At 51.1% G+C, this 72,089-nt stretch overlaps 2 protein-coding genes and 3 pseudogenes across 3 annotated transcripts; 1 reads left to right on the forward strand and 4 right to left on the reverse strand.

Annotated features, from left to right (window-relative positions):
• Positions 1 to 241: 241 nt before the first annotated feature.
• LOC149440522 (isocitrate dehydrogenase [NAD] subunit beta, mitochondrial-like) lies at positions 242 to 12,476 on the reverse strand (annotated as a pseudogene). The gene is made up of 6 exons (XR_016307580.1): positions 12,324 to 12,476; positions 12,081 to 12,158; positions 6,679 to 6,777; positions 5,738 to 5,858; positions 1,531 to 1,591; positions 242 to 375 (listed from the first exon to the last, which is right to left on the reverse strand). The product of XR_016307580.1 is annotated as an isocitrate dehydrogenase [NAD] subunit beta, mitochondrial-like (transcript).
• Positions 12,477 to 12,897: 421 nt separating this feature from the next.
• LOC149440523 (Nuclear RNase P) lies at positions 12,898 to 13,290 on the forward strand (annotated as a pseudogene).
• A 12,616-nt stretch (positions 13,291 to 25,906) lies between these two features.
• On the reverse strand, positions 25,907 to 26,881 carry LOC149440524 (E3 ubiquitin-protein ligase RNF135-like; annotated as a pseudogene).
• A 6,321-nt stretch (positions 26,882 to 33,202) lies between these two features.
• LOC149440525 (tripartite motif-containing protein 14-like) lies at positions 33,203 to 35,174 on the reverse strand. Its single transcript, XM_089658477.1, has one exon. It carries the CDS (start codon positions 34,958 to 34,960, stop codon positions 33,509 to 33,511), a length of 1,452 nt encoding a protein of 483 aa, XP_089514603.1. The 5' UTR covers positions 34,961 to 35,174; the 3' UTR covers positions 33,203 to 33,508.
• Positions 35,175 to 59,279: 24,105 nt separating this feature from the next.
• LOC149440526 (E3 ubiquitin-protein ligase TRIM39-like) lies at positions 59,280 to 60,446 on the reverse strand. The gene has a single exon (XM_089658489.1). The coding sequence runs from the start codon at positions 60,444 to 60,446 to the stop codon at positions 59,280 to 59,282; it is 1,167 nt and encodes a 388-aa protein (XP_089514615.1).
• Positions 60,447 to 72,089: the final 11,643 nt, after the last annotated feature.

Below are 72,089 nucleotides of genomic sequence, written 5' to 3' on the forward strand. Positions count from 1 at the left end.
TGTGTACCCCGTACTCTACCCCCTCCTCTCCTCCCCCCTGTACACTGTGCCCCCCCCCCACCAGTGTACCCCGTACTCTACCCCCTCCTCTCTCCCCCTGTACACTGTGCCCCCACCAGTGTACCCCGTACTCTTCCCCCTCCTCTCCTCCCCCCTGTACACTGTGCCCCCCCCACCAGTGTACCCCGTACTCTACCCCCTCCTCTCCTCCCCCCTGTACACTGTGCTCCCCCCCACGTACCTCATGTTCCAGGGAGCTGTACTCGCCCTCAGTTTGCTCCCCTGATGATGACCAGGTCCAGATTGTTGTGTCGGGTCTTGTATCCGGGTAGACTGTTCACATGAACCACATTGGCAAAGAGGTCCAACTTCCGTCTGAGGAGAGGAGGAGGAGACGTCCTGTCACTGAGGATTCTGGGAAATTATAATCCTGGGTGCACAATACAGCTTCTATCATCAGTTCATATTGGAGGTCTAGCTGCCCCGTCTCCTGTGGTCCCTCAAACATGTTCCATACTTGCAGTCCTTCATAACACCGTCCCTTTCCCAACGGTCCCTCAGCCCTACACCCAATAGTTCCCTTGCGGGCCTCAGTCCATCCGCGACAGTTCCCTTGCGGGCCTCAGTCCACCCGCGACAGTTCCCTAGAGGCCCCGTTCCACCCGCGACAGTTCCCTTGCGGGCCCCGTTCCACCCGCGACAGTTCCCTTGCGGGCCCCGTTCCACCCGCGACAGTTCCCTTGCGGGCCCCGTTCCACCCGCGACAGTTCCCTTGCGGGCCCCGTTCCACCCGCGACAGTTCCCTTGCGGGCCCCGTTCCACCCGCGACAGTTCCCTTGCGGGCCCCGTTCCACCCGCGACAGTTCCCTTGCGGGCCCCGTTCCACCCGCGACAGTTCCCTTGCGGGCCCCGTTCCACCCGCGACAGTTCCCTTGCGGGCCCCGTTCCACCCGCGACAGTTCCCTTGCGGGCCCCGTTCCACCCGCGACAGTTCCCTTGCGGGCCCCGTTCCACCCGCGACAGTTCCCTTGCGGGCCCCGTTCCATCCGCGACAGTTCCCTTGCGGCCCCGTTCCACCCGCGACAGTTCCCTTGCGGCCCCGCTCCATCCGCGACAGTTCCCTTTGCGGCCCCGTTCCACCCGCGACAGTTCCCTTGCGGCCCCGTTCCACCCGCGACAGTTCCCTAGAGGCCCCGTTCCACCCGCGACAGTTCCCTAGAGGCCCCGCTCCATCCGCGACAGTTCCCGAGAGGCCCCGTTCCATCCGCGACAGTTCCCGAGAGGCCCCGTTCCATCCGCGACAGTTCCCTTGGGGCCCCGTTCCATCCCTTGCGGCTGTGACACTTCTGAGAGTTCCCCTGCGGCCCCATTCCTTCCCCAACAGTTCCCTAGAAGCCCTGTTCCATCCCCAGCAGTCCCTCACAGTCCTGTTCCCTTTGGTCCCTCATGTCCCTTTCCCTTCCCCCTGCGGTCCCGTATGCAGCCCATAGCTGGGCCCCGTGTGGTGTGTACCCGGGGTGTAGCCCATACCTGAGTCTCATCTCATAGGAGGCCAGTTCACCTTTGTACTCCATGGGGGTGTGGATCTTCCCTGCAGAGACAGAGGACACGTCACACACAGGCCTGTCTGTAGTACTCATTTCCTCCAATAGGATCACCTCCTCGGCTGCTCATTCTTCAGATGATGATACACAGGTCGGGGTAGGGATGGACATGGGCCCGATTATACAGAACTGACCCCGCCTGCAACATCCAACCCGAACTGACCCCACACGGTGCAATCTGAGAACTACAGCACCCCAGGACCCGGCAATGACAAAGGGGTCAGAGGAGGGAACTACAACACCCCAGGACCCGGCAATGACAGAGGTCAGAGGAGGGAACTACAGCACCCCAGGACCCGGCAATGACATAGAGGTCAGAGGAGGGAACTACAACACCCCAGGACCCGGCAATGACATAGAGGTCAGAGGAGGGAACTACAACACCCCAGGACCCGGCAATGACAGAGGTCAGAGGAGGGAACTACAACACCCCAGGACCCGGCAACGACATAGGGGATAGAGGAGGGAACTACAACACCCCAGGACCCGGCAATGACATAGGGGATAGAGGAGGGAACTACAACACCCCAGGACCCGGCAATGACATAGGGGTCAGAGGAGGGAACTACAACACCCCGGGACCCGGCAACGACATAGAGGTCAGAGGAGGGAACTACAACACCCCAGGACCCGGCAACGACATAGAGGTCAGAGGAGGGAACTACAACACCCCAGGACCCGGCAATGACAGAGGTCAGAGGAGGGAACTACAACATCCCAGGACCCAGCAATGACAAAGGGGTCAGAGGAGGGAACTACAACATCCCAGGACCCGGCAATGACAGAGGTCAGAGGAGGGAACTACAACACCCCAGGACCCGGCAATGACAGAGGTCAGAGGAGGGAACTACAACATCCCAGGACCCAGCAATGACAAAGGGGGTCAGAAGAGGGAACTACAACATCCCAGGACCCGGCAATGACAGAGGTCAGAGGAGGGAACTACAACACCCCAGGACCCGGCAATGACAGAGGTCAGAGGAGGGAACTACAACACCCCAGGACCCGGCAATGACAGAGGTCAGAGGAGGGAACTACAACATCCCAGGACCCAGCAATGACAAAGGGGTCAGAGGAGGGAACTACAACATCCCAGGACCCGGCAATGACAAAGGGGTCAGAGGAGGGAACTACAACACCCCAGGACCCGGCAACTACATAGAGGTCAGAGGAGGGAACTACAACACCCCAGGACCCGGCAACTACATAGAGGTCAGAGGAGGGAACTACAACACCCCAGGACCCGGCAACTACATAGAGGTCAGAGGAGGGAACTACAACACCCCAGGACCCAGCAACGACATAGGGGTCAGAGGAGGGAACTACAACACCCCAGGACCCAGCAACGATATAGAGGTCAGAGGATGGAACTACAACACCCCAGGACCCAGCAACGATATAGAGGTCAGAAGAGGGAACTACAACACCCCAGGACCCGGCAATGACAAAGGGGGTAAGAAGAGGGAACTACAACACCCCAGGACCCGGCAATGACATAGGAGGTCAGAGGAGGGAACTACAACACCCTAGGACCCGGCAACGACAAAGGGGTCAGAGGAGGGAACTACAACACCCCAGGACCCAGCAATGACATAGGGGATAGAGGAGGGAACTACAACACCCCAGGACCCAGCAATGACATAGGGGTCAGAGGAGGGAACTACAACACCCCAGGACCCGGCAACGACATAGGGGTCAGAGGAGGGAACTACAACACCCCGGGACCCGGCAACGACATAGAGGTCAGAGGAGGGAACTACAACACCCCAGGACCCGGCAACGACATAGAGGTCAGAGGAGGGAACTACAACACCCCAGGACCCGGCAATGACATAGAGGTCAGAGGAGGGAACTACAACACCCCAGGTCCCGGCAATGACATAGGGGTCAGAGGAGGGAACTACAACACCCCAGGTCCCGGCAATGACATAGGGGTCAGAGGAGGGAACTACAACACCCCAGGTCCCGGCAATGACATAGGGGTCAGAGGAGGGAACTACAACACCCCAGGACCCGGCAATGACATAGGGGTCAGAGGAGGGAACTACAACACCCCAGGACCCGGCAATGACATAGGGGTCAGAGGAGGGAACTACAACAACCCAGGTCCCGGCAATGACATAGGGGTCAGAGGAGGGAACTACAACACCCCAGGACCCGGCAATGACATAGGGGTCAGAGGAGGGAACTACAACACCCCAGGTCCCGGCAATGACATAGGGGTCAGAGGAGGGAACTACAACACCCCAGGACCCGGCAACGACATAGGGGTCAGAGGAGGGAACTACAACACCCCAGGACCCGGAAATGACATAGGGGTCAGAGGAGGGAACTACAACACCCCAGGACCCGGCAACGACATAGAGGTCAGAGGAGGGAACTACAACACCCCAGGACCCGGCAATGACATAGAGGTCAGAGGAGGGAACTACAACACATCAGGGTTATTAATATAACGTAAGTATATACAGTGTTTTGGAAAAGTTCTTTTCTCATTTAAAATGTCCCCCATGTTGTCATGTTACAACCAGAACCATCAATGTATATTAATTGGGATTGGATGTGATGGACCGACACAAAGTGGCTCATAATTGTGAAATGGAAGGACAATGAGAAATGGTTTCCAACATTTGTGACCAATAAATCCATGAAAAGTGTGGCGGCATTTGTATTCAACCCCCCGGAGTCAATACTTTGTAGGGCCCCCTTTGGCTGCCATTCCAGCTGCAAGTCTTTTTGGGGATGTCTCTTTGCACATCTAGAGAGGGACATTTCTGCCCGTTCTTCTTTGCAGAATCCCTCAAGCTGTCAGATTGGATGGAGGGCGTCTGGGAACAGCAATTTTCAGGTCTGGCCACAGATTCTCCATTGCATTTGGGTCTGGACTGTGATTGGTCCATTCTAACCCATGAAGATGCTTTGATGGGAACCATTCCATTGTAGGTCTGGCTGGATTTTTCGGGTCGTTTTTCCTGCTGGAAGGGGAACCTCCGCCCCGGTCTCAAGTCTTCTGCAGGTTCTAACAGGTTTTCTTCTAAGATTGCCCTGTATTTGGCTCCATCCATCTTCCCATCAACTCTGACCAGCTTCCCTGTCCCTGCTGAAGAAAAGCATCCCCACCACATGATGCTGCCACCACCATGTTTCACGGTGGGGATGATGTGTTCAGGGGGATGGGCAGTGTTAGTTTTCCCCCACACATAGCGTTTTGCTTTTAGGCCGTAAAGTCCCATGTTGGTCTCCTCTGACCAGAGCCCCTTCTTCCTCCATGTTTGCTGTGTCCCCCACATGGCTTCTCACCAACTGAAAACAGGACTTATGGCTTTCCTCCAACAATGGCTTCTTGTTACTCTTCCATAAAGGCCAGATTTGTGGAGTGTCCTCCTGTGGACAGATTCCCCCCCTGAGCTGTGATCTCTGCAGCTCCTCCACAGTTCCCATGAGCCTCTTGGCTGCTTCTCTGATGAATGCTCTCCTTGCCCAGCCGGTCAGTTTAGGTGGACAGCCATGTCTTGGTAGGTTGGCAGTTGTGCTGTACTCCTCCCATGTTCGGAGGATGGATTGAACACAGTGCTCCGTGAGATGGGCAAAGTTCGGGAGATTGCTTTATAACCTAACCCTGCTTTACACTTCTCCACAACTTTATCCCTGACCTGTCTGGTGTGTTCCTTGTCCTTCATGATGCTGTTTGTTCATGAATGTTCTCTAACAAACCTCTCAGGACTTCAAAAAACAGCTGGATTTATACTGAGATCACATGACACACAGGGGGACTCTATGTACTAATTAGGTGACTTCTGAAGGCAATTGGTTCCACTAGATTTTAGTTAGGGGGATAAGAGTAAAGGGGGCTGAATACAAATGCCGCCTCACTTTTCACAGATTTATTGGTCACAAATGTTGGAAACCATTTCTCATTTTCCTTCCACTTCACAATTATGAGCCACTTTGTGTCGGTCCATCACATCCAATCCCAATCATATACATTGACGGTTCTGGTTGTCACATGACAACATGAGGAACATTTCAAGGGGAAAGAAGACTTTTCAAGGCACAGTATCCGCATTGTCCAAGAACTGCATCCCTGCAGCTATTTCCTGTAATATGTGACACGGGCGGCCATGATGACTTACCTTTAATGGCCACTTTATTGGCCTGCATGGAGTTCAGCACTTGCTCCAGCTTCTCTGTGGACGCCATGTTCTGCACCTCGCTCAGGTGATGCTCATCGAACTCCACTGGGACGTCAGCGGCCTGTGAGAGGAGGAGGGGCAGGAGGATCAACATTCACGTGTATTAAGGCCTGCTGGGATAACGCAGGTACTGACCTTCCCTCTAATTGCCATAGGGAGCTGGAGGAAAGACACGGTACATCCAGGAATGAAGGAACATGTGACGGTGCTGGGCCAATCAGCATGGAGAGCTGGAGGAAATACACAGTACTTCCAGGTATGAAGGAACGTGTCACAGGGCTGGGGGCGGAGCAGAGTGACATCCTACATACGATGACGGCTCACAGAAGGTGATGGTATGATTGGGCACATGAATGTAGAGTTCAGGAGGTAGATGGTCCAATCTGGTTGTCAGCTGACCCGGGCCCTGCGGTTTGAACAGATGGCCCCATCCACTAAAGGGACGGCCCCATCCACTAAAGGGAGGGCCCCATCCACTAAAGGGAGGGCCCCATCCACTAAAGGGAGGGCCCCATCCACTAAAGGGACGGCCCCATCCACTAAAGGGACGGCCCCATCCACTAAAGGGACGACCCCATCCAATAAAGGGACGACCCCATCCACTAAAGGGACGACCCCATCCAATAAAGGGAGGGCCCCATCCACTAAAGGGAGGGCCCCATCCACTAAAGGGAGGGCCCCATCCACTAAAGGGACGACCCCATCCAATAAAGGGACGACCCCATCCACTAAAGGGACGACCCCATCCAATAAAGGGACGACCCCATCCAATAAAGGGACGACCCCATCCAATAAAGGGACGACCCCATCCACTAAAGGGACGACCGCATCAACTAAAGGGACGACCCCATCCAATAAAAACGAAAAACGATGTCACTCACCTTAAAGACTTCCTTCACCGAGTGCATGAGCTCCGGGCCCACTCCATCCCCGGGGATCATAGTGACACGGAAGGCCCCTTCTGACTGGCCCGACTCCCCCTGTGACATCAGAGAACACAGAGAATGACATCACACCAAGCACCGACTCCACCCACTGACAACAACCCTGCCAACTAGAGATGTACCCACCAAATAGAGAGAAAACTGTACCCACTGGAGGGACAACACTTACTGGAGAGATGACCCCACCCAATAAGGAGACAACTCCACTTATCAGAGATGACCCCGCCCAATAGAGAGACTACCCACCCCCTGGAGAGACAACTCCACTTATCAGAGATGACCCCGCCCAATAGAGAGACTTCCCACCCCCTGGAGAGACAACTCCACTTATCAGAGATGACCCCGCCCAATAGAGAGACTTCCCACCCCCTGGAGAGACAACTCCACTTATCAGAGATGACCCCGCCCAATAGACATCCCACCCCCTGGAGAAACAATGCCACTTATCAGAGATGACCCCACCCAATAGAGAGACTTCCCACCCCCTGGAGAGACAACTCCACTTATCAGAGATGACCCCGCCCAATAGACATCCCACCCCCTGGAGAGACAGCTCCACTTATCAGAGATGACCCCGCCCAATAGAGAGACATCCCACCCCCTGGAGAGACAACTCCACCTATCAGAGATGACCCCGCCCAATAGACAGCCCACCCACTGGAGAGACAACTCCACTTATCAGAGATGATCCCGCCCAATAGAGAGACATCCCACCCCCTGGAGAGACAACTCCACTTATCAGAGATGACCCCGCCCAAAAGACAGCCCACCCACTGGAGAGACAATTCCACCTATCAGAGATGATCCCGCCCAATAGAGACATCCCACCCCCTGGAGAGACAACTCCACTTATCAGAGATGATCCCGCCCAAAAGACAGCCCACCCACTGGAGAGACAATTCCACTTATCAGAAATGACCCCGCCCAATAGAGACATCCAACCTCCTGGAGAGACAATTCCACTTATCAGAGATGACCCCGCCCAATAGACAGCCCACCTACTGGAGAGACAGCTCCACTTATCAGAGATGACCCCGCCCAATAGAGAGACATCCCACTGGAGAGACAGCTCCACTTATCAGAGATGACCCCGCCCAAATGACAGCCCACCCACTGGAGAGACAGCTCCACTTATCAGAGATGATCCCGCCCAATAGACAGCCCACCCACTGGAGAGACAGCTCCACTTATCAGAGATGACCCCGCCCAATAGAGAGACATCCCACCCCCTGGAGAGACAATTCCACTCATCAGGGATGACCCCGCCCAATAGACAGTCCACCCCCTGGAGAGAACTCCACTTATCAGGGATGACCCCGCCCAATAGACATCCCACCCCCTGGAGAGACAACTCCACTTATCAGGGATGACCCCGCCCAATAGACATCCCACCCCCTGGAGAGACAACTCCACTTATCAGAGATGACCCCGCCCAAAAGACAGCCCACCCACTGGAGAGACAACTCCACTTATCAGAGATTACCCCGCCCAATAGACAGCCCACCCACTGGAGAGACAGCTCCACTTATCAGAGATGACCCCGCCCAATAGACAGCCCACCCACTGGAGAGACAGCTCCACTTATCAGAGATGACCCCGCCCAATAGACAGCCCACCCACTGGAGAGACAGCTCCACTTATCAGAGATGACCCCGCCCAATAGAGAGACATCCCACTCACTGGAGAGACAACTCCACTTATCAGAGATGACCCCGCCCAATAGACATCCCACCCCCTGGAGAGAAAGCTCCACTTATCAGAGATGACCCCGCCCAATAGAGAGACATCCCACCCCCTGGAGAGACAACTCCACTTATCAGGGATGACCCCGCCCAATAGACATCCCACCCCCTGTACTACTTGTGGGGGGGAGGAAATTTTTTTTTTTTACAATCATAATGGCTGTAAAATCAATCATTTCTTCTTCTCTCTGGCTGCATTCTTGCAGCCATTGAGAAGTACTGAGTGAGCTGTGATTGGTCACAGCTTGTCACATGGTACAAGGCTGTTGTGAATGGCCCCGTACCATGTGACCTCTGTGATCATTCACAGATTTCACATGTAGTAAGCAATGATGTCAGAAATGACATCTTGCTTACTACTCTGCATGTGATCACTGATTGGCCAATCAGTGATCACATGATCGGGACCTCACACAGAGGTCCCGTACAGCGACCGCGGTGCCGCGCACAGAAGTCCCGTACAGCGATCGCGGTGCCCCGCACAGAAGTCCCGTACAGCGATCGCGGTGCCGCGCACAGAAATCCGGTACAGCGACCGCGGTGCCCCGCACACAAGTCCCGTACAGCGATCGCGGTGCCAAGCACAGAAGTCCCGTACAGCGATCGCGGTGCCAAGCACAGAAGTCCCGTACAGCGATCGCGGTGCCGCGCACAGAAGTCCCGTACAGCGATCGCGGTGCCGCGCACACAAGTCCCGTACAGCGATCGCGGTGCCGCGCACACAAGTCCCGTACAGCGATCGCGGTGCCGCGCACACAAGTCCCGTACAGCGATCGCGGTGCCGCGCACACAAGTCCCGTACAGCGATCGCGGTGCCGCGCACACAAGTCCCGTACAGCGATCGCGGTGCCGCGCACACAAGTCCCGTACAGCGATCGCGGTGCCGCGCACACAAGTCCCGTACAGCGATCGCGGTGCCGCGCACACAAGTCCCGTACAGCGATCGCGGTGCCGCGCACACAAGTCCCGTACAGCGATCGCGGTGCCGCGCACAGAAGTCCCGTACAGCGATCGCGGTGCCGCGCACAGAAGTCCCGTACAGCGATCGCGGTGCCGCGCACAGAAGTCCCGTACAGCGATCGCGGTGCCCCGCACAGAAGTCCCGTACAGCGATCGCGGTGCCCCGCACAGAAGTCCCGTACAGCGATCGCGGTGCCCCGCACAGAAGTCCCGTACAGCGATCGCGGTGCCCCGCACAGAAGTCCCGTACAGCGATCGCGGTGCCCCGCACAGAAGTCCCGTACAGCGATCGCGGTGCCGCGCACACAAGTCCCGTACAGCGATCGCGGTGCCGCGCACACAAGTCCCGTACAGCGATCGCGGTGCCGCGCACACAAGTCCCGTACAGCGATCGCGGTGCCGCGCACACAAGTCCCGTACAGCGATCGCGGTGCCGCGCACACAAGTCCCGTACAGCGATCGCGGTGCCGCGCACACAAGTCCCGTACAGCGATCGCGGTGCCGCGCACACAAGTCCCGTACAGCGATCGCGGTGCCGCGCACACAAGTCCCGTACAGCGATCGCGGTGCCGCGCACACAAGTCCCGTACAGCGATCGCGGTGCCGCGCACACAAGTCCCGTACAGCGATCGCGGTGCCGCGCACACAAGTCCCGTACAGCGATCGCGGTGCCGCGCACACAAGTCCCGTACAGCGATCGCGGTGCCGCGCACACAAGTCCCGTACAGCGATCGCGGTGCCGCGCACACAAGTCCCGTACAGAGATCGCGGTGCCGCGCACAGAAGTCCCGTACAGCGATCGCGGTGCCGCGCACAGAAGTCCCGTACAGCGATCGCGGTGCCGCGCACAGAAGTCCCGTACAGCGATCGCGGTGCCGCGCACAGAAGTCCCGTACAGCGATCGCGGTGCCGCGCACAGAAGTCCCGTACAGCGATCGCGGTGCCGCGCACAGAAGTCCCGTACAGCGATCGCGGTGCCGCGCACAGAAGTCCCGTACAGCGATCGCGGTGCCAAGCACAGAAGTCCCGTACAGCGATCGCGGTGCCAAGCACAGAAGTCCCGTACAGCGATCGCGGTGCCCCGCGCAGAAGTCCCGTACAGCGATCGCGGTGCCCCGCGCAGAAGTCCCGTACAGCGATCGCGGTGCCGCGCGCAGAAGTCCCGTACAGCGATCGCGGTGCCGCGCGCAGAAGTCCCGTACAGCGATCGCGGTGCCGCGCACAGAAGTCCCGTACAGCGATCGCGGTGCCCCGCACAGAAGTCCCGTACAGCGATCGCGGTGCCAAGCACACAAGTCCCGTACAGCGATCGCGGTGCCAAGCACAGAAGTCCCGTACAGCGATCGCGGTGCCCCGCACAGAAGTCCCGTACAGCGATCGCGGTGCCCCGCACAGAAGTCCCGTACAGCGATCGCGGTGCCGCGCACAGAAGTCCCGTACAGCGATCGCGGTGCCAAGCACACAAGTCCCGTACAGCGATCGCGGTGCCAAGCACACAAGTCCCGTACAGCGATCGCGGTGCCAAGCACACAAGTCCCGTACAGCGATCGCGGTGCCAAGCACACAAGTCCCGTACAGCGAGTGCGGTGCCCCGCACACAAGTCCCGTACAGCGATCGCGGTGCCCCGCACAGAAGTCCCGTACAGCGATCGCGGTGCCCCGCACAGAAGTCCCGTACAGCGATCGCGGTGCCCCGCACAGAAGTCCCGTACAGCGATCGCGGTGCCCCGCACAGAAGTCCCGTACAGCGATCGCGGTGCCCCGCACAGAAGTCCCGTACAGCGATCGCGGTGCCCCGCACAGAAGTCCCGTACAGCGATCGCGGTGCCCCGCACAGAAGTCCCGTACAGCGATCGCGGTGCCCCGCACAGAAGTCCCGTACAGCGATCGCGGTGCCAAGCACACAAGTCCCGTACAGCGATCGCGGTGCCCCGCACAGAAGTCCCGTACAGCGATCGCGGTGCCCCGCACAGAAGTCCCGTACAGCGATCGCGGTGCCCCGCACAGAAGTCCCGTACAGCGATCGCGGTGCCCCGCACAGAAGTCCCGTACAGCGATCGCGGTGCCCCGCACAGAAGTCCCGTACAGCGATCGCGGTGCCCCGCACAGAAGTCCCGTACAGCGATCGCGGTGCCCCGCACAGAAGTCCCGTACAGCGATCGCGGTGCCCCGCACAGAAGTCCCGTACAGCGATCGCGGTGCCAAGCACAGAAGTCCCGTACAGCGATCGCGGTGCCCCGCACAGAAGTCCCGTACAGCGATCGCGGTGCCCCGCACAGAAGTCCCGTACAGCGATCGCGGTGCCGCGCACAGAAGTCCCGTACAGCGATCGCGGTGCCGCGCGCTCCCGCCCGGTCGTTTATGGAGATGGTCCGGATGGGAAGAGGTTAACGGGTTCACTTGCTGCATCTATGAGCCCTAAACTGAACTTCACGCGAATGTCGCAGGACGCAGACACCTGGACCGGCCGCCATCTTCCTCTCCGGGGTCTTTGCTTTCAGGAAACATGATGGCGGGAGGTTTCATCTGACCTATCAGGATTAAAACACAAATCTGGCTCTGGGGGGGGGGAAAGGGTTCATCCTGATTGGCTGTTATAGGTATCAGGGCTCCGCCCCCACGGTACGGCACACTCACCTGACTGTCCGCAGCTTGGAGGAGGACCGCGGAGGAGGACAGGGGTCTCCGGAGGAAAGGGGAGCCCCGGACACATCTCTACAGACAGAGAGAGAAGGATTAGTGAGAGGTCACACAGTACACCCAGCATGAGCAGCTCCGCCTTCACTGGGAACATGCTGCTTCCGCCAGGAGAAGGCTCTGTGTACACAGATGGAGGAGCAGTGAGGGGGCACCGCCCTATTCACAACACCGGAGTCTCACCTCTGCCGCTGTAAAGAGCTGCCTGAGAGCCGCCATGATGGAGACACAGGTGACCCGGAAGTAGAAACAAGGACAGAGCCCCACTTCCGATGTCCTCAGCCTACAGGACCGCCCCCTTCTCTCACTGCAGCTATGGATCCGCCTCCTGTTCTCCTCATCCGCCTCTACTCCGCCCTTTCAGAGTTCTGAAAGCCACGCCCCCTACAAGTGCAATGGGAGTACTTAGGGATGTCGCCCTAAGGCTTTGCTGCCCCGCCCCCGTGCTCTGCCGCCCCGCCCCCGTGCTCTGCCGGCCCGCCCCCGTTTTCTGACTGGTAGGTGGCAAAGTCCCCGCCCCTCCTATCTACATAGATGTCGCAGAGGTTTGTGGGTATGTCAGTGTGTGATCCAGGGGTGAGAGGGAAGGGGCTGTGTGTAATGTATGAGTGTGTATTCGGTGTATTCGGTGTACATCTGCACATACATCACAGCACACATCCAGGAATAATGGGAATAATGGACGGGCTCTCCCTGACCTGACCCTCTCAGATCCCGGAGGCGTTTATAAGGAACATGGCGGACCACAAGCGATCGGGTGAAGGGAAGCTCACTACCGAGGTCACGTGCTGAGTGCGCCACTCCCACTTGGGGGTGGGATCACTCCCATACCTTGGGGAAGGTCTGAGACGAGAGCCAATCACCACCCTCACAGGGTGTCACCCGGCACGCGGGTGAGTGAGTCCCCAGACAACCAGGCTGCGTCCGTCACATGACACGGCAGGAGAAGCTGGGGCGGGGCTTGGAGAATGGAGGTGAGCGGATCCCAGATTATAGGTCCCTCCCTCTGCTCTGACTCCACCCAGCAGATGTCGTCATGTCGGACCTTGGAAGAGACTCACGGCTGGCAGAGAAAGTCCGATGTGTGAGATGAGAGCGCCACGGCTTGTGGGGGCGCTACACAACCCAATTCAGACTACTCTCCCCTCCCCCACCATCATTTTACTCCGCCACGGCTTGTGGGGGGCGCCACACGACCCAATTCAGACTACTCTCCCCTCCCCCACCATCATTTTACTCCGCCACGGCGTGTGGGGGGCGCTACACAACCCAATTCAGACTACTCTCCCCTCCCCCACCATCATTTTACTCCGCCACGGCTTGTGGGGGCGCTACACAACCCAATTCAGACTACTCTCCCCTCCCCCACCATCATTTTACTCCGCCACGGCTTGTGGGGGGCGCCACACGACCCAATTCAGACTACTCTCCCCTCCCCCACCATCATTTTACTCCGCCACGGCGTGTGGGGGGCGCTACACAACCCAATTCAGACTACTCTCCCCTCCCCCACCATCATTTTACTCCGTCACGGCGTGTGTGGGCGCCACACGACCCAATTCAGACTACTCTCCCCTCCCCCACCATCATTTTACTCCGCCACGGCTTGTGGGGGCGCCACACGACCCAATTCAGACTACTCTCCCCTCCCCCACCATCATTTTACTCCGCCACGGCTTGTGGGGGCGCTACACGACCCAATTCAGACTACTCTCCCCTCCCCCACCATCATTTTACTCCGCCACGGCGTGTGTGGGCGCTACACGACCCAATTCAGACTACTCTCCCCTCCCCCACCACCATTTTACTCCGCCACGGCGTGTGTGGGCGCCACACGACCCAATTCAGACTACTCTCCCCTCCCCCACCATCATTTTACTCCGCCACGGCTTGTGGGGGCGCTACACGACCCAATTCAGACTACTCTCCCCTCCCCCACCATCATTTTACTCCGCCACGGCTTGTGGCGGCGCTACACGACCCAATTCAGACTACTCTCCCCTCCCCCACCATCATTTTACTCCGCCACGGTGTGTGTGGGCGCTACACGACCCAATTCAGACTACTCTCCCCTCCCCCACCATCATTTTACTCCGCCACGGCGTGTGGGGGGCGCTACACGACCCAATTCAGACTACTCTCCCCTCCCCCACCATCATTTTACTCCGCCACGGCTTGTGGGGGCGCTACACGACCCAATTCAGACTACTCTCCCCTCCCCCACCATCATTTTACTCCGCCACGGCGTGTGTGGGCGCCACACGACCCAATTCAGACTACTCTCCCCTCCCCCACCATCATTTTACTCCGCCACGGCTTGTGTGGGCGCCACACGACCCAATTCAGACTACTCTCCCCTCCCCCACCATCATTTTACTCCGCCACGGCGTGTGTGGGCGCCACACGACCCAATTCAGACTACTCTCCCCTCCCCCACCATCATTTTACTCCGCCACGGCTTGTGTGGGCGCCACACGACCCAATTCAGACTACTCTCCCCTCCCCCACCATCATTTTACTCCGCCACGGCTTGTGGGGGCGCCACACGACCCAATTCAGACTACTCTCCCCTCCCCCACCATCATTTTACTCCGCCACGGCTTGTGGGGGCGCCACACGACCCAATTCAGACTACTCTCCCCTCCCCCACCATCATTTTACTCCGCCACGGCGTGTGGGGGCGCCACACGACCCAATTCAGACTACTCTCCCCTCCCCCACCATCATTTTACTCCGCCACGGCTTGTGGGGGCGCCACACGACCCAATTCAGACTACTCTCCCCTCCCCCACCATCATTTTACTCCGCCACGGCGTGTGGGGGCGCCACACGACCCAATTCAGACTACTCTCCCCTCCCCCACCATCATTTTACTCCGCCACGGCGTGTGGGGGCGCCACACGACCCAATTCAGACTACTCTCCCCTCCCCCCACCATCATTTTACTCCGCCACGGCTTGTGGGGGGCGCCACACGACCCAATTCAGACTACTCTCCCCTCCCCCACCATCATTTTACTCCGCCACGGCTTGTGGGGGCGCCACACGACCCAATTCAGACTACTCTCCCCTCCCCCACCATCATTTTACTCCGCCACGGCGTGTGGGGGCGCCACACGACCCAATTCAGACTACTCTCCCCTCCCCCACCATCATTTTACTCCGCCACGGCTTGTGGGGGCGCCACACGACCCAATTCAGACTACTCTCCCCTCCCCCACCATCATTTTACTCCGCCACGGCGTGTGGGGGCGCCACACGACCCAATTCAGACTACTCTCCCCTCCCCCACCATCATTTTACTCCGCCACGGCGTGTGGGGGCGCTACACGACCCAATTCAGACTACTCTCCCCTCCCCCACCATCATTTTACTCCGCCACGGCGTGTGGGGGCGCTACACGACCCAATTCAGACTACTCTCCCCTCCCCCACCATCATTTTACTCCGCCACGGCTTGTGGGGGCGCCACACGACCCAATTCAGACTACTCGGTTCCTTACACGTGGGATCCCTACAGGGAGAGGCTGAGATTCTTTTCATGTGGGAGCCCTGCAGGGAGAGGTGGAGGTTCCTCACACTTGGGAGGCATTCAGTGGGAGGCTGAGATTCCTCACATGTGGTAGGCCCACAGGAAGAGGCTGAGGTTCCTCACACGTGGTGGGCCCACAGGGAGAGCTGAGGTTCCTCACACGTGGTAGGCCCACAGGGGGAGGCTGAGGTTCCTCACACGTGGTAAGCCCACAGGGAGAGGCTGAGGTTCATCACACGTGGTGTGCCCACGGAGAGGCTGAGGTTCCTCACACATGGTGGGCCCACGGAGAGAGGCTGAAGTTCCTCACACGTGGTAAGCCCACAGGGAGAGGCTGAGGTTCCTCACACGTGGTGGGCCCACAGGGAGAGGCTGAGGTTCATCACACGTGGTAAGCCCACAGGGAGAGGCTGAGGTTCCTCACACGTGGTGGGCCCACAGGGAGAGGCTGAGGTCCATCACACGTGGTGGGCCCACAGGGAGAGGCTGAGGTTCATCACACGTGGTGGGCCCACAGGGAGAGGCTGAGGTTCATCACACGTGGTGGGCCCACAGGGAGAGGCTGAGGTTCATCACACATGGTAGGCCCACAGGGAGAGGCTGAGGTTCCTTACACGTGGGAAGTCTACAGGGAGAGGCTGAGGTTCCTTACACGTGGTAGGCCCACAGGGAGAGGCTGAGGTTCCTCACACGTGGTAGGCCCACAGGGAGAGGCTGAGGTTCCTCACACGTGGGAGGCCCACAGGGAGAGGCTGAGGTTCCTCACACGTGGTAGGCCCACAGGGAGAGGCTGAGGTTCATCACACATGGTAGGCCCACAGGGAGAGGCTGAGGTTCCTTACACGTGGGAAGTCTACAGGGAGAGGTTGAGGTTCCTTACACGTGGGAAGTCTACAGGGAGAGGCTGAGGTTCCTTACACGTGGTAGGCCCACAGGGAGAGGCTGAGGTTCCTCACACGTGGGAGGCCCACAGGGAGAGGCTGAGGTTCCTCACACGTGGTAGGCCCACAGGGAGAGGCTGAGGTTCATCACACATGGTAGGCCCACAGGGAGAGGCTGAGGTTCCTTACACGTGGGAAGTCTACAGGGAGAGGCTGAGGTTCCTTACACGTGGGAAGTCTACAGGGAGAGGCTGAGGTTCTTTACACGTGGGAAGTCTACAGGGAGAGGTTGAGGTTCCTTACACGTGGGAAGTCTACAGGGAGAGGCTGAGGTTCCTTACACGTGGTAGGCCCACAGGGAGAGGCTGAGGTTCCTCACACGTGGGAGGCCCACAGGGAGAGGCTGAGGTTCATCACACATGGTAGGCCCACAGGGAGAGGCTGAGGTTCATCACACATGGTAGGCCCACAGGGAGAGGCTGAGGTTCATCACACATGGTAGGCCCACAGGGAGAGGCTGAGGTTCATCACACATGGTAGGCCCACAGGGAGAGGTTGAGGTTCCTTACACGTGGGAAGTCTACAGGGAGAGGCTGAGGTTCCTTACACGTGGGAAGTCTACAGGGAGAGGCTGAGGTTCCTTACACGTGGGAAGTCTACAGGGAGAGGCTGAGGTTCCTTACACGTGGGAAGTCTACAGGGAGAGGCTGAGGTTCATCAGACATGGTAGGCCCACAGGGAGAGGTTGAGGTTCCTTACACGTGGGAAGTCTACAGGGAGAGGCTGAGGTTCCTTACACGTGGGAGGCACCGAGGTTAGTAGTTCTCAGTCCACCACACCTGCCAAAGCACACTATTCAGCCTCCTCATTCTTCCTCCAACTGAGGAGTCTCATGAATTATATGAGCACAGCCTGAGCCTCAATGCACAGGAACTCAGGGGCGCCGAGGCTGAGAAGAGTAATAGGGACACCAGACAGGGAGAACCGATGGCAAGTAGGCACCAGTGATGAGGGGGAGGGGATGAAGTCTCTCACCCTACAGAACAGAGGAGGAAAATGAAGGAAGAAGCACAACCCCAGTGAGGCAGGATGTCATCTAGGGTGGCAGCTCGTTGGGAAGTGGAAGGAGAAGCCGCAGTGTTCCACCGGATGGCAGAGCTTCAAGGGTTCAGGGCACTGTCTGCTCTCCAGAGCTCACCACTATGGGTCTTTTTAACACATGCGCTGCAGATGGAGCGGTCGTTGTTTGTAGCCTCTGCCTCCAGTTTATTGGGCAATATCACCGGCCATTTGGGTCTCCTTCGGTGGATCAAAGAGAATAGTTTGGTTGGCATTTTGAGGTTGATGATGTAGCTTTGGGCCAGGGCCACCAACCATCAGAAAATTCACAGACAGTTGGCAACCTGCTTGGAGTGTTGTGGATGGCTTTGTATGTGGTTAGTTTTTTGAAGTTTTTGCATTGGGTGAGTGGAAAGCAATGGAAGGATCGGCAGAGATGGGTGGTGGACACCAAGTGGTTGGTAAGTTGGATGAGTCTGGCAGCCGCATTCATGATGGACTGAAGAGGGCAGAGGCTGTGAAGTGGTAGACCAACAAAGAGGTAGTGGCAATAGTCAAGGTGAGAGAGAACAAGGCAGCGAATTGTGGGCACATTGGGGAAATGTGAGGTAAGGGCAGCAAGAATTGGACAATGATTGGTTGTGAGGGTAAAAGCCGAGGTCAAAGTCCAAGATAACACCTAGCATCCCGGCCTGAGGTGAGCGATTGATTGCAGATCTTGATGGAGAAAATATAGGTTTGGTTTTATAGAGATTGAGGAAGTGGTTCAACATCGCTACTGATATATCAATTAGTAAGTTAGTGATGCGTGAGGAGACAGGAGGGGCATGCTAAGGAGTAAGGCTGGCCATACATTATACAATTATCTGCAGATTTTCTGCCCAATTTTCTTTAGATTTACCTTCAACTGTGTAGTGCAAGGGCCTGCCTAATTGGATACAACTGAAAGTGTTGTTTAGGTTTGTCCTCCTATTATATGGTTTTTGGTAAATCTAAACCAAAAATCTGCAGATAATTGTATAATGTATGGCCAGCCTTAGAAACAGATTTTGGTGTCACCAGCATAAAGGTGGTATTGTAAACCATAGAAGGCTATCAACTAACCCAGGAAAGGTGTGTAGATCGAGAACAGAAGGGGTTGGAGGACAGGAGGAGTTGTAGGGGACACTGAAAGTGTGCCGAGATGGGTAGGAGGAGAACCAGGAAAGAGCAGAGTCATAGAGACCAAGACAGTTGAAGTTTTTTCGAGGAGGAGCTGGTGGTCAACCATGTCAAAAGGCAACAGAAAGGTCTAAAAGAAGGAATGTGGAGAAGTGCCCCTTGGTTTTGGCTGTTAATAATTCATTAGAGTTTTACAAGGTCAGTTTCTGTTCAGTGAGACTGAAAGGGACTGAGAAGTTTCAAAGTAAATGGGAGCTAGAAAATGGGTCTTAAAACAAACATTCACACAAGACGGGTTCAGTGAGGTTTTATGAGATGTGGTCATGGTGGTGGGATCTCCACTGTACAGATATCTTCCTCCACCAGATTTAAGATGTGGGAAGAAGCTGTTAACGGTGGCAGGATGTGGTCATGGTGGTGGGGTCTCCACTGTACAGATATCTACCTCCACCAGACTGAAGATGTGAGAAAAAGCTGTTAACGGTGCCAGGATGTGGTCATGGTGGTGGGATCTCCACTGTACAGATATCTTCCTCCACCAGATTTAAGATGTGGGAAGAAGCTGTTAACGGTGGCAGGATGTGGTCATGGCGGTGGGGTCTCCACTGTACAGATATCTACCTCCACCAGACTGAAGATGTGAGAAAAAGCTGTTAACGGTGCCAGGATGTGGTCATGGTGGTGGGGTCTCCACTGTACAGATATCTACCTCCACCAGACTGAAGATGTGAGAAAAAGCTGTTAACGGTGCCAGGATGTGGTCATGGCGGTGGGATCTCCACTGTACAGATATCTTCCTCCACCAGATTTAAGATGTGAGAAGAAGCTGTTAATGGTGGCAGGATGTGGTGGTCATGGTGGAGGGATCTCCACTGTACAGATATCTTCCTCCACCAGATTGAAGATGTTGGAAGAAGCTGTTAACCATGGCAAAATGTGGTCATGGTGGTGGGATCTCCACTGTACAGATATCTCCCTCCACCAGATTGAAGATGTTATAAGAAGCGGTTAATGGTGGCAGGATGTGGTCATGGTGGCGGGATCTCCTCTGTACAGATATCTCCCTCCACCAGATTTAAGATGTGAGAAGAAGCTGTTAACGGTGGCAGGATGTGGTCATGGCAGTGGGATCTCCTCTGTACAGATATCTCCCTCCACCAGATTGAAGATGTTATAAGAAGCGGTTAATAGTGGCAGGATGTGGTCATGGTCATGGTCCAAAACAAGACTGACACAATTCGTAGGGACATCGCCACTGCTCAGACTCCCACCCCACCTAGCCTCCCTCCCATGATAACCCCCTCAACACTCCCCTCCTCTGACCTCGCAACTTCCCAGACCCCCACCCCACCTACCATCCCGCACACTAAAACCTCCCCAACACTCTGCTCCTTCGACCTTGCTACCACTGAAGAGTTCACTAAGGTCTTTTCCGAAGCCCACCTCACCACCTGCCCCCACTCAACTCCTCCGGTCACCCTCCTCCTCCATCCTACGGTCCCTCACACACATCTTAAATCTCTCCCTCTCTACTGGCACATTCCCCTGCTCCCTAAAGCACGCGCACATCACTCCCATACTTAAAAAACCCTCCCTGGATCCCACCGACCTGAACAACCTGAACAACCTCAGACCCATCTCCCTGCTGCCATTTACATCCAAACTCCTCGAGCGCTTTATTATTCTTATACAGTATTTATATAGCACCAAAAAGTTTGCTCAGCGCTGTACATTATAGTGGGGACAGAACATGAGACAATACAGTAACAATACAATATGAGGGGTTCGAGGGCCCTGATCCTTGGAGCTTACAATCTATAATCGCCTAAGCTCCCACCTCAATCACAACAACCTCCTTGATCCCCTACAGTCTGGCTTCGGTCCCCTACACTCCGGCTTCGGTCCCCTACACTCCACCAAAACCGCCCTACTCAAACTCACCAACGACCTGCTAACCGCCAAAGCTAATGGCCACTATTCAGTCCTCCTACTCCTTGACCTCTCTGCGGCCTTCGACACAGTTGACCACCTCCTCCTTAAAAAACTATACTCTTTGGCTCAGAGACTCTGCTCTCTGCTGGCTCTCCCCCTATCTATCCCAGCACTCCTTCAGTGTTACCTATAACGCTGCCACCTCCCCCTCTCTCCCCCTCTCTGTTGGGGTCCCTCAAGGCTCTGTCCTCGGGCCCCTCCTCTTCTCCATCTACACCTCCTCCCTTGGCCAGCTGATACACTCCCACGGCTTCAACTATCACCTCTACACCGATGACACGCAAATTTACCTCTCCACCCCTCGCCTCACCCCTTCAGTCTCCACCTGAATCACCCACCTACTGAACCTTATCAGATTGGATGTCACTCCACTTCCTCAAATTAAGCCTTTCCAAAACCGAGCTCCTAGTTTCCCCCCAGCCAGTGCCCCCCCCCCCCCCACCCTCTCCATCACGACCAACAACACCACCATCAGTCCCACCCCGCAAGCCAAAGTCCCTCTAGACTCCAATCTATCCTTCCAGCCCCATGTCTAATCGCTGGCAAATTCATGCAGACTCCACCTCCACAACATCTCCAAAATACACTCGTTCCTAACTCCAGAAAACACAAAGCAACTCGTTCACTCCCTTGTTATCTCATGACTCGATTACTGTAACTCCCTCCTCATTGGCCTACCTCATCACAGACTATCCCCGCTTCAGTCTATCCTGAACTCCACCCCTCTCTGCCATTCCCTCCACTGGCCTCCACTCAGTGTCCTCCACCCCCCTCTGTCATTCCCTCCACTGGCCTCCACTCAGTGTCCTCCACCCCCCTCTGTCATTCCCTCCACTGGCCTCCACTCAGTGTCCTCCACCCCCCTCTGTCATTCCCTCCACTGGCCTCCACTCAGTGTCCTCCACCCCTCTCTGTCAATCCCTCCACTGGCCTCCACTCAGTGTCCTCCACCCCCCTCTGTCATTCCCTCCACTGGCCTCCACTCAGTGTCCTCCACCCCCCTCTGTCATTCCCTCCACTGGCCTCCACTCAGTGTCCTCCACCCCCCTCTGTCATTCCCTCCACTGGCCTCCACTCAGTGTCCTCCACCCCCCTCTGTCATTCCCTCCACTGACCTCCACTCAGTGTCCTCCACCCCTCTCTGCCAATCCTTCCACTGGCCTCCACTCAGTGTCCTCCACCCCCCTCTGTCATTCCCTCCACCTGCCTCCACTCAGTGTCCTCCACCCCCCTCTGTCATTCCCTCCACTGACCTCCACTCAGTGTCCTCCACCCCTCTCTGCCAATCGCCAATCTTTCCACTGGCCTCCATTCAGGGTCCTCCACCCCCCTCTGCCAATCCCTCCACTGGCTTCCGATTGCCCAGCGCATAAAATTCAAATTACTAACATTGACGTACAAAGCTATTCATAATACTGCCCCAAACTACATCACCAACCTGATATCCAAATACCACCCAACCCGTACTCTTCACTCCTCACAAGACCTCCTACTCTCTAGCTCCCTGGTCTCCTCCTCCCATGCCCGACTCCAGGACTTCTCTAGGGCTTCCCCCATCCTCTGGAACACACTACCCCAATCTATCAGACTGTCACCTACCCTCCTCACCTTTAGGCGCACCCTGAAAACCCATCTCTTTAGGGAAGCCTACCCCTCCCTCACCTAACTGCTGATCTCCTCCACTCCTCCTACCACTCCATCCCCCACAACCATTTCCTCCTGTACCACTATCCCCTCCCTCCTAGATTGTAAGCTCCAAGGAGCAGGGCCCTCAAACCCCTCGTGTATTGTATTGTTACTGTATTGTCTCATGTTCTGTCCCCACTATAATGTACAGCGCTGAGCAAACTTTTTGGTGCTATATAAATACTGTATAATAATAATAATAATGGTGGCAGGATGTGGTCATGATGGTGGTATATCCACTATACAGATGATATCTCCCTCCACCAGATTGAAGATGTTAGAAGAAGCCGTTAATGGTGGCAGGATGTGGTTATGGTGGCGGGATCTCCACTATACAGATGATATCTCCCTCCACCAGATTGAAGATGTTATAAGAAGCGGTTAATGGTGGCAGGATGTGGTTATGGTGGTGGGATCTCCACTGTACAGATGATATCTCCCTCCACCAGATGAAGATGTTAGAAGAAGCCGTTAATGGTGGCAGGATGTGGTTGTGGTGGGACCTCCACTGTACAGATCTCTCCCTCCACCATACAACCAATCGAATTGGTCTACCAACCAAGTCAATACTTTCCTCCTTTGAGTTTTTTACAATCAAGCAAGAGGATGAACGGAGTACTTGTGAGGAAAAGAGGTCCAGGGGGCTAGGTGGTTGGATGGGCTTCAGACAAAAGTATAACCTTCCTCCTCTCTTGTAAAAGACACTTAAAAAAAAAAAAGGGACTATCCAATTCCCCTTTGCTTGACAAACCCTTGCCCTAAAATGTCCAGGATCACTTTATATGATTCTGCTCCCCATAACTTCTTTGGGGTTCGAACACACACCTTGCAGGAGGTGATGATTACAATAAATAGTTCGGTTTTGTTGATGGATGACTTCAAAGGGCAGTTTCTGAAGCTGAGAGATAACCATTGCCAACTGGGACCTCTTCTGAGGCAAGAAGGAAGTCCTAGACCTCAACACCACCTTGCACTTCTGCCGAAACAAAAGGCCACCAGCTCTGACACTTGCATTTAACAACTTCAGGAACAAAAAGGTAAATGCCAGGCTTTGAGCGCCCCAAACTAAAAAAAAGGTCCAATCAACAAAATACACAGCTAAAAAATGAATAAAGTCCAAAATACAACCTTGACTTTTGACACCCCTGGGTGAAGGTGTGCAGTGCTTTGAATGTACAGCATTTGATTGAACAGACTGTCAGAAGCACCTGCCCAGGGCACCTGATCTCCCCAAACTAAAATTTAGAACCTAAAAAACTGCAGCTAGACTTGCCTCCAATATGGGAGATTGTGAAATGCTACATTCCATAATGATTCAATACCACGCGGAGAACCCGGCCATAATAAATCCACGATTCGGTGATTTATCATTTACAGATTTATTAAAGAAAGTAGATAACATTTATAGTCCCAGATATCAGCCCCCCACCCCACCCCCGTACATAAACACCGCACACTTCAGATTGCTAGATGTTTGCTGAACTGAGTGGGAATACTGCAAACCTTCGACCACAACACCTGAATCCCACTGAAGTCTATAGGAGTGGAATCCTTTTTTTTTTGGTCACCAACCTCACCTTGCAGTCCCAGAGCTCTGTATATTCCAAGGCTTAGTTGCATAGCTCCATAGCTTGCAAAACCACTTCCGGTTCCTAAACCTTCCATTCTCAACCAGTGAAAACCCTGGGGGCCCCTCCAGGAGGTTGCTAAGGGTTCCTTGAACTGTGGCTGAATATCCACATCTGATGGTGCCTGAATAGTTCTGGACCCAATGCCTATTTGAAGAGCCAACGGCAGGACATCAAAGATCTTTTTAGTGGTCTGTAAGAGTGGCCTGCGTACCACCATTGTAGGGGGCAATCTTCCAAATGACTATCACTAAAAGGGGGGAAAATTCTTACCACTGACCACCAATTCAAGGGCTATTCTTCCAAATGCTTACCACTAAAAAGGGGGGAAATTCTTCCCACCGGCCACCAATGCAAGGGCCGTTCTTCCAAATAATTACCACTAAAAAAGGGGGGGGAAATTCTTCCCACTGGCCAACAATGCAAGGGCCATTCTTCCCATCGGCCACCAATGCAAGGGCCATTCCCACCGGCCAACAATGCAAGGGTCATTCCCACCGGCCAACAATGCAAGGGCCGTTCTTCCCACCGGCCACCAATGCAAGGGCCATTCTTCCCACCGGCCACCAATGCAAGGGCCATTCTTCCCACCGGCCACCAATGCAAGGGCCGTTCTTCCCACCGGCCACCAATGCAAGGGCCGTTCTTCTCACCGGCCACCAATGCAAGGGCTGTTCTTCCCACCGGCCAACAATGCAAGGGCCGTTCTTCCCACCGGCCACCAGTGCAAGGGATGTTATTCCCACTGGCCACCAATGCAAGGGACGTTATTCCCACTGGCCACCAATGCAAGGGACGTTCTTCTCACAGGCCACCAATGCAAGGGACGTTCTTCTCACAGGCCACCAATGCAAGGGTCGTTCTTCCCACAGACCACCAATGTGAGGAGCATTCTTCCCACCAACTACCAATGTAAGGGCCATTCTTCCCACTGACCACCAATGTAAGGGACATTCTTCCCACTGATCCCCCAATGCAAGGGACATTCTTCCCACTGATCCCCCAATGCAAGGGCCATTCTGCCCACTGATCGTCAATGAATTAATTTTAGCAAGGGTTTCCTGAAACCTGAAAATTATTTCAAGGATTTCTCTGGGGTAAAAATCTTGAGAAAATCTGTCTTAGAGTTTCACAAAGATGCTCAGCATTTATATTCACACCTTAGGTCGCCTCAACCTGATTGCCATGGAACGTGGAAATGTGGATTGTCCAAGAGCAGGATGGGGGTGTGTGAAAGTGGTGCCATCCTGTCCTAGTTACATAACCCCATTGCTGGTGTCAGGAAACCTTTATAGTCGTTAGCTCCTCCATTTACATTGGCTGATAGTGTGAATTGTCGTCAAATCGCCAGGGTAGAGATGTTAAAACAGCATTATATGTGGTAGTAAGATGGTGAAGAAGGCCACCCACCTCTGTTCAAGGATAGTTGTTCCATTTTGACAGAGATTCATTCTTGAGAGAAAAACTGTTTTGCAAGAGTCAAGTCCATTTACATCACAATAAAACCACCATTCCTGAACAAGGGTGCTGGCCTTCACCACCATCTTTCTTCCACATATAATGCCATTTTACAATCTCTACCCATGGTGATTTGTGCCCTCGTGTGTGCCTAGAATAGCTGGGGTATCTTCCTGACACTCCTGGAGCTGAAGAAGTGGCTTGGAGATGCTACACAACCACTTGATCATTACAGAACAGTTGAATGTGACCATCTACCACCACATATTTGTAGTGTTTTTTTTTCTTGTTCCATGTTCCCTCCTGTTGGCTGAGTATTGCACCAGTGAGATTCTTCTCCCTGTGATGTCACCAGACTCTGGGCAGGTTTCTCACATCTTATTCCCCCCAGTTATCTTTGTACAACCTTCCAAAACATATACCCCAGCATGGAGGGGCTCAGTGAAGGTGTGGAGGTGTCAGATCGGGTCACACAGATCATAAAAGGAGATCTACCCAACCTCATAGTCCATTTCTATCTTGATTCTGTTAATGGAGTTATCCAAAGGTACCTGGACTGGGGTCTTATAGCCATTATGCATCAATACATACTCACTAACCCACTTCCCCCTCAAACACCAGGACGTTCTATTATATCCAATCTCCGACTGATCTCCCCTCCTGAATATGCTGGGGTAACACATCCCGATCCTCCAGTACCCCGATTCTTCAACATCCACGTCCCAATAATGTTGCCCTGAGGAGAAACCCTGACTGCCTAACGCCCGAGGACACAAAATCTCTCGATCCAGGCTCTCGTCTGAAGAGGTTATAGTTTTCCTATCTTCTGAGAGTTGTAGACGAATACCAGCTGTGCTCACATCCAGCAATATCTCTGCAAACACTGGCAGCCTCGATCACTGCTGCACAGCCCCAGTGCCTGGTCCTCCAGCCTGGTGGTATGAGCGTTGTAATGTGGAGGTAGGTTGGGGGCGTGGCCTGGGTGGCTGAACTCTTAGATGATCGTCACTCAGAGAAGCTTCACAATGCAGATGGGATCTAAGAGCAGGAACTGGAGTATGAATACGGTAAGTACAGGAGACCCTGGTGTCCTCCAGACCTGAAGGAGCAGGCAGGACATTCTCCACTATGTTATGCAGTGCTATGTTCCTCCTCAGTGAAGGTCGTTCCTGGAACTCATCTCTACATTCAGGACAGGAATAACCTCCAGACCCCTCCTGTGTATCCAGCCAACAATCAATACAGTCCCAGCAGAAGCTGTGTCCACATTTTAGGGTTGCAGGATCTGTATAAATTCCATGACAGATGGAACATTCCAGCAAAACTTTCAGATAAGAAGACACCATGGCTGGGAGCAAAAGAATAAAAAGGGAGAAGATTAGACTCTGTCAGGCCAATTTATAAGACAGAAAACAATGACAATGGCCAACAATCCATAATATGTACTGCCTGGCCAACTGGGCCAAGTGATTCCTCGCTGGCCAACTGTGCCAAAGTGATCCCTCACTGGCCAACTGGGCCAAGTGATCCCTCGCTGGCCAACTGCGCCAAAGTGATCCCTCGCTGGCCAACTGCGCCAAGCGATCCCTCCCTGGTCAACTGCACCAAGCGATCTCCTGGTCAACTGCACCAAGCGATCCCCTGGTCAACTGCACTAAGCGATCCCCTAGTCAACGGTGTCAAGATGATAGCTCCCTGGTGAACTGCACTAAAGTGATCTCTCCCTCACCAATTGCATCAAAGTGATCCCTCCCTGAATAACTGCAACTTGTTACCCCAGAGCCTCCAATCACATTCACCCTTCCATTTCAAAGAGGTCATTTTCAGTTGAAGGTTGGAATCTGGTGGTTGGACACTTTCACCACCACTACAGCCTATTGTGTGATAATGGTGATGAAGGATGGTCTTGGGTTTGGTCAGAAGCGGTCAGTTCCACCCAGTTAACTGAGGCCAGGGCATGCCCCTCTGGGCAACTGTATGTCACAAAGAGGAAGAGATGCTCATGATGTCATTGACCTACTATGACCTATATGTCTAGCAGTTATTTCCCATATCATTTAAGGCCAATTGATTGATTTACACAACACTCTACGTGTGCCATCCATTCTACCAGTCCTATTAACCTACCGCTTGGCTGGTGGAAACCTCTAGGTCACATTTGCCTTGTGTATGGAATTTAGCAGAGGAAGAATCTATCAGTCTGAAGGAATTTTCTTTCATGTATAAACAAAGGTCAAGCTGTGACCAAACCGTATCTGTGCATGGATATCCACATCGTATTGAGTCAGTATACTGTATATATCCACTCACCGGCCACTTTATGGAGGTCCACCTTGCTAGTCCCGGGTTGGACATTCTTTTTCCTTCATTCTTTGTGGCATAGATTCAACAAGGTGCTGGAAACGTTCCTCAGAGATTTTGCTCCATATTGACATGATAGCATCGCACACTTGCTGCAGATTTGTCAGCTGCACATCCATGAACCATTGATACAAGGCAGGATGGATCCACCACACCATGACACCACCACCACCAGCCTGAACCATTGATACAAGGCAGGATGGATCCCCCACACCATGATACCACCACCACCAGCCTGAACCATTGATACAAGAATGGATGGATCCCCCACACCATGACACCACCACCACCAGCCTGACCATTGATACAAGACAGGATGGATCCATCACACCACCACCACCAGCCTGAACCATTGATACAAGGCAGGATGGATCCATGCTTTTATGTTGAGACTACCATCTGAATGTTGCAGCTGAAATCCAGACTCATCAGATCTGGCAATGTTTTTCCAATCTTCTGTTGTCCAATTTCGGTGTTCCTGTGTGAATTGTAGTCTCCATTTCCTGTTCTTAGCTGACAGGAGTGGCACCCGGTGTGGTCTTCTGCTGCTGTAGTCCATCTGCTTCAAGGTTGGATGTGTTGTGTTCAGAGATGGTATTCTGCATACCTTGGGTGTAACGAGGGGTTATTGGAGTTACTGTTGTCTGCTTATCATCTCCAACTAGTCTGCCCATTTTCCTCTGAAATCAACAGGCATTTTCCTCCACACACCTGCTGCTCACTGGATATTTTCTCTTTTGTGGACCATTGTCTGTAAACCCCAGAGATGGTTGTGTGTGAAAATCCCAGGAGATCAGCAGATTTTTGAAAATATCAGACCAGCCTGTCTGGCACCAACAACCATGCCACGTTCAAAGTCACTTAAATCCCATTTCTTCCCCATTCTGATGCTCGGTTTGAATTTCAGCAAGTCGTCTTCACCACGCCTAGATGCCTAAATGCATTGAGCTGTGATTGGCAGTTTAGCAAGTTGTGTTACCAAGCAATTGAACAGGTGGACCTAATAAAGTGGCTGGTGAGTGTACATATACCAAGAATATATTATATATATATAAACCAAGTGGAGCCGAAAAACAAAAACACCAAAAATGGTCAATATACACTGCTCCAAAAAAAAAAAAAAAAAAAAAAAGAAAAGGTACAAATGTCAATGGGGAGGAATCTCTTGCTGGATCTCTATACTGACATGGACGCTGGATGGGTGAGGAATGTAAGGACGCCCCATCGTTTGAAAATGAAAAATGATCGACCTACAGAGGACTGAATTCCCAGACACCCCGAAAATCAAAGTGAAGAAATGATTCAGCAGGCGAGTCCATGTTGGTGAAATGTCATTGCAGCAACTCAGAATGGTCCTCAGTAGTCTGTGTGGCCCCCACGTGCTTGTATGCATGCCTGACAACGTCGGGGGAGGGTCCTAATGAGACCACGGATGGTGTCCTGGGGGATTTCCTCCCAGATCTGGACCAGGACATCACTGAGCTCCTGGACAGTCTGAGGTGCAAGCTGGAGGCATCGGATGGACCGAAACATGACATCCCAGAGGGATCGCCTCGACGCAGCTCGCCCGGGAGGGATCACCTTGATGCAGCTGGCCCGGGAGGGATCACCTTGATGCAGCTGGCCCGGGAGGGATCACCTTGGTGCAGCTGGCCCGGGAGGGATCACCTTGATGCAGCTGGCCCGGGAGGGATCACCTTGATGCAGCTGGCCCGGGAGGGATCACCTTGATGCAGCTGGCCCGGGAGGGATCACCTAATGCAGCTCGCCTGGGAGGGATCACCTTGATGCAGCTGGCCCGGGAGGGATCACCTTGATGCAGCTGGCCCAGGAGAGATCACCTTGGTGCAGCTGGCCCGGGAGGGATCACCTTGGTGCAGCTCGCCTGGGAGGGATCACCTTGATGCAGCTGGCCCGGGAGGGATCACCTAATGCAGCTCGCCTGGGAGGGATCACCTTGATGCAGCTGGCCCGGGAGGGATCACCTAATGCAGCTCGCCTGGGAGGGATCACCTTGATGCAGCTGGCCCGGGAGGGATCACCTAATGCAGCTCGCCTGGGAGGGATCACCTTGATGCAGCTTGCCCGGGAGGGATCACCTTGGTGCAGCTGGCCCGGGAGGGATCACCTTGGTGCAGCTGGCCCGGGAGGGATCACCTTGGTGCAGCTGGCCCGGGAGGGATCACCTTGGTGCAGCTGGCCCGGGAGGGATCACCTTGGTGCAGCTGGCTCGGGAGGGATCACCTTGGTGCAGCTGGCCCGGGAAGGATCACCTTGATGCAATTGGACAGGGAGGGATCACCTTGATTCAGTTGGACAGGGAGGGATCACCTTCACGCAGTAGGCCTGAGAGGGATCACCTTGATACAGCTGGACGGGGAGGGATCACCTTGATACAGCTGGACGGGGAGGGATCACCTTGATACAGCTGGACGGGGAGGGATCACCTTGATTCAGTTGGACGGGGAGGGATCACCTTGATACAGCTGGACGGGGAGGGATCACCTTGATACAGTTGGACGGGGAGGGATCATATTGATGCAGCTGGCCCGGGAGGGATCACCTTGATTCAGTTGGATGGGGAGGGATCACCTTGATACAGTTGGATGGGGAGGGATCACCTTGATACAGTTGGACGGGGAGGGATCACATTGATGCAGCTGGCCCGGGAGGGATCACCTTGATTCAGTTGGACGGGGAGGGATCACCTTGATTGTTTTCTATAGGTAAGGTGTAATACATGGAGACACCTCCGCAGGATCTCATGTTGTATATATGAAGATATTTAGGACCTGAACATTCATCTCACCTGCATGGTGCAGGCTGGGATCTATAGGGGGTCGGGATACCTGAATTGTCTGTATTACTGGCTGCAAGTATATACTTACCGTGCTGTAATCCCTCTGCAGTATACAGTGTGTGTATATATATATATACAGTATATAGAGGACACAGCATAATACATCTGTGAGCACTGAGATCAGCGCTCTGTACATCTGTGGAATCAGTCAGAGGTGTAACTAACACATTTTATTCATTTTATTTAGAGTAAAGGACACTTAGAACTTAAAATCTCTATATAAAAGACTATAAATCAGTGGTTTCCCCATCTGTGTCCCATTGTGGAGGTTTCCTTTCCTGTCCCATAGTCACCAGAACTGGTGTCCCCATTTGAACCTTTCCCCTCTTTTCCTCTTCTGGTGACAACCTAACAATGTGGGATTTTCTTTTACTTTCACTTTTGATGGTAACAATAAAAGGAGGACAAATAGTTACATAGTTAGTCTGGCTGAAAAAAAAGACATAAGTCCATCCAGTTCAACCATAGAAAAAAACAAGTTATAATCCAACACCCACAGTCGATCCTGGAAGGCCAAAAAACCCAGCAAAGCACGATCCAATCTCCTCCTGCAGGGGAAACATTCCTTCCTGATGCCCCAAAATAGAAGGGGTGAGTCTCACCGAACGGGGGTCTAACCCCGCCCTGCTCCATAAAGTCTGTAATGTGATGATATTCCTGGGAAAGTCTGGATTTATCGTCTGATATGAAGGTATTACGTTATGTAAGCCCAGAAATACATCGGTAACGTAGATGGTCCATGGAGCCGGCGTGGGAAGGCAGGACTTACCTTGGTGTCCTCCTCTGTGTAGTGCAGGCCATGTGTGATCCAGGAAGGGACTACAATTGTAGGAAAACTCCATTCCCGTCCTCTCCTCCTTCATGCTCTCCTCTCGTCCTTCATGCTCTCCTCTCCTCCTTTATTCTCGCCTCTCCTCCTTCATCCTCACTTCTACTCCTTCATTATCTCCTCTCCTCCTTCATCCTCTCCTCCTTCATTCTCTCCTGTCCTCCTTCATCCTCTCCTCTCCTTCATTCTCTCCTCTCCTCCTCCATCCTCTCCTCTCCTCCTTCTTTTTCTCTTCTCCTTTATTCTCTCTTCTCCTTTATCCTCTCCTCCTTCTTTTTCTCTTCTCCTCCTTTATTCTCTCTTCTCCTTTATCCTCTCCTCCTTCATTCTCTCTTCTCCTCCTTCATTCTCTCTTCTCCTCCTTCATCCTCTCTTCTCCTCCTTCATTCTCTCCTCTCCTCCTGCATCCTCTCCTATCCTCCTTCATTCTCTCTTCTCCTCCTTCATCCTCTCGTCTCGTCCTTCATCCTCTCGTCTCCTCCTTCATTCTCTCCTCTCCTTTTCATTTTCTCCTCTCCTCTTCTCATTCATTCTCCTCTCCTCCTTCATCCTCTCCTCCATCCTCTCCTCCTTCATTCTCTCCTCCTTCATTCTCTCCTCTTCTCTTCTCTCCTCCTTTCAGAGGGGCAGTGTACAGGAGATCAGCAGGGGGAATGATAGGGGGCAGTGTGTAGTTGGTCAGCAGGGCAGAGGATGGAAGGGCAGCAGGGCAGAGGACAGGGGTCAGCAGGGCAGAGGACAGGGGACAGAAGATGACAGGGGTCAGCAGGGCAGAGGACAGGGGTCAGCAGGGCAGAGGACAGGGGACAGAAGATGACAGGGGTCAGCAGGGCAGAGGACAGGGGTCAGCAGGGCACTGAACACGGATCTGTAATAACACGGAACAAGACGAGATCTACAATAACATATTTCTACAGATCACATCCCATCCCAACTACCCGAACCTTACATCTATGTTACAAAGGGTGACAATCTGACCAACACTGTAAGAGGGACATTCTTTCCACCGACCACCAATGTAAAAGGCATTTTTCCCCCTCACCCCCCAATGAATTGGCCAATCAGCCCTGGGGGATGTTCCTGTACCAGCCCACAGGATGTTCTGTGTTCTGAAGTGCCTGGAGCTGCATGGGCCAGGAACGGCACTATCTACAATCACATATTTCTACTGACTCTGCTGACTCTTGTGACTTGGATTCTTCTTTTAGGTTCAAGAAGGTGGCAAACTCTGGCTACATAGGTGAGATTGTTGTATTGGCACCTCGGTGACACCTCCAGCCTAGAAGCTGCTCTGTTCTTTCAGATGCTGATTGGAGGACATATGTCTCTGACTGAATACTGAACACGGATCTGTAATAACACGGAATGAGATGAGGTCTACAATGACATCTTTCTACTGATCACATCTCAGCTACTCAAATCTTACATCTATGTTACAAAGGGTGACAATCTGACCAGCACTGTAAGAGGGACATTCTTTCCACTGGCCACCAATGTAAAGGGCGTTTTTCCCCCTCACCCCCCAATGAATTGGTTTTATCGGGGTTTTCCTAAGACCTAAAATGACTTCAAGGAAAAAGACTTGCTGTAGGGTAGAAAGATTGAGAAAGGCTGCACTAGTGGAGTGAGGTTTTTATTTCATCTTTGTAAATACATTGGTAAAGTTGTTTCTTGTCCTCTGTGTCCTCCTATCGGGCAAGTATTCCACCAATCACATTCTCTGCCCTGTATCATCACCAGGCTCTGGGCAGGTTTCTCAAATGATTCCCCCCCAGATATCCTTACACGACCATTCCATAGATATACCCCAGCATGGAGGGGCTCAGTGAAGGTGGTGGTGAAGGTCAAGCATTCATCAATATTCTCATACACAGTCGAGTTGAAGATTTCAACTGTGGTGTCACCAGCCTCTGGGCAGATATCTCATATCTGATCCCCCCCAGATATCTTTATATAACCATCCTGTACAAATACCCCGACATGGAGGGGCTGAGTGAAGGTGGTGGTGAAGGTGTGGAGGTGTCGGATCGGGTCACACAGATCATAGAAGGAGATCCTCCCGGCCTCATAATCCAGATCTATCCTGACTCTGTTACTGGAGACACCGCCGGGTAATGGGGTCTCCTTACTGTCATGTATCACTGAGAACTGATTATCCCCCCACCTCTCTAAACACCAGGACTTCCTATTATCTCCAATCTTTGACTGACCTCTTCTCCTGTCTATACTGGGATAACACATCCCGACTCTCCAGATCACTGACCCCCCAACATCTACTTCCCAGAAATGCCGCCCTGATGAGAATCTCTGACTGCTTAGCACTTGAGTACACTGAAATCTCTCCGGTATTTCTGGGCGATTCTGGCTATCTGATGTCCCAGATGCTATCTTCCTGTCATCTGATATATGTAGAAAATCACCAGCTGTCCTCACATCCAGTGATATGTCTGTAACCCCTGAAACCCCCCATGTTTGCTGTACAGCCCCAATATTTGGTCCTCCAGCCTGGCGGTGTGAGCGTTGTACGGTGGGGGAGGGTTGGGGTTCTGGCCTGAATGGTTCAGCTTGAATGTTGCCCTTTGTAGATTTCTGAACATTGACCCCAGACATGATATCAGATAGACCCGTGTGTAATGTCTGTGAGATCCCCACCACATCCACATCCCCTCCATCATGGAGGAGGTTCTCATGTCTCTCTCTGTCCTCATCATCTCCATCCTCAGTATCCCACAAGTCACCTGTGTCTGATTCCTGCAGGACAGTCAGTGGATCCGTCATGTTACACAGCTCCTCAATGTCCCTCATCTTCCTGGACAGCTCCTCCTTCTTTATTTCCAACTCCCGGATCACATCGAGCAGAGAGAGAGAGACCCGCTCTGCCCTCCCAGAGATCTCCCTCAGGACTGTCTTCTCCAGGCCATCCAGCCATCTCCTAAAGTCTCTGAACAGAGCAGTGACTCTCTCAGTTTCTCCATCTGCTTTTCCTTGTACTTTCCTCTTGCGTTCCTGCAGACTCTGGACTCGCTCTTCTGTCTCCTCTGTCTTTGTCTTCAGTTTTGGCAGAACATTCCTTAATTTTGTCTTCTTCTTCTCAGAGGCCTCCTCCAGAGTCTCCACCTGGTGTCCTCGATGTTCCTCATCCAGCCTGCAGAACACACAGATACAGGTGTCATCATCAGTGCAGTAAAATTTCAGTGGTTCCTTATGGACAAAACATTTCCTCTTTTCCAGAGAAGGGTTGATGTCACATAGGATGTGTTCTGGTGACTGGCTGTGGAGATCCAGGTGAACAGCGCACAGAAAAGCTTCACAATTCAGACAGGATTTAACGGCATGTACAGGGATGTGGATACAGTAAGTACAGAAGTCCCCCATCTTCTCCTGATCTGGCTGAGCAGTTAGGAAAGTCTCACCATGGTATGAAGTCTTCTGTTCTACAGAAAAGGACGATTCCTGAACTTTGTACTGCTTTCAGGACAGGAATAACCTCCTGTGTATCCATCACACCATCAATACAGTCCCACCAGAAGTGGTGTCCACATTTCAGGTTACCGGGTCTGTATAAATGTTCAGACAGATGGAAAATTCCAGATCCTCGTTCAGATGAGAAGATGAAATTGTTGACAGCGGAAGATTGAGAAGATTGAACTCTATCAGGCTTGTTTAATAAGAGAGAAATCAATGTACAAAGTTCAGAAACAGTCATGCCATTACATTCGGACTTACAGCAATGTAATTGGTTGATGGGTTTACTGCACTTTACATATCATCATTGGTCTTTGAACCTCTTTATGGAATATTCCTGAGTGAAAAGCGAGAGCAAAGGGTGTGTTCCATGTTTACCTTTACCATATCATTTTTATATAACCTGTCCATGTTCTTGGCTGCATTCCTCCATCATCTTCTAAGACTGAGAGGCAGAGGAGTGCCTACCGCCTTAACCCTTTAGCTTTCAGACCTTTTTTCTGATCATCCAGCATTCTGTGGTATTCCAGCATGGGCCCAGCTGATTTCCCAGAATGTAATGCCTACAGAGGACTAGGGTTGCCACCTCATCCCTTTAAAACTGAACACACAGGTTCTGAGGCTAATTTAATGCAGATAAGGCACTAAGTGAGTTTAATTACCACCTTAATCAGCCACCGAACCCGGGTAAATATTATGTGTTCAGTTTTAAAGGGATGAGGTGGCAAGCCTACAGAGGACACCCAGTATGGAGCCAGCCTAACCAGAACCCATGCATCTGTGAAGCCCATGCTCTGCATAGGTCTTGCAGTTCATTCATTCTTCCAGATGGAGGCAGCACGGCCCGAGGTTGATAGAGGCAAGAGATGTTCAGTATGAGATGAGAGTGTTATAAGACCAGTAGGTTCAGGAGGTCCATCTCTGATCATCCAGCATTCTGTGATATTCCAGCATGGGCCCAGCTGATTTCCCAGAATATAATGCCTACAGAGGACACCCAGCATGGAGCCAACCTAACCAGAACCCATTCATCTGTGAAGCCCATGCTTTGCATAGGTCCTGAGCCACAGTCCCCATTGCAGCCCACCATTCACGGGCCTATTTCCAGCGGACGTTCCCACCTGTGGCTATGAATCACAGAAAGTCCAGGCCATAGATGCCTTTGGCCTTTGCTTTACTAGCAGTATTTACAAGCTGTTCATTCATTCTTCCAGATGGAGGCAGCACGGCCCGAGGTTCATAGAGAGAAGAGATGTTCAGTATGAGATGAGAATGTTATAAGACCAGTAAGTTCAGGAGGTCCATCTCCAAGTCCTGTCATCCTATTGCGGGATATGAGTAACTCGACACATAAGTAGGGTTGCCACCTCATCCCTTTAAAACCGAACACATATTAATTACCCGGGTTCAGTGGCTGATTAAGGTGCTAATTAAACTCACTTAGTGCCTTATCTGCATTAAATTAGCCTCAGAACCCGTGTAAATAATATGTGTTCAATTTCAAAGGGATGAGGTGGCAACCCTACAGAGGACACCCAGCATGGAGCCAGCCTAACCAGAACCCATGCATCTGTGAAGCCCATGCTTTGCATAGGTCCTGAGCCACAGTCCCCATTGCAGCCCACCATTCATGGGCCTATTTCCAGGGGACGTTCCCACCTGTGGCTATGAATCACAGAAAGTCCATGCCATAGATGCCTTTGGCCTTTGCTTTACTAACAGTATTTACAAGCAGTTCATTCAGTCTTCCAGATGGAGGCAGCACGGCCCGAGGTTGATAGAGACAAGAGATGTGCAGTATGAGATGAGAGTGTTATAACACCAGTAAGTTCAGGAGGTCCATCTCTGGTCATCCAGCATTCTGTGGTATTCCAGCATGGGCCCAGCTGATTTCCCAGAATGTATTTACAAGCAGTTCATTCATTCCTCCAGATGGAGGCAGCACGTCCCCAGGTTGATAGAGACAAGAGCTGTTCAGTATGAGATGAGAGTGTTGCAAGACCATTGAATTCAGGAGGTCCATCTCCAAGTCCCGCCATCTTCTTGTGGGGTATGGGTAACTCTACACATAAGTCCTTTTAACTTAACTGCCCACCTGATTGTTTATGAGAGAGGGAAACCTTCTAAGTAGACCTCCCATGTACAGTGAGGAACAGAAGTATTTGAACCCCCTGCGATTCTGCAAGTTCTTCCACTTCTCCATCATGGAGGGTCTGACATTCACATTGCAGGGGATTCCCACTCTGAGGACAGAATTCAGGAAATCACATTGTATGATTTGTAAAGAATGTATTTGTGTCGTACGGCTGAACAGAAGTATTTGAACCCCTGAGAAGATCCGTGTTAATATTTGGTACAGAAGCCTTTGTCTGTAATTCCAGAGGTCAGACGTTTCCTGTAGTCCTTGGCCAGGTTTGCACTGCAACAGGGATTTTGGCCCCTCCTCCACACCGATCTCCTCTAGATCTCTCAGGTTTCGGAGCTGTAGCTGAGCAACATGGAGTTTCATATCCTTCCAAAGATGTTCTATTGGATTTAGGTCTGGAGACTGGCTAGGCCACTCCAGAACCTTGATATGCTTCTTACGGAGCCACTCCTTGGTTCTCCTGGCTGTGTGCTTCGGGTTGTCATGTTGGAAGACCCAGCCACGACCCATCTTCAATGCTCTGACTGAGGGAAGGAGGTTGTTGCTGAAAATCTCACAATAAATGGCCCCATTCATCCTCTCCTTAATACAGTGCAGTCATCCTGTCCCCTTCACAGAAAAGCACCCCCAAAGCATGATGTTACCACCCCCATGCTTCACAGTAGGGATGGTGTTCTTGGGATGCAACTCATCCTTCTTTTTCCTCCAAACACGACGAGTAAAGTTTAGACCAAAAAGTTCTCCTTTGGTCTCATCTGACCACATGACTTTCTCCCATGCCTCCTCTGCATCATCCAGATGGTCATTGGCAAACTTCAGACGGGCCTGGACATGTGATGACTTGAGCAGGGGAACCTTCAGACGGGCCTGGACATGTGATGACTTGAGCAGGGGAACCTTCAGAGGGGCCTGGACATGTGATGACTTGAGCAGGGGAACCTTCAGACGGGCCTGGACATGTGATGACTGGAGCAGGGGAACCTTCAGAGGGGCCTGGACATGTGATGACTTGAGCAGGGGAACCTTCATACGGGCCTGGACATGTGATGACTTGAGCGGGGGAACCTTCAGATGGGCCTGGACATGTGATGACTGGAGCAGGGGAACCTTCAGACGGGCCTGGACATGTGATGACTTGAGTGGGGGAACCTTCAGACGGGCCTGGACATGTGATGACTTGAGCAGGGGAACCTTCAGACGGGCCTGGACATGTGATGACTGGAGCAGGCGAACCTTCAGACGGGCCTGGACATGTGATGACTTGAGCAGGGGAACCTTCCATGCAATGCATGATTGGAAACCATGACGGCGTAGTGTTCTACCGACAGTGACCTTTGACACTGTGGTCCAGCTCTCTTCATGTCATTGACCAGCTCCTCCCTTGTAGTTCTGGGCTGATTCCTCACCTTTCTTCTCATCAGTGATACCCCACGAGGTGACATCTTGCATGGAGCCCCAGTCCGAGGGAGACTGACAGTCGTCTTTAGCCTCTTCCATTTTCTAACAATTGCTCCAACAGTTGATTTATTTTCACCAAGCTGCTTGGCAATTGCCCCGTAGCCCTTTCCAGCCTTGTGGAGGTCCACCATTTTGTCTCTGGTGTCTTTTGACAGCTCTGTGGTCTTGCCCATGGTAGTAGTTGGTGTCTGACTGACTGTGGGGTGGACAGGTGTCTTTAAAGAGCTCAGACAGGTGCTACTAAGTTAGATGAATGAGTGGAGTAGAGGTGGACTTTGTAAAGGCGCAGTAACAGGTCTTTGGGAGCCAGAATTCTTGCTGTTTCTTAGGTGTTCAAATACTTCTGTTCAGCCGTGCGAGACAAATACATTCTTTACAAATCATACAATGTGATCTCCTGAATTCTGTCCCCAGAGTGGGAATCCCCTGCAATGTGATCTCCTGAATTCTGTCCTCAGAGTGGGAATCCCCTGCAATGGGATCTCCTGAATTCTGTCCTCAGAGTGGGAATCCCCTGCAATGTGATCTCCTGAATTCTGTCTTCAGAGTGGGAATCCCCTGCAATGTGAATGTCAGACCCTCCATGATGGAGAAGTGGGAGAACGTGCAGAATCGCAGGGGGTTCAAATACTTCTGTTCCTCACTGTACATGGTGAGTCCTGAGCTAGTCACCTATAAGAATCCAGTTCCTTGCTCTTAGTCTACATACTGGCCCCCCGGGAACTCCTCACCTAATTGTATATAGGGTGCCCCTCCACTGGTGAGGCAGGGAAGACTTTTCCTTAGCTGCCCAGAATTATCTCACTGCTTCCCAGAGTGACACCTAAAGGGGTGCAAGGAACGGCAATGGGGCATGTTCTTACCCCTACAGCGCACTAAACGTTTTCTTTGCAGCAATATTTTATATTTCATCAAACTGCACAATACAAGCTGCTTGTATTACCCCATCCACCAATCACAGTCACACGTTCATTCCCAAAACATCATGTCCAGCTGAGGGTTGCAATCTGATGGACGGTCGTTGAACAGCATAAACTCAGGAGACGGTGGGCACCGAAGATCTGATGGATGGTCGTTGAACAGCATAAACTTAGGAGACGGTGGGCACCGAAGATCTGATGGATGGTCAGTGAAGAGCATAAACTCAGGAGATGGTGGGCACCGAAGATCTGATGGATGGTCGTTGAGCAGCATAAACTCAGGAGACGGTGGGCACCGAAGATCTGATGGATGGTCGTTGAGCAGCATAAACTCAGGAGACGGTGGGCTACCGAAGATCTGATGGATGGTCGTTGAGCAGCATAAACTCAGGAGACGGTAGGCACCGAAGATCTGATGGATGGTCGTTGAACAGCATAAACTCAGGAGACGGTGGGCACCGAAGATCTGACGGATGGTCGTTGAACAGCATAAACTCAGGAGACGGTTGGAACCGAAGATCTGATGGATGGTCAGTGAAGAGCATAAACTCAGGAGACGGTGGACACCGAAGATCTGATGGATGGTCGTTGAGCAGCATAAACTCAGGAGACGGTGGGCACCGAAGATCTGATGGATGGTCGTTGAGCAGCATAAACTCAGGAGACGGTGGGCACCGAAGATCTGATGGATGGTCGTTGAGCAGTATAAACTCAGGAGATGGTGGGAACCGAAGATCTGATGGATGGTTGTTGAGCAGCATAAACACAGGAGACGGTGAGCACCGAAGATCTGATGGATGGTCGTTGAACAGCATAAACTCAGGAGATGGTGGGAACCGAAGATCTGATGGATGGTTGTTGAGCAGCATAAACTCAGGAGACGGTGGGCACCGAAGATCTGATGGATGGTCGTTGAGCAGCATAAACACAGGAGACGGTGAGCACCGAAGATCTGATGGATGGTCGTTGAGCAGCATAAACGCAGGAGACGGTGGGCACCGAAGATCTGATGGATGGTCGTTGAACAGCATAAACTCAGGAGACGGGGGGCACCGAAGATCTGATGGATGGTCGTTGAACAGCATAAACTCAGGAGACGGGGGGCACCGAAGATCTGATGGATGGTCGGTGAAGAGCATAAACTCAGTAACGGTGGGCACCGAAGATCTGATGGATGGTCGTTGAACAGCATAAACTCAGGAGATGGTGAAGATCTGATGGATGGTCGTTGAATAGCATAAACTCAGGAGACGGTGGGCACCGAAGATCTGATGGTTGTTGGTTGAAGAGCATAAACTCAGGAGACGGTGGGCACCGAAGATCTGATGGATGGTCGTTGAGCAGCATAAACTCAGGAGATGGTAGGCACCGAAGATCTGATGGATGGTCGTTGAACAGCATAAACTCAGGAGATGGTGAAGATCTGATGGATGGTCGTTGAATAGCATAAACTCAGGAGATGGTGGGCACCGAAGATCTGACGGAAGGTCGTTGAGCAGCATAAACTCAGGAGACGGTAAGCACCGAAGATCTGATGGATGGTCGTTGAACAGCATAAACTCAGGAGACGGTGGGCACCGAAGATCTGATGGATGGTCGTTGAGCAGCATAAACTCAGGAGACGGTAAGCACCGAAGATCTGATGGATGGTCGTTGAACAGCATAAACTCAGGAGATGGTGAAGATCTGATGGATGGTCGTTAGACAGCATAAACTCAGGAGATGGTTGGAACTGAAGATCTGATGGACGGTCGTTGAAGAGCATAAACTCAGGAGATGGTTGGAACCAAAGATCTGATGGATGGTCGTTGAACAGCATAAACTCAGGAGACGGTAAGCACCGAAGATCTGATGGATGGTCGTTGAACAGCATAAACTCAGGAGATGGTGAAGATCTGATGGATGGTCGTTAGACAGCATAAACTCAGGAGATGGTTGGAACTGAAGATCTGATGGATGGTCGTTGAACAGCATAAACTCAGGAGACGGTTGGAACTGAAGATCTGATGGATGGTCGTTGAACAGCATAAACTCAGGAGACGGTGGGCACCGAAGATCTGATGGATGGTTGTTGAACAGCATAAACTCAGGAGACGGTGGGCACCGAAGATCTGATGGATGGTTGTTGAACAGCATAAACTCAGGAGATGGTGGGCACCGAAGATCTGACGGATGGTCGTTGAACAGCATAAACTCAGGAGACGGTGGGCACCGAAGATCTGACGGATGGTCGTTGAACAGCATAAACTCAGGAGACGGTTGGAACCGAAGATCTGACGGATGGTCGTTGAACAGCATAAACTCAGGAGACGGTTGGAACCGAAGATCTGATGGATGGTCAGTGAAGAGCATAAACTCAGGAGACGGTGGACACCGAAGATCTGATGGATGGTCGTTGAGCAGCATAAACTCAGGAGACGGTGGGCACCGAAGATCTGATGGATGGTCGTTGAGCAGCATAAACTCAGGAGACGGTGGGCACCGAAGATCTGATGGATGGTCGTTGAGCAGTATAAACTCAGGAGATGGTGGGAACCGAAGATCTGATGGATGGTTGTTGAGCAGCATAAACACAGGAGACGGTGAGCACCGAAGATCTGATGGATGGTCGTTGAACAGCATAAACTCAGGAGATGGTGGGAACCGAAGATCTGATGGATGGTTGTTGAGCAGCATAAACTCAGGAGACGGTGGGCACCGAAGATCTGATGGATGGTCGTTGAGCAGCATAAACACAGGAGACGGTGAGCACCGAAGATCTGATGGATGGTCGTTGAGCAGCATAAACGCAGGAGACGGTGGGCACCGAAGATCTGATGGATGGTCGTTGAACAGCATAAACTCAGGAGACGGGGGGCACCGAAGATCTGATGGATGGTCGTTGAACAGCATAAACTCAGGAGACGGGGGGCACCGAAGATCTGATGGATGGTCGGTGAAGAGCATAAACTCAGTAACGGTGGGCACCGAAGATCTGATGGATGGTCGTTGAACAGCATAAACTCAGGAGATGGTGAAGATCTGATGGATGGTCGTTGAATAGTATAAACTCAGGAGACGGTGGGCACCGAAGATCTGATGGTTGTTGGTTGAAGAGCATAAACTCAGGAGACGGTGGGCACCGAAGATCTGATGGATGGTCGTTGAGCAGCATAAACTCAGGAGACGGTAGGCACCGAAGATCTGATGGATGGTCGTTGAACAGCATAAACTCAGGAGATGGTGAAGATCTGATGGATGGTCGTTGAATAGCATAAACTCAGGAGACGGTGGGCACCGAAGATCTGGCGGAAGGTCGTTGAGCAGCATAAACTCAGGAGACGGTAAGCACCGAAGATCTGATGGATGGTCGTTGAACAGCATAAACTCAGGAGACGGTAAGCACCGAAGATCTGATGGATGGTCGTTGAACAGCATAAACTCAGGAGATGGTGAAGATCTGATGGATGGTCGTTAGACAGCATAAACTCAGGAGATGGTTGGAACTGAAGATCTGATGGACGGTCGTTGAAGAGCATAAACTCAGGAGATGGTTGGAACCGAAGATCTGATGGATGGTCGTTGAACAGCATAAACTCAGGAGACGGTTGGAACTGAAGATCTGATGGATGGTCGTTGAACAGCATAAACTCAGGAGACGGTGGGCACCGAAGATCTGATGGATGGTTGTTGAACAGCATAAACTCAGGAGACGGTGGGCACCGAAGATCTGATGGATGGTTGTTGAACAGCATAAACTCAGGAGATGGTGGGCACCGAAGATCTGATGGATGGTCGTTGAACAGCATAAACTCAGGAGATGGTTGGAACTGAAGATCTGATGGATGGTCGTTGAACAGCATAAACTCAGGAGACGGTGGGCACCGAAGATCTGATGGATGGAAGTTGAAGAGCATAAACTCAGGAGACGGTGGGCACCGAAGATCTGATGGACGGTCGTTGAGCAGCATAAACTCAGGAGACGGTGGGCACCGAAGATCTGATGGACGGTCGTTGAGCAGCATAAACTCAGGAGACGGTGGGCACCGAAGATCTGATGGACGGTCGTTGAGCAGCATAAACTCAGGAGACGGTAAGCACCGAAGATCTGATGGATGGTTGTTGAACAGCATAAACTCAGGAGATGGTGGGCACCGAAGATCTGATGGATGGTCGTTGAACAGCATAAACTCAGGAGATGGTTGGAACTGAAGATCTGATGGATGGTCGTTGAACAGCATAAACTCAGGAGACGGTGGGCACCGAAGATCTGATGGATGGTCGTTGAACAGCATAAACTCAGGAGACGGTGGGCACCGAAGATCTGATGGACGGTCGTTGAGCAGCATAAACTCAGGAGACGGTGGGCACCGAAGACCTGATGGATGGTCATTGAAGAGCATAAACTCAGGAGAAGGTGGGCACCGAAGATCTGATGGATGGTCGTTGAACAGCATAAACTCAGGAGACGGTGGGCACCGAAGATCTGATGGATGGTCGTTGAACAGCATAAACTCAGGAGACGGTGGGCACCGAAGATCTGATGGATGGTCGTTGAACAGAATAAACTCAGGAGACGGGGGGCACCGAAGATCGTGGAGGAGACTGAGGCGTATCCGCATTGGCTGGGGAATAGGACGATTAACTACTCCAATACATGGACCGACCTGCATGCTGAGAGAGGAGGAGCCCATCAGGAAAGGTAAGTCCTCACAGTTTTACAGACACTTTCATCACCTCTATAGATTTGTGTGTGATCATGGTGACCTCCTTAGTTCCAACTGGTGTCACCCTGAAGTGGGAGGAGCCAAGTTTGTAGGGTGTACCCAAAGTTCCTCATCCCCCGTGTAGGCATGAGCCGTACCTGAGTTTGGTGTGAGCAAGGTTCGGTGAACACGAGATAAATTCGGATGCAGAATCTGAATTAGGGTTGTCACCTGTCTGGGACTTACCTGGGCAGTCCGGGTTTTGAATCATGTGACCCGTACCCATTATTCGGACCGGACTGTGGCCCCCCAGCAGGGTCACTGACCGCACTTGTAAGCTGGGGGTGTCTGTTACACTCTCTATGGCACCGCCCAGAGCCAACACAGATCCCCCTGTGAGTGGATGGGAGAGGAGGGACGGATCGATCTGCTCCTCCTCCAATCCCTACCCCTCTGATCTGCCCGGTCACACCTCAATCCCGGCACTGTGCCTGAGGAAAGTGATGTGCGGGCGGGAGATCTGAAGACTCACCATCTACTGTGACTGAGATCACCCCTCCCCCCTCTGACGTAGGGGTGGACTCAGATGTAAGGGGGGCTCTGCAGACTCTGATGTAAGGAGGGATTTGGTGAGCAGACACCCCCTTACCAGGGGCGGACTGACCATTTGGAGACTTGGGCACTGCCCGAGGGCCCGGGGTCAGTAGGGGGCCCCATGAGATGCCCCTGGTACCTTTCATAGGCTTTTTTGAGTTTGGGCAAGGACACAGGGGCCCCATGATCCCCTATTGCCCGGGGGCCCCATGAGTTGTCAGTCCACCCCTGCCCCTTACATCAGAATTCCCCTTTGCATCAGAGTCCCACAGTGTTCCCTCTTACATCAGACCCCCCCCTTAAATCAGAGTTCCCAGAGTCCCCCATAAATCAGAGTTTCTCTTTACATTAGAGTCCACAGAGTTCCTCCTTACAGTGTAAGTTGAAATTTTGCAGACTCAGATATAAGGAGGAACTCTGCAGACTCTGATGTAAGGAAGGATTTTGGTGAGCAGAGACCCCCTTACATCAGAGTTCACCTTTGCATCAGAGTCCACAGTGTTCCCTCTTACATCAGAACCCCCCCTTAAATCAGGGTTCCCAGAGTCCCCCTTACCTCAGAGTTCCCCTTTGAGTCCACAGTGTTCCCTCTTACATCAAAGCCCCCCTCCCTTTAAATCAGAGTTTCCCTTTACATTAGAGTCCACAGAGTTCCACCTTACAGTGTAAATGAAAATTCTGCAGACTCAGATATAAGGAGGAACTCTGCAGACTCTGATGTAAGTGAGACTTTGGGAACCCTGATTAAAGGGGAAAGATGGGATCTCTGATGTAAATAGGGGCTCTGATTACCAGAGACCCCATTGCATCAGAATTTCCTTAACACCGGAGTCTTCACCGTTTCTCCTTACAGCAGAGTCCTCTCCATAAATCAGAGTTCTCAGCGTTCCTCTAAAGTAAGGGTTCCCAGAGCATCCCTTTCATCAGAGTCCAAGGAGTTCTCCCTTACATCAGAGTCCCCTCCATAAATCAGAGTTCTCAGCATTCATCTTAAATCAGGGCTCCCAGAGCATCCCTTACATCGGGCTCCATGGAGTTCTCCCTTACATCAGAGTCCCCTCTCCATATTAGAGTTCTCAGCATTCCTCTTAAATTATGGCTCCCAGAGCTTCCCTTACATCAGAGTCCTCTCTGTAAATCAGAGTTCTCAGCATTCCTCTTAAATCAGGGCTCCAAGAGCAATCCCTTACATCAGAGTCCATGGAGTTCTCCCTTACATCAGAGTTCCCTCCGTAAATCAGAGTTCTTAGCATTCCTTTTTAAATCAGGGGTCCCAGAACATCCCTTACATCAGAGTCCGTGCAGTTCTCCCTTACACCAGAGTCTGCAGAGTCCCCCCCTACAGTATTAGGGAACTTTGCAAGTCCAGGGGAACTCTGAGGATTCAGATTTAAAGGGGAAACTCTGTGGATTCAGATTTAAAGGGGAAACTCTGTGGATTTCAGATATAAAGGGGAACTCTGTGGATTTAGATTTAAAGGGGAACTCTGTGAATTCAGATATAAAGGGGAACTCTGTGGATTTAGATTTAAAGGGGAACTCTGTGGATTCTGATTTAAATGGGAACTCTGTGGATTCCGATTTAAAGGGGAACTCTGTGGATTCCAATTTAAAGGGGAACTCTCTGCGGTTCTCCGTTACACCAGAGTTTGCAGAGTCCCCCCCTACAGTGTTAGGGAACTTTGCAAGTTCAGATGTAAAGGGGTACTCTGTGGATTTAGATTTAAAGGGGAACTCTGTGGATTCAGATTTAAAGGGGAACTGTGTGGATTTAGATTTAAAGGGGAACTCTGTGGATTCAGATGTAAAGGGGGACTTTGTGGATGCAGATGTAAAGGGGAACTCTGTGGATTTAGATATAAAGGGGAACTCTGTGGATTCAGATATAAAGGGGAACTCTGTGGATTTAGATTTAAAGGGGAACTCTGTGGATTCTGATTTAAAGGGGAACTCTGTGGATTCCAATTTAAAGGGGAACTCTCTGCGGTTCTCCCTTACACCAGAGTTTGCAGAGTCCCCCCCTACAGTGTTAGGGAACATTGCAAGTTCAGATTTAAAGGGGAACTGTGTGGATTCAGATTTAAAGGGGAACACTGTGAATTCAGATGTAAATGGGGACTTTGTGGATGCAGATGTAAAGGGAAACTCTGTGAATTCAGCTGTAAAGGGGGACTCTGTGAATTCAGCTGTAAAGGGGGAACTCTGTGGATGCAGATGTAAAGGGGAACTCTGTGGATGCAGATGTAAAGGGGAACTCTGTGGATGCAGATGTAAAAGGGAACTCTGTGGATGCAGATGTAAAGGGGGAACTCTGTGGATGCAGATGTAAAGGGGAACTTTGTGGATGCAGATGTAAAGGGGAACGCTGTGGATGCAGATGTAAAGGGGGAACTCTGTGGATGCAGATTTAAAGGGGAACTCTGTGGATGCAGATGTAAAGGGGAACTCTGTGGATGCAGATGTAAAGGGGAACTCTGTGAATTCAGCTGTAAAGGGGAACTCTGTGGATGCAGATGTAAAGGGGGACTCTGTGGATGCAGATGTAAAGGGGAACTTTGTGAATTCAGCTGTAAAGGGGAACTCTGTGGATGCAGATGTAAAGGGGAACTTTGTGGATGCAGATTTAAAGGGGGAACTCTGTGGATGCAGATGTAAAGGGGAACTCTGTGGATGCAGATGTAAAGGGGAACTTTGTGAATTCAGATGTAAAGGGGAACTCTGTGGATGCAGATGTAAAGGGGAACTTTGTGGATGCAGATGTAAAGGGGAACTTTGTGGATGAAGATGTAAAGGGGATCTCTGTGGATGCAGATGTAAAGGGGAACTCTGTGAATGCAGATGTAAAGGGGGACTCTGTGAATTCAGCTGTAAAGGGGAAACTCTGTGGATGCATATGTAAAGGGGAACTCTGTGGATGCAGATGTAAAGGGGAACTCTGTGGATGCAGATGTAAAGGGGAACTCTGTGGATGCAGATGTAAAGGGGAACTCTGTGGATGCAGATGTAAAGGGGGAACTCTGTGGATGCAAATGTAAAGGGGGACTCTGTGAATGCAGATGTAAAGGGGAACTCTGTGGATGCAGCTGTAAAGGGGGACTCTGTGGATGCAGCTGTAAGGGGGAACTCGGTGGATGCAGATGTAAAGGGGAACTCTGTATATGCAGATGTAAAGGGGAACTCTGTGGATGCAGATGTAAAGGGGGAACTCTGTGGATGCAGATGTAAAGGGGGAACTCTGTGGATGCAGATGTAAAGGGGAACTCTGTGGATGCAGATGTAAAGGGGAACTCTGTGGATGCAGATGTAAAGGGGAACTCTGTGGATGCAGATGTAAAGGGGAACTCTATGGACTCTGATGTAAAGGGGAACTCTGTGGATGCAGATGTAAAGGGGAACTCTGTGGATGCAGCTGTAAAGGGAAACTCTGTGGATGCAGATGTAAAGCGGAACTCTGTGGATGCAGATGTAAAGGGGAACTCTGTGGATGCAGATGTAAAGGGGAACTCTGTGGACTCTGATGTAAGGAGGGAACTCTGTGGACTCTGTTGTAAGGAGGGAACTCTGTGGATGCAGATGTAAAGGGGGAACTCTGTGGATGCAGATGTAAAGGGGAACTCTGTGGATGCAGATGTAAAGGGGAACTCTATGGACTCTGATGTAAAGGGGAACTCTGTGGATGCAGATGTAAAGGGGAACTCTGTGGATGCAGATGTAAAGCGGAACTCTGTGGATGCAGATGTAAAGGGGAACTCTGTGGATGCAGATGTAAAGGGGAACTCTGTGGACTCTGATGTAAGGAGGGAACTCTGTGGACTCTGTTGTAAGGAGGGAACTCTGTGGATGCAGATGTAAAGGGGAACTCTGTGGATGCAGCTGTAAAGGGGAACTCTGTGGATGCAGATGTAAAGGGGAACTTTGTGGATGCAGGTGTAAAGGGGAACTCTGTGGATGCAGATGTAAAGGGGAACTCTGTGGATGCAGATGTAAAGGGGAACTCTGTGGATGCAGATGTAAAGGGGGAACTCTGTGGATGCAGATGTAAAGGGGAACTATGTGGATGCAGCTGTAAAGGGAAACTCTGTGGATGCAGATGTAAAGGGGAACTTTGTGAATTCAGCTGTAAAGGGGAACTCTGTGGATGCAGATGTAAAGGGAAACTCTGTGAATTCAGTTGTAAAGGGGAACTTTGTGAATGAAGATGTAAAGGGGAACTCTGTGGATGCAGATGTAAAGGGGAACTTTGTGGATGCAGATGTAAAGGGGAACTCTGTGGATGCAGTTGTAAAGGGGGACTCTGTGGATGCAGCTGTAAAGGGGGGACTCTGTGGATGCAGATGTAAAGGGGAACTCTGTGGATGCAGATGTAAAGGGGAACTCTGTGGATGCAGATGTAAAGGGGAACTCTGTGGATGCAGATGTAAAGGGGAATTCTGTGGATGCAGATGTAAAGGGGAAACTCTGTGGATGCAGATGTAAAGGGGAACTCTGTGGATGCAGATGTAAAGGGGAACTCTATGGACTCTGATGTAAGGAGGGAACTCTGTGGACTCTGATGTAAAGGGGAACTCTGTGGATGCAGATGTAAAGGGGAACTCTGTGGATGCAGATGTAAAGGGAAACTCTGTGAATTCAGTTGTAAAGGGGAACTTTGTGAATGAAGATGTAAAGGGGAACTCTGTGGATGCAGATGTAAAGGGGAACTTTGTGGATGCAGATGTAAAGGGGAACTCTGTGGATGCAGATGTAAAGGGGGACTCTGCGGATGCAGCTGTAAAGGGGGACTCTGTGGATGCAGATGTAAAGGGGAACTCTGTGGATGCAGATGTAAAGGGGAACTCTGTGGATGCAGATGTAAAGGGGAACTCTGTGGATGCAGATGTAAAGGGGAATTCTGTGGATGCAGATGTAAAGGGGAACTCTGTGGATGCAGATGTAAAGGGGAACTCTGTGGATGCAGATGTAAAGGGGAACTCTATGGACTCTGATGTAAGGAGGGAACTCTGTGGACTCTGATGTAAAGGGGAACTCTGTGGATGCAGATGTAAAGGGGAACTCTGTGGATGCAGCTGTAAAGGGGGAACTCTGTGGATGCAGCTGTAAAGGGAAACTCTGTGGATGCAGATGTAAAGGGAAACTCTGTGGATGCAGATGTAAAGGGGAACTCTGTGGATGCAGCTGTAAAGGGAAACTCTGTGGACTCTGATGTAAGGAGGGAACTCTGTGGACTCTGATGTAAGGAGGGAACTCTGTGGACTCTGATGTAAGGAGGGAACTCTGTGGACTCTGATGTAAGGAGGGAACTCTGTGGACTCTGATGTAAGGAGGGAACTCTGTGGACTCTGATGTAAGGAGGGAACTCTGTGGACTCTGATGTAAGGAGGGAACTCTGTGGACTCTGATGTAAGGAGGGAACTCTGTGGACTCTGATGTAAGGAGGGAACTCTGTGGATGCAGATGTAAAGGGGAACTCTGTGGACTCTGATGTAAGGAGGAACTCTGTGGACTCTGATGTAAGGAGGGAACTCTGTGGATGCAGATGTAAAGGGGAACTCTGTGGACTCTGATGTAAGGAGGGAACTCTGTGGACTCTGATGTAAGGAGGGAACTCTGTGGACTCTGATGTAAGGGGGGAACTCTGTGACTCTGATGTAAAGGGGAACTCTGTGGATGCAGATGTAAAGGGGAACTCTGTGGACTCTGATGTAAGGAGGGAACTCTGTGGACTCTGATGTAAGGAGGGAACTTTGTGGACTCTGATGTAAGGAGGGAACTCTGTGGACTCTGATGTAAGGAGGGAACTCTGTGGATGCAGATGTAAAGGGGAACTCTGTGGACTCTGATGTAAGGAGGGAACTCTGTGGACTCTGATGTAAGGAGGGAACTCTGTGGACTCTGATGTAAGGAGGGAACTCTGTGGACTCTGATGTAAGGAGGGAACTCTGTGGACTCTGATGTAAGGAGGGAACTCTGTGGACTCTGATGTAAGGGGGGAACTCTGTGGACTCTGATGTAAGGAGGGAACTCTGTGGATGCAGATGTAAAGGGGAACTCTGTGGACTCTGATGTAAGGAGGGAACTCTGTGGACTCTGATGTAAGGAGGGAACTCTGTGGACTCTGATGTAAGGAGGGAACTCTGTGGACTCTGATGTAAGGAGGGAACTCTGTGGACTCTGATGTAAGGGGGGAACTCTGTGGACTCTGATGTAAGGGGGACCCTTGTGATTAACCTCATATGATTAGAAATGTTATTTATTGGCGTGAAGGAAAGGAGTCATCGATAATCCCAGCCGGACTGAACTCATCGGGAGCTGAACCTGTAAAATCACTCCGAGCCGTTTTCATGGCCGTTAGGCTCGGGATGGGAAAAATAAATGGCGCAGTGGGCGGGGCAATGACCTGCGGGACATAAAAAATGCCAAAAAAACGTTTTATAATGTCATTTGTCTGGGAGAAGTAATATTAGGAATGATTAAAGGAAACATTAAAAATGCGAAATTCACATTCACAGCAAAAACACCCAAAATGAACTAAAAGCGCAGTTTTTGAGAAAGCCTTTATTAAGAAGAAATGTAAATCGACCACCAATCACATTCCTTCCAGACAGGTAGATCAAACCCCGCCCCCCCCAAAAAAAGAGCAGACTCGATGGAATACTCGGTCAGCAGATGTGGCGGCTGCATTCGTTTTCTTTATTTTAGGCATTCTCCCCCCCCTCTGTTTTCACCTCCTGTATTAGAGCACCCCCACTCTGGAGGAAGGAGCACAGGGGGAGCACCTATGGGCAGCAGCATTGTCAGTCTGGGGGGGGGGGAGGGGAGTGTTAGATGGATTAGCAGATTTAGATACACTAACAAATCGAAGCCAAACTCCGGCTCACACTTTACAATCAGTGACAGATGGTTTTTTTTTCATTTGGGATGAAGCTTTGACATCGATAAATAAAAGCTGATCATTGTAAGCACCCCCGTTAGTGGTAAGTGGTTCAACTCATCCCACTACGTGCTATATCTGCAGGTTCAGCTTTGAAAAACAACAGACTTACTGGGCTGGATCACCAGATGAAAGTAAAGGAAAGAAAGCCTAAAAAAATGAAAACCATTTAAGCCGTCACATCTAAGAAATGGTGCAATAAAAGAAATGTTTGTTTTTGGGTTTACTACATATGAGTGGATTGCATCACTGGCCGTATTTGGGCAATGAGGTCACCACTACCCCGGCTGTCACGGGTTGCTAAGGAAGCAGCGAGTGCTTGCACCTGTCATGTCCTTGCCAACCACTGATGTCATCCAGCCCATTCACTTACATGGATGAGAATCCAAGGCCATTTAGTCAAATGGGTGTGGAGTGGAGTGGGTTAAATAACTGGCCATATTTGGGCAATGAGGTCACCGCTATCCTGGCTGTCAAGGGTTGCTAAGGAAGCTGCGAGTGCTTGCACCTGTCATGTCCTTACCAACCACTGATGTCATTCAGCCCATTCACTTACATGGATGAGAATCCAAGGCCATTCAAGCAAATGGGTGTGGAATGGAACAGGTTAAATCATTGCCTAAATATAATCACATCACCATATTTGGGCAATGAGGTCACCACTATGCCAGATGTCACAGGTTGCTAAGGAAGCAGCGAGTGCTTGCACCTGTCATGTCCTTGCCAACCACTGATGTTATTCAGCCCATTCACTTACATGGCTGGGAATCCCTGGCCGTTCAAGCAAATGGGTGGGGAATGGAATGGGTTAAATCATTGCCTAGATATGGTCACATCACCATATTTGGGAAATGAGGTCACCGCTATCCTGGCTGTCAAGGGTTGCTATGGAAGCTGCGAGTGCTTGCACTTGTCATGTCCTTACCAACCACTGATGTCATCCAGCCCATTCACTTACATGGCTGGGAATCCCTGGCCGTTCAAGCAAATGGGTGGGGAATGGAATGGGTTAAATCATTGCCTAAATATGGTCACATCACCATATTTGGGCAATGAGGTCACCGCTATCCCGACTGTCAAGGGTTGCTATGGAAGCTGCGAGTGCTTGCACCTGTCGTGTCGTTACCAACCACTGATGTCATCCAGCCCATTCACTTACATGGCTGGGAATCCCTGGCCATTTAGGCAAATGGGTGTGGAATGGGTTAAATCACTGGCCATATTTGGGCAATGAGGTCACCACTCTGCCGGCTGTCACAGGTTGCTAAGGAAGCAGCGAGTGCTTGCACCTGTCATGTCCTTGCCAACCACTGATGTCCTCCAGCCCATTCACTTACATGGCTGGGAATCCCTGGCCATTCAAGCAAATGGGTGGGGAATGGAGAGGGTTAAGTCATTGCCTAGAGATGGTCACATCACCATATTTGGGCAATGAGGTCACCGCTATCCCGGCTGTCGTATGTTGCTGAGGACGCAGGGGGCGTGTGCACAGGGGAGCTGTGATTTGGCAGTCAAGTGTGACAGGTCATCTTTGTTTCTGTATTGGCCCGTTGGCAGGTGGTGGTCACCACGACTGATGATGGATTTACGACGAGGACTTCTTGTTGGATTTTACATGATATAATGAAAGGTTTGTGTTTGTTTCTAGGTGATGTTTGGGGATGAGTAGGGGGGGTCTATGTATCTCATACTCCTTTGTATAAGGGGAGCGACTGTTAAAGGGGCTTCCAGATTCTGAGAAGCCCCCCATCTGCAGACCCCCACAACCACAATCCCGGGTCCTGGGGAGTAGACCCTTATCCTCATCAACAGGGAAACTAGCTGCTTTGCCAGTGAGGCTTCCCCTGGCAAGGCACCCCCCCATGTTAAGGGCTTGTGGCCTGGTATGGTTTGGGGGGGATGCATGCTCACCCCCCCAGAGCCATCTTAAGAGCATCATGGGCTCCTGGACAAAGTACTGCACTGGGGCCCCTACCAGCCTGCCCCAATTTATGCACCTACTCTCAAGAATTAAAGTATACATAGTTGATGGAATGAATCATATTTATTAGTACTTTCCATAAAATTGATTTTACACATTAAAAAAATACCATAAATCAAAGACTAATCAGCACAAAGGGCACGGGGGAGGGGTAGAGGGGTAGCTTTGGGGGTGGTTTTCTTAAGCAGAAGGGCACAGTTCAGGGGGAGTCAGGAGGGCACAATTCTGGGATCAGGAGGGCACAATTCTGGGATCAGGAGGGCACAGTACAGGGGGATCAGGAGGGCACAATTCTGGGATCAGGAGGGCACAGTACAGGGATCAGGAGGGCACAGTACAGGGGGATCAGGAGGGCACAATACTGGGATCAGGAGGGCACAATACTGGGATCAGGAGGGCACAATACTGGGATCAGGAGGGCACAATTCTGGGATCAGGAGGGCACAGTACAGGGGGATCAGGAGGGCACAATTCTGGGATCAGGAGGGCACAATTCTGGGATCAGGAGGGCACAGTACAGGGGGATCAGGAGGGCACAATTCTGGGATCAGGAGGGCAGAGTACAGGGGGATCAGGAGGGCACAATTCTGGGATCAGGAGGGCACAATACTGGGATCAGGAGGGCACAATACTGGGATCAGGAGGGCACAATTCTGGGATCAGGAGGGCACAATACTGGGATCAGGAGGGCACAATACTGGGATCAGGAGGGCACAATTCTGGGATCAGGAGGGCACAGTACAGGGGGATCAGGAGGGCACAATTCTGGGATCAGGAGGGCACAGTACAGGGGGATCAGGAGGGCACAATTCTGGGATCAGGAGGGCACAGTACAGGGGGATCAGGAGGGCACAATTCTGGGATCAGGAGGGCACAATTCTGGGATCAGGAGGGCACAATACTGGGATCAGGAGGGCACAATACTGGGATCAGGAGGGCACAATTCTGGGATCAGGAGGGCACAGTACAGGGGGATCAGGAGGGCACAATTCTGGGATCAGGAGGGCACAATTCTGGGATCAGGAGGGCACAGTACAGGGGGATCAGGAGGGCACAATTCTGGGATCAGGAGGGCAGAGTACAGGGGGATCAGGAGGGCACAATTCTGGGATCAGGAGGGCACAATTCTGGGATCAGGAGGGCACAGTACAGGGGGATCAGGAGGGCACAATTCTGGGATCAGGAGGGCAGAGTACAGGGGGATCAGGAGGGCACAATTCTGGGATCAGGAGGGCACAATACTGGGATCAGGAGGGCACAATACTGGGATCAGGAGGGCACAAATCTGGGATCAGGAGGGCACAATACTGGGAACAGGAGGGCACAAATCTGGGATCAGGAGGGCACAATACTGGGATCAGGAGGACACAAATCTGGGATGAGGAGGGCACAATTCTGGGATCAGGAGGGCACAGTGCAGGGGGATCAGGAGGGCACAATTCTGGGATCAGGAGGGCACAATTCTGGGATCAGGAGGGCATCATGCGGATTCTGGAATGCTGCCTGGTCCATCCTGGGACAGTTTAGTGTCCCGGCAAATGTGGGACAGTGGGCAAGTATGATGTAATGCAAGATTATCATAGGGTGCCCATGCACCTGGGGCCTCTGGGTAGTGCCCAGGGGTGCCCCTGCATTAAGGCAGCCCTGCCCCCCCCATTCTTGGCCTGCATACTCAGATTAAAGATCTGTTTAAAGATCTGGTGTGGATTTTCTGAGGGACCTGACTGTTTTTTGAACGAGGCCCCCCTTAAAATTCAATGCCAGACTCAATGTGGTTTATTTACAAAACCTGAAGAGGGCAAAATCTGGTGCAGCTCTGTATAGAAACCAATCAGCTTCCAGGTTTTATTGTCAAAGCTTCATTGAACAAGCTGAGGTTAGAAGCTGATTGGCTGCCGTGAAAAGCTGCACCAGATTCTGAGTGAACCAGTTTTAGTAAATCTCCCCCAAAGGGTCTGGTATGCATTTTGCTGCAGGTTGTAACCAAGAAAGAAAACAGTTATAACAGCACCGACACCCCTCTAAAGGTCCCCCACAGTACATAACGGACCCTTAGGGGACTGCTATATATTTTGGTGGACCTTTGGGTCTTGAGGGAAATGTCAGTTGCCGGCCAATTTATAACTCTTCTTTCCTTTGTATAGGTCAGTGTAAAATAATCATTGCTTCCTGCCGCATGGAATTACAAAAAAAAGTGTTTGCATTGCTAGATTTTCCCCGTTGTCCCTGTGATATTTTTGATTCTCTCTTGCCTCTAGCCTAGAAAATGGGCATAACGTGACATGTTCGGCTCCTAATGGTTAAATGGGGTTCAGGTTCAGCATTTGAACTTCTTTGAAGTCCACTGAATCCGGCATGAACCGATCCTAGAGCAGTTTGGCTCAGCACTACTCTCTGATCTGTCATCGAATGTATTACGGGTAGGTGTCGGGATAGTGGAGATATTTCTGTCCATGTACGGGTAGGAGAAGGGATAGTGGAGATATTTCTGTCCATGTACGGGCCGGGATAAAGGAGATATTTCTGTCCATGTACGGGTAGGGATAGTGGAGATATTTCTGTCCATGTACGGGTAGGGGTCGGGATAGTGGAGATATTTCTGTCCATGTACTGGTAGGGGTCGGGATAGTGGAGATATTTCTGTCCATGTACGGGTAGGGGTCGGGATAGTGGAGATATTTCTATCCATGTACAGGTAGGGGTCGGGATAGTGGAGATATTTCTGTCCATGTACAGGTGGGGGCCAGGATAGTGGAGATATTTCTGTCCATGTACGGGTAGGGGCCGGGATAGTAGAGATATTTCTGTCCATGTACGGGTAGGGGCCGGGATAGTAGAGATATTTCTGTCCATGTACGGGTAGGGGTCGGGATAGTGGAGATATTTCTGTCCATGTACAGGTAGGGGCCGGGATAGTAGAGATATTTTTTGTCCATGTACGGGCCGGGATAGTAGAGATATTTTTTGTCCATGTACGGGCCGGGATAGTAGAGATATTTCTGTCCATGTACGGGTAGGGGTAGGGATAGTGGAGATATTTCTGTCCATGTACGGGCCGGGATAGTGGAGATATTTTTTGTCCATGTACGGGTGGGGGCCGGGATAGTGGAGATATTTCTGTCCATGTACGGGTGGGGGCCGGGATAGTGGAGATATTTCTATCCATGTACACGTAGGGGTAGGGATAGTGGAGATATTTCTGTCCATGTACGGGTAGGGGTCGGGATAGTGGAGATATTTCTGTCCATGTACGGGTAGGGGTAGGGATAGTGGAGATATTTCTGTCCATGTACGGGCCGGGATAGTGGAGATATTTCTGTCCATGTACGGGTAGGGGTAGGGATAGTGGAGATATTTTTTGTCCATGTACAGGTAGGGGTAGGGATAGTGGAGATCTTTCTGTCCATGTAGGGGCCGGGATAGTGGAGATATTTCTGTCCATGTACGGGTAGGGGCCGGGATAGTAGAGATATTTCTGTCCATGTACGGGTAGGGGTCGGGATAGTGGAGATATTTCTGTCCATGTACAGGTAGGGGCCGGGATAGTAGAGATATTTTTTGTCCATGTACGGGCCGGGATAGTAGAGATATTTTTTGTCCATGTACGGGCCGGGATAGTAGAGATATTTCTGTCCATGTACGGGTAGGGGTAGGGATAGTGGAGATATTTCTGTCCATGTACGGGCCGGGATAGTGGAGATATTTTTTGTCCATGTACGGGTGGGGGCCGGGATAGTGGAGATATTTCTGTCCATGTACGGGTGGGGGCCGGGATAGTGGAGATATTTCTATCCATGTACACGTAGGGGTAGGGATAGTGGAGATATTTCTGTCCATGTACGGGTAGGGGTCGGGATAGTGGAGATATTTCTGTCCATGTACGGGTAGGGGTCGGGATAGTGGAGATATTTTTTGTCCATGTACAGGTAGGGGTAGGGATAGTGGAGATATTTCTGTCCATGTACGGGTAGGGGTCGGGATAGTGGAGATATTTCTGTCCATGTACGGGCCGGGATAGTGGAGATATTTCTGTCCATGTACGGGTAGGGGTAGGGATAGTGGAGATATTTTTTGTCCATGTACAGGTAGGGGTAGGGATAGTGGAGATCTTTCTGTCCATGTAGGGGCCGGGATAGTGGAGATATTTCTGTCCATGTAGGGGCCTGGATAGTGGAGATATTTCTGTCCATGTAAGTGAATGGGTTGATATCAGTGGTGGCTGAGGACATGGTGGATGGATGATGTCTCCAAGAAGAGCATAACTAATTTTTTTTTTATTTGAGGTTTAGGCCGGCCATGATGTCCCTGACCTTCCCCATCTCAGATCTCAGAATGCTTCCTTCTACCTGGTGTCACAAGTACTGGACCTCCATCAGGCCCTGTCTCAACTTCTAGGGGTGCTTGGACAGGAATTGTGCATGAGGCCACCCTTGTCATTTCAGGTTCCCATACAGGTATATAATAAATAGCCCAATCCCTTCCATCATTCTATCTATATCCAATCATTGATCAATATTCCCATATACAGAGCCGAAGATTTCCACTTCCTGAGACTGTATTCCCCCGTCACCTGTCCACAATACCCCACCCCCAACATGGCCAGAAGTATCCTCATCACTGACATCTGCTTGTCATTTACACATTTATTATGGAAATATATCAATCCCCGCCCCCTGTACATCATAACCAATGGCAGCAAGACTAGCACTGGTTGTAGTCATAGTGACAGTTATTACAACCAATCACAGTGAGGGGGTGGAACAATCATAGATACACAAATACACAGATTTGTCATGTAAAGGGACCTGTGAGGACAGAAATTTCTGGATTATCATTGTGGATATTATAATGTGTGTCTAGGCCAGGGGTAGGAAACCTGCGGCGCTCTAATTGTTGTGGAACTACATTTCCCATGAGGCATTGCAACATTACAAAACTGACAGTTACAGCTATGACTTGCCGAGGCATGATGGAACTTGTAGTCCTGCAACAGCTGGAGAGCCGCAGGTTGCCTACCCCTGGTCTAGACAAAACCTCATTTGCTAGTTTTTCATGGAGTTGAGGAGGGTTAGAACCCTTGTCAGGTTTGTCTGGAGCCCTGGATAGTGGTACAAGCCTGGGTCCCAATCCTTCACCTCTCCACCCAACACATTCTAACTATACTGTAGATACACTATGGAGGTGCAGGCTTCAGAGCCGTCATGACAATCCTGGCTACATCACCTAGTGTTACGCCCTGGAACAAGCATGCAGCATGTGGTAGAGACAGTTCTGGAAGACGTTGTGCCCACACTGAGCACTGAAGTGAGATTTAGGATGAAGATGATGGCCCTGAAGCCCACAAATAGAGCTTTACAAATAGGTTTATAAATAGGTCAGTACAAATCTTGGCCACTTCTACTGGCCACCAATGTAAGGAGTGCCCACTGCTTCCTTGACCAAGTATTGCACCAATCAGATTCTTCACCCTGTGGTGTCACCAGTCCATGGGCAGATTTGTCACATCGGAATCCTTCAAGATACCCTTATCTGTCCTTTCCATAGACATACCCCGGCATGGAGGGGCTCGGTGAAGGTGGTGGTGAAGGTGTGGAGAAGTTGGATCGGCTCACACAGATCATAGAAGGAGATCCGCCCGGCCTCATAATCCAGATATATCCTAATTCTATTACTGGAGACATTGATGGGCAATTGGATCTCCTTACTGTCATGTACCACTGAGTACTGACTATTTGCCCATGTCCACCCTTCCAAGCCCCAGGACTTCTTATTATATCCAATCACTGACTGGCGCCCTTTCCTGTCTATACTGGGGTAACACATTCCAACTGTCCACTTTCGTGACCACTGAACATCCACTTCCCAGTAATGCCGCCCCGAGAAGAAAAGCTGGCAGCTTATCACCTGATAATACTGAAATTTCTCTGCTGTTTCTGGGCGATCCTCAAATGCGAAGTATACAGTTTTCCTGTCATCTGATATATATATATAATTGCCAGCTGTGCTCACATCCATTAGTATGTCTGCGGCCTCCAACAGCTCTGATGCCCCAATATTTGGTCCTCCAGCCTGGCGGTGTGTGCGTTGTATGGCTGAAGTGGGTTGGAGATGTGGTCTGGATGGATGAACTCTTAGATGGCTCCAGGCCTCATCCAGGGTCTCCACCTTGTGCCCCCTGTGGTCTCCATCCAGCCTGCAGGATGCACAGATAAAGACAGAGTCCTCAGGGCAGTAATACTCCATTAGTTCCTTATGGACGGAGCACTTATTGTCCTCCAAGGCAGTAGTGGGGTCACATAGGACGTGTTCTGGTGACTTGCTGTGGATCTTCAGGTGATTATCACACACAGAAGAGTCACAATGCTGACAGGATTTCACAGCAGGTACAGGAGTGTGAATACAGTAAGTACAGGAGACCCCGGTGTCCTCCTGACCTGGATGGGTAGACTGGAACTCCTCCAGTATCTTACACAGCGTTACGTTCCTTCGAAGTGAAGGTCGTTCCTGGAACGTTTCTCTGCATTCAGGACAGGAATAACCTCCAGATTTCTCTTGTGTATCCAGCATGTGATAGAGACAGGTCCGGCAGACGTTGTGACCACATTTCAGGGTGACGGGATCCCTATAAATGTCCCAACAGACGGGACATTCCAGCAACACTTTCAGATGAGAAGACGCCATTGTCGGGAGCAGAAGAGTCAAGTGAGGAGATTAAACGCTGTCAGGTTTACTTATAAGATAGAAATCAATGTACAAAGTTCAATAATCCATAACAGTCATGCAATTAAATTCAGATTTACTGCAGTGTGATTGGTTGATGGGTTTACTGCACTTTGTGTAAAGACAGAGAACAAAGGGTGTGTTCCATGTTTATCTACGGAGACGGCGTACCCATATAAATCATCAGAGACCGCATCACTGTTCTCTGCAGAAATATTGTGTCCTCATCACACTGTCCCCATACATCAGGTGTCCCCATCACAGTGTCAACATACATCAGGTGTCCCCATCACAGTGTCCCCATACATCAGGTGTCCTCATCACAGTGTCCCCATACATCAGGTGTCCTCATCACAGTGTCCCCATACATCAGGTGTCCCCATCACAGTGTCAACATACATCAGGTGTCCCCATCACAGTGTCCCCATACATCAGGTGTCCTCATCACAGTGTCCCCATACATCAGGTGTCCCCATCACAGTGTCAACATACATCAGGTGTCCCCATCACAGTGTCCCCATACATCAGGTGTCCTCATCACAGTGTCCCCATACATCAGGTGTCCCCATCACAGTGTCAACATACATCAGGTGTCCCCATCACAGTGTCCCCATACATCAGGTGTCCCAATATAAATCATCAGAGACTGCATCATTGTTCTCAGCAGAAATATTGTGTCCTCATCACACTGTCCCCATACATCAGGTGTCCTCATCACAGTGTCCCCATACTTCAGGTGTCCCCATCAGTGTCCCCATACTTCAGGTGTCCCCATCAGTGTCCCCATACATCAGGTGTCCCCATCACAGTGTCCCCATACATCAGGTGTCCTCATCACACTGTCCCCATACATCAGGTATCCCCATCACACTGTCCCCATACATCAGGTGTCCCCATCACAGTGTCCCCATACTTCAGGTGTCCCCATCAGTGTCCCCATACTTCAGGTGTCCCCATCAGTGTCCCCATACATCAGGTGTCCCCATCACAGTGTCCCCATACATCAGGTGTCCACATTACAGTGTCCCCATACATCAGGTGTCCCCATCACAGTGTCCCCATACATCAGGTGTCCCCATCAGTGTCCCCATACATCAGGTGTCCCCATCACAGTGTCCCCATACATCAGGTGTCCCCATATATCAGATGTCCCCATCACAGTGTCCCCATACATCAGGTGTCCCCATCACAGTGTCCCCATACATCAGGTGTCCCCATCACAGTGTCCCCATCACAGTGTCCCCATACTTCAGGTGTCCCCATCACAGTGTCCCCATACATCAGGTGTCCCCATCACAGTGTCCCCATCACAGTGTCCCCATACTTCAGGTGTCCCCATCACAGTGTCCCCATCACAGTGTCCCCATACATCAGGTGTCCCCATACATCAGGTGTCCCCATATAAATCATCAGAGACCGCATCACTGTTCTCAGCTGAAATATTGTGTCCTCATCACACTGTCCCCATACATCAGGTGTCCCCATCACAGTGTCCCCATACATCAGGTGTCCCCATCACAGTGTCCCCATACTTCAGGTGTCCCCATACATCAGGTGTCCCCATCACAGTGTCCCCATACATCAGGTGTCCCCATCACAGTGTCCCCATACTTCAGGTGTCCCCATACATCAGGTGTCCCCATCACAGTGTCCCCATACTTCAGGTGTCCCCATCACAGTGTCCCCATACATCAGGTGTCCCCATATAAATCATCAGAAACCGCATCACCGTTCTCAGCAGAAATATTTTAAATTGTTCCCAAATCAAATCATTTGAATTGTCTATACTATTCCAGAACCGCAAGTCAGGCTTGTCCTACTGAGGTGCTATGGACATAGTTGCCATTAAAGAAGCACCCCAGAAGGCCCTTGATCTTGTCTATCCAGCACCATTCCATACCTTTTACAGGCCTTTTGTAAGGGGTAGGTAGCAGGTGATGGCGGACCTTCCTCCAATTTTTCACAATTAACTTGGGAGCCAAGTCTGAGTCACATGAGAAGACTACCCCTGAGGTGGGTTCTTCTGGGTTATGCTAGGCACCTGGAACAGGGTCTCTCTGCTCACTCATGGGGTACCTTTACTTTAGTGCCATTTCACCAATGCTCTGGGACAAAAGCTGAGGCTGCTGTGGGGGAAAACTCAACCCAAAGATTGGCCTCCGATATTAGAGATGATCAACACACTGTATACACTTGCACCATAACAGTTCTCCAGTTGCTCCCAGGTCCCCGTGTAAATGTACATCTTCCCATTGTAGCTTGCCACAGGTGACCACAGCCACCTGTCCAGCGTTTTCCACTACTGATCCCAATAGTAGAACAGAACCCCACCATGCACCTAGCGAGGGCTCCATTGTGCACTTGACTATAACTCTTGAGCTTCCACACCTCTGTACAGGAGGGGGACCTCTGCAGTGCAGTTCTGGTTTCTATGGGAAATGGACCATGGCATAGGGAGTGCAGACAACATCTTCCTCATGACTAGAGGCAGCTCCATCTATATCCAGCTAATGGTAACCAAATATTTGACTTACATTCAGGTGACTCTGAGCATGTTAACTCTTCATACCCCATGTGATAGTGACTCAACTGTAGCCTGAGCGTTGAATAGTGCCGATTACTTGCAGTGCAGGCGGCCCGTTTCCATCCGATCGCCCATAGAAGACAGCAGGCAGTGTCATCCAGACCTATCATCCACCTGCTCAGTGGGGATCAGCGGAGAGATCCACCGTTGAGCAGGTGGATCCGCTGATGGCTCCATCCCGTCTGAAAGGGGCCTTAGTTGCAAAGAGAAAAACAGCAAAGATGAGAGCCGAGTCGAAGAGTTTTATATTTAGGGGTTTGTCAGAGTCCTACATTCCATGCCAAAGAGATTTAAGTAGTCTCATACGTCCTGCACCCCTCCCTCCTTGCTTCCCTCCTCTCCCAGAAGCTAGAGCCTTAAAGAGGACATCTTTTTTTATGCCTTGGTCCTTGCATTGCTTCCCATGTCCAATGGACCTCCTGGTGGACTCCCACCAGACTATTCATACAGAACCCTCAACCTACGATGCTCCACACTAGCAGGGTGGTCCCTTCCTCACTATCTATGGTACTCCTCACTCACTACTCTGGGGACCTGTAGAGGATACCTAGGAACTAACCACTCATACAGCCTACCTAATCTTCTATATTACCAACATCCCTGTATATCTGAGATATTACCAATGAGCAATATATTTTTTTTCTAGTACTTTCAAACAACATGAAAATTAAAAAGAACCTTTATAATTTCCCATTGTACTTGAGGTGCCAGCTAAAAACATTCCTAATTGTTATGGAACTTGGTTAGTGAGACATGTAACGGAACCGGACCCTGACTTCGCTAGGGTATTTCTGTTAGACTCTCGCTTCCCTGTCCGAACACACATCCACGGACACCACCGCTGACCATACAAGAAATAAGACAGGAAGTGGACTGCTTTATTTTAACACAAACACAAGATATATACACAGGGCGGGGAAATACAACCAGGAACAGGAAACACATCAGCAGGCCGTCCCATCAGGGAGAAGGGCTGCCGGAAACACCCCGCACCAAACCAAGACTGTCAGGAGCTGCCGCGGCGTGTGGCTCGGCGCAGGCGCAGTGTGCCGACCCGCACTGGTGTGCGGGCACTAGGTCCTGGCCGGCCGCGGCAACGACAGAACTCGCGCATGCGCACTCGGGACCACGGGTGCGCGCCTGGCGCCAATGACAGCGCAGGGCGTGGTATTTAAATCCGCTCTGCGCTGACACTGGTTGCCGAATGGTCTATTCTGTTATCCCTGATCCTGTATCCGTGCTGTTTTGATTGTTGCCGACCCAGATCATTCCTGACTTCGCTGTGTTCTCCTGCGCTGACCCCTGGCTTGCCTGACCTCTCTTCTGAATGCCCCTCATTGGATCTGACCTTCTGTTACTGACCCGGCGAGTGACCCAACTATTCTCTGCCTGCCGCCTTGTACCACGCTGTCCCCACGGTTACCGACCCGGCCTGTCTGACTTTGCTTCTGCTCAGCCATCCCTCCATCCTGCTCGGATCCATACGCCTCTTCATATCAGGCTCTCACCCTGCAGATACCTCTGGCGGATTCCTCTACCACGGGTGGGTGTACTCAGGGGCAGCGACCTGGTCTCTGTCTGCTCCAAGTCCATCCCCACCATCAGGGGCCCTGGTGAACAAGCAGACTGGGACTTAGACTCCGCGCTCTGGGGAATCCTATTCCTTGGGTTACTAGAGGCTCCGCCAGGTGGTTCATTACAAAGACACACAATAGAACAATGGGATACACCACTTGGCAGTAGACAATACAGGAACACATACATCCCATAATAGTTTGCTGGCAAGTAAGACACACAATAGAACAATGGGATGCAGCACCCCACCCCCCACCTAAACATGTCCACACAATATTAGCACAGATCACCCTGCACCCCTAACAGGCACAGGGTGGCTTACACATAAGAGGGATGTGGGGAGCTGAGACAGGGGTCTCCCCACCCCCAAAAGTCACTCCCGTCACAAGACATCATTACATACTTTATACACCATTCATATAGTTTATTTGTCATCAGATTTGTTGCTGCTTTTAGGGATAATCTCCGGGTTCAATCTGTGTTTGGATCGAATTTTGCTTATTTTGAAGTTCCAAGAATGGCTGAACTGTTGTTCGGATGAGCTGAACCTCCGGTTGTAGCGTAAGCGACACACTTAGCAGTGACGGCTAGCATCCTAAAAATCACTGCGGTATCTCTGCCTGGTCCGTTCCCAGCTGTCAGGCAGGACCTGGACAAGGGGTGGGCAGGAGGGGTGGCTGCTCTGGGCACAATGGTTTACTGTAGGGATGGGGGTGCCTTCCTGCAGGTACAAGGCTGAAAGGAGTAGTGACAGCGGCAGGGATTTTGACAAGCGACTGACTGCTGGGTGTGGGGGGCGCAGTTTGGCATCTTTGCCCTGGGTGCTGGATGACCTTGTCCCGGCACTGCTGGCAGGTCAAAGTACAAGTAGAATCCCTGCCCTGGACTGGCTAAGTTTAGTGTTATGGCTTTCTGTAGTCAGCTGAATGGTAATTCATCTTTTAGGTCTTCTCAGGTTTTTTGCTGAACCTGCTGGTTGATTGCTCCTGTTGGCTGCTTGAAGAACGTTCCAGCGATAGTGTGGGAGCGTCAACCACTGGGGTTATGAATGTTTATGGGACCCTGGCCAACCCTAGGGAGGCTGACCAAAAAGGTGTGGCAGGGGAGAAGATACAGTAAATATTTGAGAGGGTCTGATCAGTCTCTCTCTCCCCAGGGACTTCCTCCTGGGAGGTGGCATGTGTGTTCCAGAGAAACTACTTATAGGCCTCAGAGGATCAATGTGTTGGGGCCCTGAGGAAATGTACCTGTGGGCTGGAGAGGGAATCCTTCACTGAAGAAGGTTGCAGTGGAGTTGGGCAGAATCTGACGCCTGAACATTGTGAGAAGGACCTTATAGCGTCAGGTATTGAAGAACTCATCAAGGGTTACATGCTAGGAGGTGCTGCAGAAGGACTATGACTGCTCTCATAGGGTCACAGGCTTACTTGGCTGTCCCCTCTTCATCATTTGATTTTGAAGCTCCCACTAAAGAGCCTAATATTGCCGGGATTATTCAAGGAGCTGTCCCCAAAGCTTCTCATGTTGCCTAGGGTATCTGACACCCTCAACCCTCCTCCATGCATTTTTGGCTGAAAGTTGCAATAAAAATGAAAAACACCTCCTAGACTGGAGCCTGAGTTTGTCAGTGTGCTACTGGGACTGGAAACAGGGTGGTCAGCCTCTGAACAGGTAAGGGGGGGCCAGTTAATTTTCAGCTGCTTTTTTAGGGGTCATGGCAACATAAACAAAGGGTTGGGGATTCTGTAAACAAAATGGCATGGGGTCCCCACAAAATTCATACTGGAGTCTTTGGGTCTGGTATGGATGTTAAGGTGGGCCCCACAGCAAAACAAAAAATGCAAGCCCCCCCAAATCCATACCAAGTCCTTATCATAGATGGAGGTGGAGATAATAATCTACATTTCTTCCTCAACCTTACCAGAACACATGCCCTCATTCTGACGGAAGTCACTTTGGTTGGGGGGGCCATGCAACCCAGCTCACTTTGGGTGGGGGGCCCATGCAACCCAGCTCACTTTGGGTGGGGGGCCCATGCAACCCAGCTCACTTTGGAGAGGTGGTGAGACCCCTGTCTCAGCTCCCCATATCCCTCTTATGTGTAAGTCACCCTGTGCCTGTTAGGGGTACAGGGTGATCTGTCCTAATATTGTGTAGACATGTCTAGGAGAAAGGTGGGGTGGGGGTTGTGGATTGTTTGGTGTCATGTGGTTGCATCCCATTGTTCTATTGTGTATCTTGCTTTGGAGCAAACTATTATGGGATGTATGTGTTTGTGTGTTTTAGCTTAGTGGGGGGGGGGGGGGTCTCCAGCAGCCCTCCCTCCTGATGGGACTGTCTACTGGTGTGAAGTTTGAATACCTGTGTGTCTCTTGTTACTAAATGTAGATTGCCCCGCCCTGTGTCATTATGCAGGGAGGGGGGATTGTCCCCTGAGTGTATATATCTTGTATCTGTGTTCAAATAAAGTAGTCTATTTCCTGGTTTACTTCAAATCTGGCGTCATCTGGATCTTGGGGTAACAATAGTCAGAGTCGCTGGTCTAGTGAGAAAGTACCCCTATTCATTAAGGAAAAAAAACGAAAAAGTAGTAAGTAAACACACAGATACACCTTTTGACAAGTCTTTTATTCAGGAAAAACCGAAATAGTCCTATGATGTAAATCCATCATCACTCACCTTGTTCATCAATGTACTGTAGATCCTCTTCAATCACAATGAATATCACCCGCCGATGTGCCAACAGACTAACAAAAAGACACTGACATATTCTCAGTGTTCACTTGGTCCCTGCAGAAGAATATAAACAAAGGGGTAGGATATACTTGATGACGTCATTGACAAAATACGGACATGTCTATACACCACCACTAACAATCAGCTGGGGAGCTGTCATTTGTGGTGAGCAGTTGTCAGGAGAGGATCATGTCGGAGGCCCTCAAGAGGACATCATTCGCCATGATTGATGAAGATCTTCATCACTGGATGATGTGATTAGTGATGGATTTTATATCATTGGACAATTATTTTTTAATAATTGTTGACCTGTGCCTGTATGTTTACTTTTACTTCATGTACAGGGGCAGGGGCGGACTGACCATTGGGGAACTCAGGCACTGCCCAAGGGCCCTGGGTCAGTAGGGGGCCCCATGAGATGCCCCTGATACCTTTCATAGGCTTTTTTGGGTGTGGTTTGAGTGTGGGTGAGGACACAGGGGCCCCATGATCCCCTATTGCCCGGGGGCCCCATGAGTTGACAGTCCACCCCTGTACAGGGGGCACGTACCTGAGGACCTAATTATTTTAAAGGAGGCTTGCAGACTCTGATAACCTCCCTGTCTTCAGATCCCACCAATAATCAGGCCATGGTTATAGGGAGCAGTCATCAAGAGGAGCCTCTCTGGCAAAGTACCCTCCCCATGTTATTGGCAAGTGGCCTGATCTGGTTGAAGAGTGGCATGCCAGGCTGCACACTTTTATAAGGGTCTAGTATAGATTTTGGGGGTACCCATGATTTTTTCCCCCTCATTTTTCTTGTATGGAGTTCCTCCTTAAAAGCCATGCTGGTCTCTCATCCAGATGTCACTCATGGTGAGCAGTCGTCAGGAGCAGATCGTGTCAGCGTCCCTCGTGGTTTTTCTTTCGATGGGTCGGAGGATGTCGATCTCCAGGAAAGATGTGGATCTGCATTGATGTATGACATGATTACTGATGGATTTATATAGTTGGACACTATTTTTTTTAATAAAGAGCCTGTCAAAGTGTGTCTGCATGCTTATTTACCTTTACGTCTTTCTTCTAGTAGGGTTACTAAGTGCCCCTTACTCATCTATGTATGGGGGTGGGGGGTGGATAGCTAGGGCCCAGTTATTTTAATGGAGCTTCCAGATTCTGATAACCTCCTTGACTTCAGACCCCACCACTGGGCCAGGGTTGAGTAAAAGAAGCTCCTGTCCTGGTCAACATGGGGACCAACTGCTTGTCCCGGGGGAAGGGATGGCGTCAGTAGAACACTCGCTGTTCCTTTGCTATGGGGATAAAAGCCTATATGCTTGGTTCAAGCAGCAGATGTGCAGGAGCAAAGCAGGTTCCAGAGCCAAGCCAAAGTCAGGGCAGGTAGCATTCAAGTGTGGTCAATACAAGCCGGGTCAATCACAGAAGTCCAGTACAGGAATTTGCACTGAGAAAGATGGAGAAAAGAAGTCAATTGGCTAGTGCAGCTCCAGAACTTACATAGTCCATCTGGCACCGGTATCAGCAGCGGGTGCATGTGGGACCGCACATCTGTATGTGCCTTGGAATTTCATCTGTACTAGGGGCAGAGTTATCCTGATAGCACCTCTGAGGGATAGTAGTAGCTTCTTTGGAACACACATGCCTCCTCCCAGGAGGAAGTCCCCGGGGAAAGAGAGACCGAGAGAGACCGAGAGAGACCCTCTCAAATATTTCTCTTCTCCCTTGCCACACCTTCTGGGTCAGCCTCCCAAGGATTGGCTATGGTCCAATCAACATTCACAACCCCAGTGACTGACCCTCCCATGATTTTGCTGGAGCATTCTTCCAGCGGCAGACAGGAGCAATCACCCAACAGGTTTAGGGAAAAACCTGAGCAGACCCAAAAGATGAATTACTGCTCAGTTGACTACAGAAAGTCATAACACTAAATTCAGCCAGTCCAGGCAGGAGTGCTACCTGTACTTTGACCTGTCAGGCAGAGATACACTATATTGCCCAAAGTATCATCCCCGCTCTTCCAATCATGTGATTCAGCTGTTCCAATCCCCTCCCAATCATGTGATTCAGGTGTTCCAATCCCCTCCATATCATGTGATTCAGGTGTTCCAATCCCCTCCATGTCATGTGATTCAGGTGTTCCAATCCCCTCCATATCATGTGATTCAGGTGTTCCAATCCCCTCCATGTCATGTGATTCAGGTGTTCCAATCCCCTCCATATCATGTGATTCAGGTGTTCCAATCCCCTCCATATCATGTGATTCAGGTGTTCCAATCCCCTCCCAGTCATGTGATTCAGGTGTTCCAATCCCCTCCATGGACACAGGTGTATACAATCAAGCCCCTAGGCATGCAGACGGCTTCTACAAACATTGGTGAAAGAATGGGTCGCTCTCAGGAGCTCAGTGACTCCAAGCGTGGTCCCGTGATAGGTGGCCACCTGGGCAATAAGTCCATCCGTGACATTTCCTGGCTACTCAATATTCCACGCTCAACTGTTAGTGGGATTATAACAAAGTGGAAGCAACTGGGAACAACAGCCACTCAGCCACCAAGTGGTAGGCCACGTCACATGACAGGGCGGGGTCAGTGCATGCTGAAGCGCACAGTGCGCAGAAGTTGCCAACTGTCTGCAGAGTCAATAGCTAAAGACCTCCAAACTTGGTGTGGCCTTCAGATGAGCCCAACAACAGTGCGTAGAGAGCTCCATGGAATGGGTTTCCATGGCCAAGAAGCTGCATCCAAGCCTTCCCTCACCAAGTGCAATGCAAAGCGGCGGATGCCGTGGTGTAAAGCACGCCGCCACTGGACTCTAGAGCAGAGGAGACGTGTTCTCTGGAGTCACCAATCACGCTTCTCTGTCTGGCAATCCGATGGATGTGTCTGGGTTTGGAGTTTGCCAGGAGAACAGTACTTGCCTGACTGCATTGTGCCAAGTGTAAAGTTTGGTGGAGGGGGATTATGGTGTGGGGTTGTTTTTCAGGGGTTGGGCTTAGCCCCCTAGTTCCTGTGAAGGGAACTCTTAAGACGACATTTTGGACAATTTCATGCTCCTATCTTTGTGGGAGGAGTTGGGGGATGGCCCCTTCCTGTTCTAACATGACTGCCCACCAGTGCATATATTGACATATATTTGAAATGCTACAATTTTGGTCATATTCAATATATTTCAATAAATAACATATAACATATAAAAAAGTTTAAAAAAGTAACTTTAACATATATTTTTACATATATTTGTAAATGCATTCCAAAAATGTAGATTTGTATTTTTAAAAACATACATATTTGAAATGTATTTTTAAAAATATTTTTCATATATTTTGTAATAAAAATGCATTTCAACATTCAGTATATATATCTATTGAAGTATATTTTGAAATATATTGAATACGGCCAAAATTGTAGTTTTTTCAAATATATGTTTCTTCCATGTGGGTTTGCTATGAAGATAGAAGCCTACAGTGTATGCGTGGTCCAAGCAGACCATTTTGTAGTGTCATTGTGCCATGTGTCGTCTTGGTGGATTCCACCTTCCACATACGTAGCGCCATCACTATATCATCATCATCAGAAGGAAGTCTTTGTCTTCTGCTCTCCTTGGCATCGTTCCTGGACTATAAAGTATTTATAACCATCACCACTCCTTTATCAAACTCTTTCCCACCAAGAACCAGAACTAGCTTGCCAGCAGATATATCCAGACAAGTCCAGCAACATTTCTGGGCGAGTTATAAGATACCCGCCCCTCTGTTCTAGAGCGTTCTCCGGGGTAATAATTCATTGGAGTGCCTCAAAATGCTGCCTTCCCTCAAATCCAGAAAAAACAATTGCAATATTTCATTCTGTTTTTTTTCTGCCAGAATTGATATGGACATGTCCACCACAATTGTCATGCGGCCCACCTCGGCGATGAATGACAATAAAGTGATGGCGTCCATATAGAGGGACTGCAGAGGGGCCAGATGTTTGGTACCCAAAGTGGAGTAAATGCCCATGGAGGCCAAGGAATGACGCCCAATGTAATAACTAGAGATGAGCGAATCGAAGTATCCGAAGTGGAATTCGAGTCGAATATCGGAAAAATTTCGATTCGTGCCGAATCCGAAAAACAGCCTAATTCGGACGCGCGAATCGAAATTTTTCCGAAAATGGCGGCTGACATGTGCGGCGACGGAGCGGGGATGTCGGGGAAGGCGCGCAGACAAGGCGCGCTGCCCCATAATGCATTCCTCAACGACATGTGATCGCATCAGCCAATCAGCAGCCAGCCAGCCAGCACTGTGTAATGGTCGAGGTATATATAGCGGCCATTTTGGAAATCTTCATTTGCCTGCAGTCATTGAACAGAGGCAGACCGCTCTGTACTAGGGACAGGGACAGAGTTAGGGCCACAGAAACGAGAATTGGGGACAGAGAGAAGTTACTTAGGGACAGAGAACCATTACTCAGGGACACAGACTTGTTAATGAGGGCCACAGAATCGTTATTTAGGGACAAAGAAACGCTAGTTAGGGCCACAGAATTCATACTCAGGGACAGACAGAATTGTTACTCAGTGCCAGAGAATTGTTACTTAGGGCCACAGAAACGTTATTAGGGCCACAGAATTTTTACTCAGGGACAGACAGAATTGTTACTGAGTGCCAGAGAATTGTTACTCAGGGACAGACAGAATTGTTACTGAGTGCCAGAGAATTCTTACTCAGG

The sequence above is a fragment of the Staurois parvus genome, unplaced genomic scaffold, assembly GCF_062004578.1.
Source record: "Staurois parvus isolate SC_StPar_1 unplaced genomic scaffold, SC_StPar_1.0 ptg001076l, whole genome shotgun sequence".
NCBI lineage: Eukaryota > Metazoa > Chordata > Amphibia > Anura > Ranidae > Staurois > Staurois parvus.

What these genes read in the sequence shown, in the direction of transcription:
- LOC149440525 (XM_089658477.1), bottom strand. Translation starts at nt 34,960, where the DNA reads ATGGGGGACTTCTGTACTTACTGTATCCACATCCCTGTACATGCCGTT.
- LOC149440526 (XM_089658489.1), bottom strand. Translation starts at nt 60,446, where the DNA reads ATGGCGTCTTCTCATCTGAAAGTGTTGCTGGAATGTCCCGTCTGTTGG.